The 60948-nt window shown below is 33.8% G+C and overlaps 5 protein-coding genes and 1 long non-coding RNA gene across 8 annotated transcripts in view; 1 reads left to right on the top strand and 5 right to left on the bottom strand.

Annotated features, from left to right (window-relative positions):
* Nucleotides 1–390: 390 nt before the first annotated feature.
* LOC103491002 (gamma-tubulin complex component 2) lies at nucleotides 391–11820 on the bottom strand. 3 transcript variants are annotated; one of them, XM_008450776.3, is made up of 21 exons: nucleotides 11227–11820; nucleotides 10858–10907; nucleotides 10689–10737; nucleotides 10279–10413; nucleotides 9239–9370; nucleotides 7058–7141; nucleotides 6883–6981; nucleotides 6178–6269; nucleotides 5216–5288; nucleotides 4989–5141; nucleotides 4764–4883; nucleotides 4576–4629; nucleotides 4044–4127; nucleotides 3862–3936; nucleotides 3647–3775; nucleotides 2569–2694; nucleotides 2380–2487; nucleotides 2037–2099; nucleotides 1826–1900; nucleotides 960–1159; nucleotides 391–876 (listed from the first exon to the last, which is right to left on the bottom strand). In XM_008450776.3, the coding sequence occupies exons 1-21, from the start codon at nucleotides 11314–11316 to the stop codon at nucleotides 744–746; spliced, it is 2124 nt and encodes a 707-aa protein (XP_008448998.1). In that variant the 5' UTR covers nucleotides 11317–11820; the 3' UTR covers nucleotides 391–743. The 3 variants fall into 3 exon arrangements, with proteins under 3 accessions (XP_008448998.1, XP_050942493.1, XP_016900657.1); XM_051086536.1 differs by lacking the exon at nucleotides 10689–10737 and having other exon boundaries at nucleotides 11227–11325; XM_017045168.2 differs by lacking the exon at nucleotides 391–876 and having other exon boundaries at nucleotides 1010–1159; nucleotides 1813–1900.
* A 1911-nt stretch (nucleotides 11821–13731) lies between these two features.
* Nucleotides 13732–20615, bottom strand: LOC127149745 (subtilisin-like protease SBT5.4). The gene is made up of 11 exons (XM_051085613.1): nucleotides 20532–20615; nucleotides 20054–20163; nucleotides 19635–19732; nucleotides 18921–19085; nucleotides 18700–18802; nucleotides 17120–17657; nucleotides 16041–16138; nucleotides 15380–15625; nucleotides 15030–15144; nucleotides 14608–14821; nucleotides 13732–14491 (listed from the first exon to the last, which is right to left on the bottom strand). Exons 1-11 carry the CDS (start codon nucleotides 20613–20615, stop codon nucleotides 13938–13940), a joined length of 2325 nt encoding a protein of 774 aa, XP_050941570.1. The 3' UTR covers nucleotides 13732–13937.
* Nucleotides 20616–22582: 1967 nt separating this feature from the next.
* LOC103491136 (subtilisin-like protease SBT5.3) lies at nucleotides 22583–26948 on the bottom strand (the record flags this gene model as incomplete). The annotated part of the gene is made up of 10 exons (XM_017045105.2): nucleotides 22583–23205; nucleotides 23608–23821; nucleotides 23921–24035; nucleotides 24190–24435; nucleotides 25038–25135; nucleotides 25222–25759; nucleotides 25837–25939; nucleotides 26374–26538; nucleotides 26635–26732; nucleotides 26821–26948. Coding segments are annotated over 10 exons (2244 nt in total), but the record flags the coding sequence as incomplete, so codon positions are not given.
* Nucleotides 26949–28872: 1924 nt separating this feature from the next.
* Nucleotides 28873–33784, bottom strand: LOC103491001 (subtilisin-like protease SBT5.3). Its single transcript, XM_051086531.1, has 10 exons — nucleotides 33701–33784; nucleotides 33397–33515; nucleotides 32873–32970; nucleotides 32496–32660; nucleotides 32027–32129; nucleotides 31188–31722; nucleotides 30909–31006; nucleotides 30467–30827; nucleotides 30177–30390; nucleotides 28873–29518 (listed from the first exon to the last, which is right to left on the bottom strand). Exons 1-10 carry the CDS (start codon nucleotides 33782–33784, stop codon nucleotides 28965–28967), a joined length of 2331 nt encoding a protein of 776 aa, XP_050942488.1. The 3' UTR covers nucleotides 28873–28964.
* An 11221-nt stretch (nucleotides 33785–45005) lies between these two features.
* LOC127149974 (uncharacterized) lies at nucleotides 45006–47016 on the top strand. Its single transcript, XR_007821891.1, has 4 exons — nucleotides 45006–45302; nucleotides 45415–45456; nucleotides 45725–45937; nucleotides 46072–47016. It is a non-coding gene; the product is annotated as an uncharacterized LOC127149974 (long non-coding RNA).
* A 13308-nt stretch (nucleotides 47017–60324) lies between these two features.
* LOC103491134 (subtilisin-like protease SBT5.3) overlaps nucleotides 60325–60948 on the bottom strand; it is a 15522-nt gene continuing 14898 nt past the window's right edge. The window contains exon 21 of the mRNA XM_008450962.2: nucleotides 60325–60948. This exon is cut by the window's right edge and continues 80 nt beyond it. Coding sequence (XP_008449184.1) covers nucleotides 60487–60948 — 462 coding nt within the window. The 3' untranslated portion in view covers nucleotides 60325–60486.

Here is a 60948-nt window from a genome sequence, read left to right as displayed (position 1 = left end):
CTAAATTTTCAAATTTATTGTCTTTTTTGTTATTAAATGTCTCCAGGACCTTCATATTGTAACTATTTATCATTGGTAGAAATCTTTGGAGTAAACATTTAATATATCAACTCTTGTCATTGTTACGCATTTCTTTATCGTACAATTTTTTTTTATCGGGTACATATTTATGTCAATTAAGTTATGCTTATGTTGGCTCTTGGCTTATTTCATCGACATTTAAATTTAAATTTTGCATAAAGAAAGCATTTTACAAAAACAGAGAAACATATCACAATCACAATCATGAATGATATGATCTTTTTGTTGAGAATTTTTCAGTAAACAAGACAACTAGGGGAAAAGAGATGGAAACTAAAAAAGAGCAATTAAACAACAAGAAAACAAAAGTGAACCATGAAGGCAAAGAAGAAAGCCAATATTGTGATCATCCTCAACTCCGTCACATACAAGAAACAAGTAAAGTTCCTTATATATTCAATAACTTGTTAACTTTCTAAATGCTCACAAGTAAAAATGAACCACATCGCTGTGTAAATAACCCGACTCCTAAAGAAGGTTAAGATGATATGAACAGACATACTGGGCAAACTGTAGCAATCAAAACATTTAGCCTTCTAAAGCTCTAGGAATTCTCACCACTCAAGTACAAACTTGTACAACCTACGGAACAAATCTCATTCAAGTAAGGTCGTTAGACCACTAGTAATTCTAATTCGGTAAAGTTACATGAGGTAAGAAACTCAGAACCTATTTGTCATTTCAATCCCAAGAATCCACTGAGCAAGGTGAGTTAAATATGGCTCAGCCTGAGAGCTTTTACTCAAAATTGGTCCCAAACTCTGAAGCTCAGAGTTGAATTCCTTCTCAAATTTACTGCAATGTATGCAAAGCGGGTGTAAGTGCAAGAACTTTCAAGTGTGAGGTATGATGGTAAACATCGCTCATTATGAACTTACAGGATAGACTCTGTAACTGCCGAGTTGGAGGTGGTTAGTTTTGTCCCCTTGGGTGTTCTTCCCTTCCATTCCTTGGATTTTTCGGAACAGATCAAGCTATCAGACAATTCCTCTGATTTACATACATCAATGGAGGATGAAATCAACCACTGGGTAGCTGCTGCATACTGCAGGCATAACAATTTCAACCTCTCCACTTTCTGCACATAGAGAATATGTTAGTAGAAGAAGACCCCAACAACAAACGAACAGCATTGAAAGTTTGCGATTTATAATTCAATGTAAAGGACAATTGGCTCTATTTATTTTTTAAAACTTAAAAGTCAGACAATGGGAGTTCTCGGCCCCATATTTGCTGCTAAACAGATAATAATCTCTTTCCATGATACTCTCTCCCTCTTGAAACAACCTCAACAACCATTCCGGGAGGGAGGTGTTTTCTCTTAAAGGGAAGTCAAGGTATAGCCGTCCAAACAAGACGGGAAGGAAGGAATACTTCCAATTCACAAGGTGGATAATTTTGACAATAATTGATCCTCTCCATTTAAAAATTCCTAACATATTCTCCAGGATATTAGTGCACTTAATGGGAGTCCTACCCGGGAGAAACGATAAAGGGGACTACTCTAGTACACTGAATGACCCAAAGCTCGTCCCGATGAAATTGAGATATTTTTCCATTTAGCCAATCTTGCCTTGATCCCATTACCCCTTTTATTTTTTTCTGAATGAACATCCCTTGCTTTTGCTGCATGTCTCACCTAGATCTACGGGTGCTGGGTGCACGTCTACGATTTTTAAAGATATTTATACCAATCTACTTATAAAGCAAGTTGAGGAGAAAAAAACATACATCATTAACTGACCTTGAGTAACTGTGGCAACAGAAGCAAACATTCTCGGAGACACTTGTCAAGGAAGAAATCATGATGCTGAATAACCTGATCAAAGGAGCTTATCAAATTTACTTACATAAAGGCACTTTAGCAATGCATGGTAAAACTCTTACAATAGACACTTTAGCAATGCATGATAAAACTCTAATCCTTCCAATATAAGTTACAGATGGGAATGTACCTCATCAATGCTTTTTGCAGTCTGAATCCGGTTGTGCATTACATGCCAATTGGGTTCAAGAACCTAAAACCAAAAAACTTGTCAAAAAAAACCAAATGCCAAATTTCATTGTTATCAAGAAAAAACGTAATGACAGGTGATGGGCACTGTGGGTTTGGGAATTAAAGTTGCCGTCAAGGAAAAACATAATGGAACCAAAACACACTCAATGGTCAACCACATGCTTAAGTAGGATGGAGAAAGAAATTAACTATAAACTTGAGAAAACCCAGCACTAAGGTACACAATGAAAGCATTATTTTCGAACAATGAAAAATTAATTTTCTGAAAGAGAGTACCCTACCTCAAAGGTCAAATAGTGCAGAAGGCTATTAATGAATTTAAGCATTGAACGACAGAGTAATGATGATCTTGAGATGGATGTACCACGGGTATTAAGGGAACGAACCCCCTGCCATAGATCATTATTTATGTGTGAAAAATGAATGCACTAAATGACCATCAAACCATGAAAAGAAAACTAAGACCATACCTGATGCACTTGCCATGCCCAACAAAGTTGGCGTTCCACATGCTTGCAGTGGAAAAGAAAGCGAAAGATCAGCTGGTACTTTGATAGAGATTTCCATGATATGACTATAGACAATGGCCATCTGACCTGAAATTGTGCTCCCATTGAATATATACAAAATAAATACAAACAAAAAATATAAATCAAATGGCACAATGGAAAATAATGATACCGGTTCAAGCCAAACATTAGTTTAAGAATGCCCTAGTGGTTCTGAGCCAAGAAACAAGTTAAGCACAATATTTCTAATCATACAACGTGTTGTATATACAGTACTTTTATTTATTTTTTCATTCCCTACATTAACTCACCCTTCCTTCTTTTACTCATCTTCTCATCCCTTTTTTTTCTGGAGATCAAAGAGTGTGCGCTTAACTGTGCAGAGAGGTCCTTACAAAAATGTCATGAGACGAAGTCCTCAAGCCAGACAAAAAGTTTCACTCTAGCTTCTTTTTTTCTCCAAAAGTTTGAAGATTAACTACGATGATTTACTCAAAGCTGGCGTGGAATTTTTCAAGAGAAACATCACAACAGAGGCTTATGAATTAGTTTGTAATTGTTTTTACTCTCTACTAAGGATTCTTTTATTTTTTACCTTTAAGGGTAGATAATGTGATTTAGTCCCTTCAACCTTTCTCAGTTAAGCTTCTTCACATCATTGACTATTCTTTAGAAATCAATAAGAGAACTTCTTTTTCATCCTGATAATGGTCCATGGACCACCAAAGAAAACTTTTCTATTTGAACAAATTGATTGTATACTAGTTAAACTAGTATACATCATCTAGTGATTAAGGGTTGATTTTTCTAATGCCCAACCTAAAAGTTTGATACAAATAACTGTCCAAAACTTCAATCCAGATATTATCCAAAGGGACTGACCCTTGAATAAATATGACTAGGATAAATAGTAGAGGGTTAGGTTGCCCAGGCGAATGTTTAAGCCATCTATGCCGTAGACTGATAGTATTACTTTGGAAATGAAATGAAATATTATAAATACAAAGTAACTTTTCAAAAGCCAATTTGATAAAATTACCTTGTAACTTAAAGAAAATGCCTCAAGGCCAGTAATGCCCATGGGTACTTCCTGATCATTGATGTCAAGAGTCTTACTGTCAACTAGATCCTTGAGCGCACGCAAGCTTTTAGGCAATGACATTCTTTCCTGAAAGTATGTTTAGAAATGAAAATAATGCAACAACTTTTTTGTATTTTCTGCATCATACAAAAAATAAACTGCAATTAGCTTACCACACAACACGTTAAGTCCTCATGGCAAGGATCTGCTGCAGCTGCTGTGGTGCGTAAGGCAACATCCAGAAGAGACTACATGGGCATGAAGGTATCATTTTAATAATGATGCACGAACATTACTCCTTAGGAAATAATCAGTAAAAGTTGCCCCTAATACTAGACAGAGGTTAGGATCAAACCTGTAACTTCTCTACAGAAATCTCATCAAGCTTTTTTGAAAGTTCATCTCGAGCAATGTCCATAAAATGAACCAAGAAATCACCCTGCAATCATGAATATGATTTTCCAAATGAATAAATAACAAAAAAACCACATGAGAAATCTTCAACAAAGCTCCATTAGGAGAATCCTAGTATTATAAATGGTATCTTTTGTTTTTTTTACTTTTTCAATACTGGGTGCACTACTATTGTCTATCGCAACAGGAAAGATATTGCATAGCTTGACTTGATTCTTGCTACATTATGGTAGTTCCTTAGAAAACAGACCAACAGAAAAAATTGATCTTACTGCTTCGATTTGATCGCTAACGAAATTAATTAATTAGAGAAGGGTATTTCTTATGGATTTATAGGTATGCAATACTTCAAAGCATTCCAAGTGGACCGAGCCTAATATCTCTAAGGAATAGCGTGAAAATAATGGAATACCAAAATTCGACTCCTAGGCTAATTGAGGACAGCATAAGTTTACCAATCAAAGATCAAATACCTGATCAAGCAGAAGGTAATGCTTAATTGACCTCAGCTTCCCCATCAGGTCATACTGCAGGGACAAGACCAAAATTTTCCACTATTGTAAAGAAATTTCCAGAAATGAAAGCCAGAAAAATTTGTAAAAGAAAAGACGGATGAAAATAAGGAACGGAACCAGCAAAGAAGGAATTCATTGAATGCTACCTTTTCTTTAATAAGTTTCAATAGTTCACTGCTGGAAAAATCATACGCAGCTTTTATACACTCTAAATATTGATGATTTGAGCCAAAACTCATTAACTTTGAATTTTCCGATGCTGGTAGCTGAAATAGCGACAAAATCAGATATCTTTTTTATTATTTTACAAATTAACCAAATAACATAGTAATGATGAGCATAAAAAAGTTCTTACAAATAAATAAACAAACCTGAACACTGTGCCCACACTCTCTCATGACATTTAAATATTTTCCCGTCGTCAATATCATCCCTGCTATATTTGCAAGAAATGTTGGAATTCCCTCCTTGAGACTATAGCGTTGCCTCCAATACTTTGTGTCATAATCTTGATTGAGGCTCTCCTAGAATAGCATAATTCATAACCTTGAGAACTACAATGCACAATATTCTAAATATATGGTAGAAAGCTCCATACCTTCTTCAGAGATTTGTTTTCCTCAATGAAAAATTCACCATAAGGATCATCAATTACTCCCTCATAAACCCATCTGAAATTAAAATTAATTTATATTTAGCAATCTGATCAATAAATAATAAAATGGAAAAACGTGGCCACAAAACAGGGCGGAGGGGAAGGGGCAGTTATTTTCCTGAAAAAGTGACTTCTCAAAGACCCATACATGTTGGCAAAGTTGAAATGTGGGTAATAAATAATTTGTGCGAACAAACAACCATGTTGGATTGGTTATTCAAATACTCTAAAGCAACAGAAAAGTTTGAACCAGCGGCATGGATTGCAAGACAAAGCAAGGACTACCGATCCATGATTCTAAAAAATACCACCACAGTTTTAAATGTGTACTCGTATTGTGTCTCCTTTCAGCAACAACATGAGAAGAGCAAAGCTCAAACCAAACCAAGAGGACCACGAAATTATTCACAAAGTAGTTGATTGTGTATTTTGCATTTTCATGTTCTAAATAATCAGAAACAAAGGATATCATTCAAACGACAACAAGCTCAAACAAAACAACCTAAGAAAGAGGATAAGAGATCCCATCTCCCCAAGGAATGGTTACGCAAAGACCTTCCAATCTAAAGTAATGGTGTCGGACAACATATGCTGAGATCTCCAAATAAAGGCTAAATGGTACAAAATCAAAAAAGAAGAGAGAGGAGACAACTCATCTAAGAAAACTCTCGAGTTGTTTAATTACTCTAATCCCATAAATCAGACAAAGCCATCAACAAGCAATGAAATTGTCACTAAAAAAATTAAGTCCAAGTTAATAAATAGACACTTGATAAATAACCAAATGGATTTTTTCTCTGCTCTTTTTAGGGCTTTAGGCATGTCTGTTTGTGTGTGTTGGTGAGTGGGGAAGAAAGTTCGCAAACTATTATTATAAAAACATTAGATCAATTCTTTGAAACAACCTTTCTAATATACCAAGGTAAGCATTGCTTGCACACTGTGTCATCTTCTCCAGCAAAGACCTCACTGCATTATCACCAGCCATAGCCTTGGCCTAAATTAGAAAAGTAAAGATTTAGCATCATTGAAGATGATCTATTCGTTGTGTTCTAAGACTCAATTTCATAAATTTTCTGACACACGTCTCAGGAAGACACTCGTTTGCATAATTTCTGAGAGATAAAGGCTTCCAAGATGAGCAAATTAGAGCCCTTCATTAGGTTGAGATCATATATAAGATTATTGGTTAAGTTTCACCAGATGGATTAAAAAAGTGGTTTCTTCTAAAGTTTTTGAATTAAAGTTAGCTCCAATTAATGTTAAACAAATTATAGATTCCACTGTGTTGATGGAAATGATGGTAGAGCTTCTAAAATTGCGGCTTGGGTTATCTAAATTGCTCATATGAACTACAAAATGGTCATGATCTCATGGATGAGCTATGATAAAAGAACAAAACTTGGTTAGATTGGATTTGCAAATGGTTAGGCCGGGTCCAGTGATGAGAAACAGAGCAAAACAATCTTGTGGCCGCATGATCAAGATAAAAAAATCATAGGTCAGAGTTTGACGGCAGGAGGCAGCTGTCCAAAGGATGTTCTATAAGCTAGGCAAACTTGCTGAAAAAATCTGATGATTACTAAGCATCTTGAGTATAAGTGCAGTACCTGGCTCTGCAAGAGATTAAGAACTGCAGAACCTGCAATGTCATTAGCTGAAACTTGCCGTGTCACTGCAAATAATGCTTGCATGGAACCCATCATAGGCTGCAAGTGTGTTGTAGCCAAAAACGTGAGAAGGCATACTTGAAATGTATCCATAGAAATTAAGAGAAGCTCAAACCTGACAGTAAAACCATAATCCCTGGATGGAAAGTCTACCAAGTCGAAACTGGTGCTCAAGCTGGGCTACCATTGCTTGGTAATCCTATGGGACAACAACAGAAGGAAATTAAAATATTTAGTGTCCAATTCAACATATTTTGAGACTACAATCAATAAACTCTAAACACAATCCTACGGGATATTGTTCAAGCTTCTGATTGGTATATTTTATCTTCCCCCTTAGAAAAATTACTCTGTTACTGATATAAGTTGTTACTGCTACACTTAAAGTGCTTCTTGCACTTTAAACACATTGCAACCTTTCAAATATATTTTATACGAGTTATTTTCATAATCATACTCATAATTTCTTTTCAAGAGTACACATTTGTTTGTGAAATCAGATTTGATCCTCAAGAACTCAATCACTATTGTGTTAAAAAGTAAATTATCATACAGGAAAATAGACACGAATGACCAAATGAGGATACAGAGGAGACACTTGTGTTACGCACAGTTCCTTGTTGATAATTCAAGAGTACACATTTGTTTGTGAAATCAGATTTGATCCTCAAGAACTCAATCACTATTGTGTTAAAAAGTAAATTATCATACAGGAAAATAGACACGAATGACCAAATGAGGATACAGAGGAGACACTTGTGTTACGCACAGTTCCTTGTTGATAATTCAATTAGCAAGTCAGAATAATTTTCATCATGAGTCATGACAATGCTTAACCAACAGTGGTTTAGAAGATACATATGCACCTTTTTTACGATTATCATTACAAGCATGTGTTAAAGAAAATTTTAAGTTTAAATAAAACAATTTACCCAGGATCTGATCTAAAGACTTGCTTAAGTTAGAGTTAGAACCTTAAACCCAGACATCATCTTCCTTTTGTAATCAAAACTGAACAAAGCAGTTAGGTGACTCACTAAGTCTTATGTTCTCAAGCTCAAAGCATCAACTGTACCTACATTAATGACTATGGTGAGCACACAGGATTGTTGTGGTTTAGGGTTGAATTCTACTTGTATTGCTGAGGTAATGCCTTGTGTATACAAAATCAATTTCTGTTAACTTGTCTTTGTGTGATGATTATGAAGGGTGGACTACCAGCAACTTAGGAATGTCGGGTTTTGAAATTTAAAGTCAGTACGAAGCACACATTGACTTTAATCGCTCAAAATCAATTTAATGTTTAATTTTACACTTCTAAACAAAATATTCATACTATTAAAATTGATTTTGAATAATTAAAATTACTTTTCAAGTGATTCTAAAAATGGAAAAAACTTATATTAATCATTTAAAAATCACTCCCGCACATGGTATTGTTGTTATGGGTTGTGCTTGGACTGATCGAATCAGTAGGGAGACTTCGATGCTGTCTAGAAGGACCTCTGAAAAGTCTAATGGAGACCCTTTCACCAGAAGCACCTTAATAAACACATAAATAACCTGTTGTCAATAGAAATCTCCTTATCCAGTGGGCTCATAAAGAAGTTAAGGGTTTTTGGGAAGGTTAAAAGCACCTCGGATCATCCTTCTCTAAAGGAGAGTGCCTTCCCTGGGATCACAACTGCATTTAAGTTCCATTATGAATCTTTGTAATACAAACTAGGATTGAAACAACTTACAAAGAAGGCCCATTCAAGTTGAATGTCTCCCTCCCAAGGTTCTAACAGAAGTTCTAGAATAGCAAAAAGCTCCTCATTGACAATGATTTGTTAAATGGAAAACCCCTCTTCTGTTCTTGTAGAAGTATCAGAATAGCAGCCTGCCACAACGGAAGCGGAACTTTTTCCTTTCCTAAATCCTGAAACTGCTTGATCTAGCCATAAGCAAGTAATCTGACTAATAGTGTCCAAAGGGGTTTTCACCATCTATTTCTAATGCTAGCAAGGACGGCCTAAACTATGGCTACTCTCTCTCTTATTCATTCTTGACGAATATTGTTCTTTTCATCATTAAAAGAAAAAAAATGTAATAGAAAAAGGAAGGCGTTGTGTGGTACTAATATGTTGTTTCCAAAAATTATCTCCCGCTACCTTGCACGGTTTTCTTTTCCAGTATAAGGATGTGCTCGTAAACTAGAAAGAATATGAAGGCTTTTTCCAGTTTTACTCAGAAGGATGAAAATTTTACATCAGAGATATTTTTTTCCAAAGAAATAATTAAATAAAGTACTTACTAGAAGGAGAGCTCTAAGTGCAGCAGCAAAGGCATGATTAACTAAGCCCTTTTTGAACTGAGATCTTGATTCAACAAACTGACTAATGAACAGAAAGCTCTCACACAGAGGAAATATTCTTTTTGCCAATTCCTGCAACATTAGCCTTAATTAGCATAAGAAGAGTTTAGTCCCAACATCAAAATCAGATAAAAATATTAATAATTCATAATGAGGGTGATTGTAATTGTCATAATTCAAGTTTTTGCATATCTAGGAAATTATTACAAATTCCATTGTTCATAAAATCCTTAAACTTCCATATAGAAATGTGATTAATGGTTGACACATATCCCAGGAAGAATAAAATGAATGATGCTTTACCGCATGCAACTCTCTAAGCTACTTGCAAAATCATCAGCATTATAGTAAATACAGTATCTACGGATCCCCTACATTTGATCAATGTAAAGTACAAATCACTGCAAAGAAATTATCATGAGATGTCAAAACTTGTATAAACTTACAAAATCTACTAGCGAATTCTGTTCCAAAAAAATAACAAACTCTGGTAATTATTTTCACTCCATAAAAAGATCTAAACTATGTTTTTTTAATAAGGATTGAAAAATATCATATTCAAAAACAGAGAGAGAGAGACAACATAAGGCCTACGAACGAGAAAAGAAGGAACCAAATGAAAGGACTCCAGTCTACAAAGAAAAGAAGAGAGGGGATGTTGCCCCAGGATTTGTGCTAGGCACTCCATTTTAAGGTCACATACAGTATGCTTGGAAAGAACTTAAACATCCACTGTACACAATTTATTGTTGTCTCATTCCACTTTTAATTTATTTATTTTTTTATAATCTGAACCAGCTAAAAATGAGTTAATTATCACTTGGAAGCATAATAGCAAGATAGTTAGAGGCTTGAAAACAAATTTTGATTCATAACATACAAATCACAAATCAGACCTACAAATGCAAAAAAGTTCTAAAATAATAACAAATAAATAAACACCAGCAATTGTAGTAACTTTACGCCTTCAAAATTGCTACCTGAAGAGTCAAATCCATAGATGCCTCAACCTGAAAAGAAACTTCATTCTCTTTGCCGTGAACTCTTTTAATTGAAATATAGCGTCCCTCGATTCCAAGCAGAGCAGAGAGGAGATCATCAATCACAATAAGTTCCTACACATATAGACGTGAAAGAAGACGATTACTAGTGTCAGACATCACGATGGAAATGTAAAGATAAAAATAATAATGAAAAACAATTTCATATCAGAACAAGGGATTCGTGAACAACAAAATATTGAACTATATTACAAAATTAAAATAATAAGTTCCTCGAGTTTAGAACTCAAGGACACAGTAGTACAACCTATAGAACAGATCCAAGTTGTAATAAGTTCCTCAAGTTTGACAGGAAGTAGTTAACACCTCATCATAAAGGAAAGTCATACCTGAATTGCAGCATCATAACAGCCTATGGCCTTTTCCAGGCCCCCATTGCTGAGAAATTCGAATTTTAAAGTGTACTATAAGTACTGTTTCAAGTAGTAATAACTCTGTGCACTAGAAAAGGAGTAACCAGATAAGATAAAAATACAATTTATTAGCAATGTCATTTACCTGAAGGAATCCAACTTTAATTCAGCGAAACGAGAAGTAGTTTTTGCTTCCTGGAGTATAATTTTCAAAACAAAAAGAGAAAATCACAAAGCCATACTCAATTTCTATACAACAGATCAACAGAAGAATCAAGACTACAATGATCATAACTCATAGCAGAACAAGGAATTCAGGAACAACTAAAATACATAACAGAAGGAGTAATTGATACTGTTCCAATTTCAGAAGCTCCAATTAAGCCTCTCCAGCTCGGAATTCACATAATGGCATAGCTTAGACCCTGTTCTTCTCTAAATACACATACATTTCTCTTCCATATGGAAGAAACTAAACGTGAATACATAAATAAAAAGGAGAAGAAATAGAAACCTGGTGAAAACGGCCAGTGAGAAAGGGCCTCTCGAGGTTCCAACGGGGTGTCGAAGGACATGAAATCGATGTAGAAGCTGGATTTTCCATAGTTTCTCAACTTCAATCCGGTTGTAACCAAATTTCCTTAGACCCCAACAAGAGGGAAAGAAACTGAGAGTTCCCAGGAACTGAAATGTGAGAAAATTTCCCACCCTCTTAGAATTCAGCGCAGTACAGGCTGATGGGGGCACCTAAGATTGGTTTAACAAAGCGTTTTCCAAAGACCCATTTCAAAAAACCCCCCTCCCCCCACCCAAAGAAGTTCAGTTTTCAAATTCTCAATGGTGCAGCTCGAACGTCAGATGATCGGTGTGAAACAAAGAGGGGAAGAAGGAATGAGCAATTTGGGTGTGCGTGTTTTGCAAATTAAACAGAGTGAAATCAAGAGTGAGAGAGCGAGGAAGAGTTCTTGAGGGAAAATGGCTGAAGGGTGAGAGCAATTGAAGATCGAGAAGGCGAAAAAATGGAAGACGAGTGACAGAGACAGAAGAAGAGTGAGAGCCTATTCCCTTTTTCTCTTCTTCCTCCGTTTCGTATCGAACTAAGTTCAATGAAAATATTTGAAATTCGATAAGTAATTTTAAAAAATGTCAAATTATTTAAAGAGATAAAAGAATTGACAAAATTTTTTAAAAAATCTATAAAATATAATAAAATTTCAGATTTTATGCATGATAAACGTTTATAGACTCGTATTGATGTAGATATATTGATAAACAGAAGTATGTTAATATGTATCATTAATTTAATTCAAAATTTTACTAAATTTTACTATACGTCGTAAGTATTTTAATTTATTTTACTATATTTAAAATATCACGAAAAGTTTGAATGAATCTTAATTATAGTTCATATTATTAGTTTATTATAATTTTTTATTTTTTATTAATATTTTCACTCTAATTTTTAAAATTATATTTGCACCTTGTTCTCTAGACGAACATTACTCCCATCGACACAAATTTTAAACAAAATAATGCATGTTATTATTAATTTAGAAAATTTACATTATTGGGTTTAGGGTTTATGGTTATTAAATTAAAATAATTGTTCTTTTCTTATTTAAGGTATATTAAGGATATGCTTATTCTTTGTTGGTATGGACCAATCCATTGGTTGTTCAATTTTCTTTAATTGATTTCTTTTTCATTTGATTTTGTTCTTTTTTTTTTTTTTCCTTTAAGTTTCCAATATGACTTTGGTGCAAATAAGAATGCAATTTTATATAATTTTAGATTGGAATTGAAGTTTATATGAATTAAAATTTTTAACATAAAAAACTTACTATAGGTACATTAATCATGGTATCAAATTAATACGAAAAAGAGACAAAAAGATTGTATAAGAAAACTAATAGTGAAAATATGTATATAGCTCTATCTATCTATCACTCTTTATCATCGACAAGAAGACTTTCACATCCCATCATTGGTGCAAAGACGATGAATAAGAAGGAAAAGCTGCATAAAGACAATGAAGAAATCGAGGATGAGAAACGAGGATAATTTGTGTGTTTTTGTAAAACATTTGAAGACCCTTACGCGTTTAAGTATTTTTTGCTATTTCTATAATTACTTTGCAATTTTTACAATCTATGTAAATTTCTCAAAAATTAAGGATGTCTCGAAATAAATTTTTTTGTTGTATGCATATATGATAATTGAAATTTTAGGGACAAAGTATGTATTTAGTTTTATAGAATGGAGGAAATACTTTCTAAGTATTCGAGGCCTGTTTAGAGAGTAGGAATCTAATCAAAGTGATATTGAAATGCATGTGAAATTGAGGATGAAACGAAAAGGGAATTATGAAATCTTGAAAACGGTTGAAAAAAATGGAAAGCTGCTAGAACAGAATGAGTTTAGTATTACAAATCTGGTCAAAATGCTTAATCATAACACAGGTTTTGGATTACATTACATTATTATAAGTGTTCAAACGCCCCCTTAGTGTTTTTAGTACCATGGAGATGTGAAATTGAAAGCTAGCATTAGTAGGTGTAGCAAAATGTAAAACAAAGATCCAACTTTTGGAATATATCCGTCGTTGATTGATTTTATTATATGTATGATTCTTTAAAAGTTGTGTCATACTTAAGTTTGCAATTACCGCAAAATAATAATAATAAAAAAGTTTCATTTTTTCATCAATAAATTATTAACTAATTTTAGAATTTGATTTTAAATTTCAATTTTCTTTTGTTCTTGATGTCTTGCAAGATGATGAAAGTTCTGTTGATTTTTTTTTAACAAACACAATTGGGTTGTAATAAAAAGTTCAATTCTCCCATCCTACATATTGTAAAGAGAAAAATACGACCATATGAAAAGGTAAAGAAATTTCGTTGGGATAAGGTATCTAGCGTGTCTCAACAAATCCGTTTACTTTCTTAAAAGTCTTCGTTTTTGCACATCCATTTTCATTGGCCTCAAGTGGCTCAATGCTGCAGTTTCCTACAAAGTGTTTTGAAAATTTCTCTTAATTCAACTTTCCATTACTTTGTTTTTATGGCATAGACAAAAAGCGAAAGCAAAGAGAAATTCATTATCATTGAACCTAAGTACATAATTAACAATACACTGTGAACAAGAGAAGAATTTTCCAAAAGAATGTGCTAAGCACAACCGAAACTTGTCCGATCATGACTTGATCCAACTCAACCCAAATGATCATTTACCTAATTTCACTACAATCGGACTTCTAACACGATGGTTATTCCCATCGGACCATTCTAGTTTCCCAAACACATACTCTGGATGAAAACCATTAGGCACGTTACTTTTCAACACAACTCGAAAACTCTTCTCTTCATCAATTCCAGTAAACTTCAAACTAGTTGGCTCAACCGAAACCGAAACCCCTAATGGCGCATTGACTTGAACAACATATGTGCCTGGACTTCCCACATTCTTCAGTCTCCTTTTGATCTTCAAAGCAACATCTGACTCCAAATTTGGAATTGAGATCGACGGGTAGTTGAGATCGGTTATTTTGAATGATTTTGAACAAACGAATGAAGTGTCATTGGAGAATTGTTTGATTTGTTTTATCTTGTAGCCTAGAGCACATAAGTAATTCAAATAGTCTTCAGTGGAAAGATCATAAACAAGGCCTGGATCTGCTGCTTTGTTTGGACGAACATGGCCTGCACCATATGCCCATTCGTTTGCTTTCTCTTGCTTTGTGCTTAGTATTGGATTCAAGTCATTGGCTTTTGTTCCAGCTGTCAAGATTTAAGTCAAATGTTTCTTAATGCAAAATTATGTAAGCATCCAACCTTTAAAATATCGATGTAAGCCAAAATGAACATATAGCTCAACTAAAAACAAAAGAGAGTACCTGTGGTCATGATAGCAGATCTAATAGCAGCAGGACTCCATTTAGGATAAAGTGTTTTGAGAAGACCAACAATTCCAGAAACATGAGGGCATGACATAGAAGTCCCAGATTCAACATTAAATGGCACTCTACGTTTATCGAAATATAGCCCTGATGGTGATCCATCTTCACTATAAGCTGCTAATATATTCTCACCTGGTGCTGTTATATCTGGCTGAAAATATTATGAACAAAATTTTTATGATTTCTTTGGATCTTGTTATTGAATTTTGTACATTTATCTAAAAGATCGATAAGTAAAAAATCATACAAGAAAACCAACCAAACACATAAGATTTAGTATATTAGATATAAGATAGAGCATAACGATGCTTTGATCATTTAGAGTGTTAGATAAGTGATTCAAAACATTTTGACCTAACCTTGAGTATTGATGGATCGATTGAGTTGGGACCCCTTGACGAGAATGAAGCCATAATCGGTGCTGGTTTGACTCCTGACTCTGTTCTTGGGTGCGTCAGGTAAGCCATTGGAATTCTTGTTCAAAGTATAAAATGTGTCGTATGAGTTCTACGAGTGCTTTAGTCGTATTCGATATTTTAAGTTTGTGTCTAATGTATCTTTGGAGATGAAAAAAAATGATGTTTAACGGACCTCTAAGGTTCTATTTTGTTTACATGTAATTAGATAGTAAATAGACACGAACTTAGACATATAATAATTAATTTAACCAAGATAGGAGTTGATAGAAGAAGAAGATAGTAAAGTTTACTTGGTAGAGTTGATGTATTGGTAGACTAATTGACCATCAGAATAGGTAATATGAGAAGCAGGAAGCAAATGTGCATCAGCCGAAATGTCATCCCCATTTTCCTCAGCATTAGCAAGAATCATTCCAACACCACCTGCTTTAGCAACCACATAACCTTTTTCCGTTCTTGCATTGTCTCCTCTAAGGCAAACTACAATCTTCCCTTTTACCTTTTCAGGATCAAGAGACTCTATTTCACATAGTTGCCTACAATAATTATAACAACACATTCAAATTTGCTCTTAAATCTCATTTTGGTTCTTTTTTTTTTTTTACCATGAAAAGACTTTGAACTTTATAACGTCTTTTTAGATCACTTTGAAAAGTTTCATCTTAATTGCGATGAAAAGTACCGGTTAAGGGTTTGTTTTTTTTTTTTCTGTGTTAATATGAAAATGATTGTAAAATTTGAAAGGCATGCATACTTAGCAGTAACAACGTTCAAATTAAAATTGCATTTGGAAGTGTAAAATTTAATATTAAGTTGATTTTGTACATGATTTAATAATTTCAAAATCACACCCAAACATTTACTAATAATTGTTTTCAACGTTTAAGAATACGATTGAAACCTACTTAAGGGATCGAACATTTTATATAATTTAAACGAAGATATACTCACGCGTATTTGTTTGAGAAATTTTGGACTTTTGCATCTACAGAGTTGATCAATGGATAGAACTTCTGAACTGGCAATCCTTTTTCAGAAAGACTTGCACCCTGGTGTCGATAGTTGAAGATCATTAAGGACAACAAAAACATGTGATAGAGCCATACTAATAATTGAACTAAGATGATTAGTTAAGAAGCACAGATATAGATACAAAATACAAACATGCAAGGATATATATCATTTTTATATTAGAAGTAAAAATTCAAGTTAGACGAGTTTATTTATATGTTCAGAAAAATGAGTTTGATATGTGTAGTTTTCAAAGTCTATAGATTTTGTCCTATATCATTATATATTAGGACTATTTAGTTTGTGCTAAATAAGTGTCCCAAATAGAAAGTTGGAACAATTAGTGTTCGAGAAGTTTGAAAGAAAGTGATGGAAGTCCAAACACTGTGAAAAAAAGTACGTAACTTTGGTTTCAAATTGTCTGAGTTAAGGTTGGTGTGTTAACTTTAACTAAACTTCCCTTTTTGTATGCTCTCGTTTGAGATTGAAAAAAGGGGATAAGTGATACAAAAGCTTTGAGAGAACGATAATTAGTGATCAAGGAGAGAATTCTATATGATTGTAATGATTTTTACATAGTGAATTTCTTTCTGTTTCTGGTGGGTCGTAGTTTGTCTCTAGGTTTAAAGTTTTTCATCTAAATTCTTGTGTTTCCTAATTTTGACAATTGTTAGAAAGTTTTACCCAACACTAACATATCCATATACGTGTCAACTCTAGTTAGTGAGACACAACTTTTCCATAGAGAGAAAGATACTAAATAATAATAGGGGTCGATAGGTAGACTTGAATATCTCAACTAGGTTGACACATTTTTAGTGCTCTCACCTAAACGATTCATTTTGTATAAGGAGAAGCTAGAGAAGAGCTCAAAAGAGCAAATAGACAACAGTCGGGCTAGAGGAATCCCACCAAAGGATAAGTCAGAAAGAAAAAGAAACAAAGTCGATAGTATTACATGAAAGCAACTAAGTTAGCTTGAGACATAACTAAAGTATTAGTGTTTCTTGTAATAGTACCTTGAAGTGCCTCTTGTCTCCGATTGCAACATAATTCGTATAAAGCCGGTCAGCAGTGCTAGCTCCCACAGTTATAATCCAGGGTGCAACATTAGAAACAGTTCCAGGAGCTGGGCCAGAGTTTCCAGCAGAACAAACAACAGTAATACCATTTTGAACTGCATGAAATGATCCTATAGCTATTGAATCTTGGCCAAAATCAGATGGATCTCCACCAAGTGAAACAGATAGAACATCAACTCCATCAGCAATGGCAGCTTCAAAGCCAGCAAGAATGTCTGCGTCAAAGCACTCACCAAACAACCACAGTTTTGGCCAACAAACTTTATAGGCAGCAACAAGGGCTTTAGGGGAACCTCCTTTTGCAGTGCCATTACCATACCCAAATAAATTGGCATTTGGAACAAAATTGCCTCCTGCTGTTGATAATGTGTGTGTTCCATGGCCTTCATGGTCCCTTGCAGATTCATAGCTTGAGTTTAGAGGTCCTGCAATTTCTGCATATCCTTTGTTGTAATACCTTGCTCCAATTAGCTTCCTGTGTTTTTGGAAGGAGGTTCAATACGAGATACTCATACAACACGAGAACTAGCTAGATCAATATATACACGATGGAGGCAAACTTTCATACAATTTAAGAACTAGCTAGATCGACATAGACAATATGGGGACAAATTTTCATATATACGATATGAGAACTGGCTAGATCGATGACATAGGAATGATAGTGACAAGTTTTTCATATAGGTAGCGAACTAGCTAGCTTAACACAAGCACGGTAATTAGAGATAAGTTTATTATCATCTTTTGTACAGGAATGAACTTCATAAGTCAACGGATTTATGCATTTGTTACTGTTTTCACAAGTTTAGTCCATGAACTTTTAGATTTGTATTTGTTTGATTATTCAAACTTTAGAAAGTGTTACATTTAATAAGCGCTTGAACTTTGAACTTTTTGTTAATTTGGCTTCTAAAACTTGAACAAATTTATCTAAAAGGTTCTTTACGGTTTCAATAATAGTATCTTGAAATTTTAATTGTCTAACAAAAGTGTGACTTATGCAAAATATATATATTTTTAATTTATGAACCTACTTGCCAATAAATTGAAAGTCTAGGAGTCCTATTAAACACATAAAAAGAATTAAGACATTGTCAGAGGCTAATTTTAAACATGTTCGAAACCTATTAGGCAAAAAATTGAATGTCGAATGATGGACCTAGTAGATATTTTATATGATAAATTGCAAATTTGGTATCTATGATTTTAAATAATCCCTACCATAGAAACTAAATTCTAAATATAAACCATAAAGATTAAATTCTAACTTTTTTCAAACTATAGGGAACAATTTTACGAAGTTGACCTATTTCTTACAAGTCAACATAATATCCTTAACGGTTCTTCAATATGCATCCAACAAAGTGTATTGATCAATCAATAGCAAGTCCGTACAACTCTAGTGCCAAAACTTGTGTATTAATGAACAAGTTAGTCAAACTAAAGTATGCGTGCTTCTTTCAACACCAAAGAATTAAAAAGAGAGGGTAGTAGAGCAAAGATTGATGTATAAGGACCTGTTGCACTGAAAGTTGGAGCCACCTTCACAACTTCCCTTCCACCTTGATGGGATAGGTCCATATTCTTTATCATCGAAGCTCTTTGCTTCTGGCCAAACACCTGTTTTCATTCCAATTATGCAATAACAACACACAAAAAAGAAAAAACCCATCATACCAATTGCAAAATCATATCTAAAAATTAAAAAAAAAAAAAAAAAAGTGAAACAGAACAAGACCTGTGTCAAGATTGCCAATGATTGTAGATTCACCAAAACTTGCAAGATTCCAAATGGAGTTTGAAGGAATTACACCATTACTCTCAACTCCAAGAAAGCTCCATGAATTTGTTGTGTGAAGTTTTCTTCCTTTGTTTTCAAGTACTGATACCACATCAGGGTGTTCTAACAGAGAAAAGAAAAAGGAGAAAAACACCATTGGGATTACATTGATGTGGCAGATGTATGTCTTGTTTGATAATCATTTTTTCTCCGTTATCTACTTTTTATATGTTTTCAAAATTGAAGTAGAATTTTCACAACTAAGAAAAGTAGATTTTGTTTGGTAATTATTTTGGTTTTGTTTTGCAGACAATTGGTATTTTATTTTCTGTTGTTGGAAATTAATGCTATGAATACCACTACTGTTTCTATGTATTGTTATTTATATTTTAGGAGTGTTTTCAAAATCGATTTTGAGAGTGGTTTTAAAAATTACTTTTGTTTTTGAATTTGACAAAGAATTCTAATATTTTTTTCTTGAAGAAAAGTGAAACCACGACAAAGAGATCGGAAGAACACACATAAATTTTAGAAAAACAGAAAACTAAAGATTAGCTAGTTTTTTTCTATGTGTTCGTGAGGAAAACAAGCACAATTTTCAAAAACAAAAAACAAAAAATGAAATCATTACCAAATAGGATGCTATTGATTAAAATTGGATGAATATTTTACTTGCTAAATCTTCAGCAACTTTCTGATCTACCACAGCTGCAAAGCCATTGATGTGTCGATTGTATGAGTAGAAAATTGCTTCCTTAGCTTCTTCATTGCTGTACTTAGAAACACAACAAACAGAGTGTAAATATCAAAGTGAGAGAGTTAAAAGAAACCGACATAGAAATTTACTTGGTTTATATACAGTGTGTTTGAAGTCTACTGGCAAAAGAAGATAACAATTATTATCAAAGAGAAAATATCAAATCTCAAATTACTGAGACCCCCAAGGTTAGAGAGTTTAGTCATGACGTACTCCTCTATACTTTAGAATCAAATTCGTAAATAGCATAAATACGAAGGAACAAATTACGTATTCAAGTCATTCTAACTATATAAATATGCACTAAATGATTTGAAAGTAAAAGAAGTTTCACCTTCCCAACAAGGATCCAAGCAAATTATAGTGAGATTCTGTTGCAATTTGAGCATCAATTGAAGAAGGATTCAACCCATGTGAATGTGATCCCAAATAAACAATATAAGACTGCACAACATAAAAGAAAAAGTATTTTAAGTGTCTCCATTTGAAACAAACAAAAGTTCCGATTGATAACCATTTCGTTTTTCATTTTTGGTTTTTGAAAATTAAGTTTATATTTTTTTTATAAGTTTGAGAGTTAAAATTTTAATCAAGTTCAAAAAAAAAAAAAAAAGAGTTCGTAAATACTATTTTGTTTACTTTTCAAATATTCACTTGGTTTTGAAAATATTAGTAAAAGTAGATAACAAAGCATGACTTTTAGAGGTGGGATGCGTGTTTGTAGGCTTCATTTTCAAAAAACAAAAAATGACAAAAACGAAATGGTTAAAAAAAAAAAGACCTAAAAACATCGGAATGATTTATCAACTAGCCTTCTTGGTTGCAATGGTGGATGTTTGAAACAAAGCAAAAAGAAGGAATGAAAGAAGCAATGGAGAGAGATTGAAAGCCCCCATTGCCCTTAATTCTCTTAAAATAATATGTCTATCTCTTCTCTATTTCTTACTACCTTTTATAGTTAATAATCCTCAACATAAATATGTTATAAATGTTGAATAAAACTTTGGGTATATTAATCATTTTTATCCCTATAGAAAGTGATGGGAGATTCTTCCCATTTGAAGAGAAATGAGAAAACCCAAAGATGCAAAAATGGTGAAAAACTATGGTTTTACTGAAGAAATTATAAGGATAAGGATGAGTATGGTAAGGAAATGAAAAGTATTTAATAACATACCTTGAAATAGAAATGGAATAATACAAGATTGAGATATGGTTATATGTTTTATGTCCCATTTCACAGAACCCAATTCATCCTTCTTATTTTTGTTCATGGCATATTCCAAAAATAGGTGTTTCTCTTGTAATTGCTTAGCTTTTTAAGCATAGGAATCTCTTCATCTTTGTACAAATGCCAACTCATTTTTACATGGATGTCAAATTATCAAACAAATAATGACATATAATAAATTACCGTAGAAAAAGGTCTTAACTTTACACGAATGTTGGTATAATTCAATTGGTTAAGAAGATACGTATATTATCGACTTAATTAGAGATCATGTCCGAATCTCTCGCTCGTTGACCTAAAAAAACCGTAACCTTGTATTTTCTTTTAGAGTTTGGAGTTAGATTTTTTTCCTAGATAGTGAGAAGGAGAAGGAGAAAAATGTATGCGTTACGTCAAGTTTTCATCAGTAATTAAATGAAAATTGGCTATAGAGAACAAAATGATACAAAGATTAAACTTTTTTGGTACTGTGAAATGTGAGTTTGAAAATTCCTTTTTGGATTTAGGTTTAATTTAATGTAATTAAAACTTTAAGCCAAAATTATATTGAATAGGGTAGTGTAGAGTAGAAATGAATTATTTTTTCTTATTCATTAGTTGAAAATTTTTAAGACATTACATGCATGCTATGTTACTTTAAGGTAAATCTAATTTTTCCAACTTTGTTTTAACACCCAACTTTTCAAATGGGTTGCCTCCCCCTTCTAAACTTTTTTGGGATGATAATTAAATATACCTCTCCTACGTTAAAATGGGTCACGTAGGAAGAATCTTTATATGTCCCTTTTATCCCTACACTTTTCATTAATTCACATATTACCTTTCGTCGATTAATCGTAATTTTTCAAGTGAAATCTTAGATGACTTAGCGCATTTGATATTGATGAGACACGACTTTTCGAGACGGAATGCATCTGTTCAAGGTGGAGATGTTACATTACTAGATTACTAGATTGATTATTTCAATGTCTACGTGAGATGGAATGTGTAAAAGAAAAACAAAATAAATACATGCATTAATATTCCTAAAAAATACTTTAACCAATGAAATCTAAAATTTAGTGAAAACAAAAGATTTAATCGAATGAAGTCGGTAATAACTAATATGATGAAATGATGAATTATTTCAAGTTTAGAAACATTAAAATAAAATTTATTGCACTACACACATTACAAAAGTTGAATATTAACATATTAATTTAATAATTTAATTACTACTTTTACTCTTTTTAAACTAGAAAGAAGTTATTATTTTTTTAATATAAAAATATAAAAATAAAAATTATTACATTATCTAACTTCTAATTTTATTTAGTCAATGTTAAAAAATTAAACTAAAATTATAAGATTTCACGTGCATTTGCACATGATTCTTGACTAGTATAATTGAAAATGTTATATGGTTTATCTTTCTGTTTCGTTCTGGTTCTAGTCTTGACTAGTCGAAGTAAAAAAAGAGAGACAAATGAGACATTTTTGCGAAGATAAACAAGGAGGGAAGACACAAAGGAGCAAGAGTCAACGGTAGCAATTCCTACTACAAACCATAATTGTTGCAATATCTCTTACAAACTAGTTTTCATTTGCATCACTCTATTTTAAACAATTTAAGGTGAGAAAAGGGCAAGAAAAAACCAGGAAAGAAGAATTCATTATAATAGTACTTGTAAACAGTAGAATTTAGATAAGAAAAAAACAAACTTCTTCAAAACCAAATCATCCCAAATTCACTACAATTGGGCTTCTCACATGATGCTTCCCATCTTCCCATATTAAAGATCCAAATACATACCCTCTATGCTTATTATTTGCAACACTCCCAATTACAACTTTGAAACTTTTCTCTTCATCAATCCCAGTAAACTTCAATGTTCTTGGCTCAACCGAAACTGATACTCCTTGGGGTACTTTCACTCTAGCAACATAAGTGCTTGGCTTTCCCACATTCTTAACTCTTCTGTTGATTGTCACAACCCCAGATTTCATGTCAGGTATGGAGATTGATGGGTAGTTGAAATCTGTTAGTTTGAACGACTTTGAACAAACGAACGACGTAGCTGAGAATTTACTGATTTGGGATTTGTTGTAGCCTTGAGCACACAAGAAATTCATGTAGTCGTTGGTGGTAAGGTCATAAACAAGGCCAGGGTTCATTGCTCTGTTGGGTTGGACATGTCCTGCACCATATGCAAATGGGTTGGCTTTAAGGTTGACTGTGTTTAGTATTGGATGCAAGTCATTGGCTCTGGTTTCAGCTGCAAAAAAGAAATTGGGAAGAGAGATTTTAGCCTAAGAAGCATGGATATACACCACAGACGTAGCTGACAACGACACGCGAATTTTTTAAAATCTAGGACACATACATGATAAAGACACATCAATGAGAATATATATTTTAGAAGTACGATGTATTTTGCTCTTCAAATTTATTATTTTATTATATATGTGTCTATTCAATATACGTGATAACTGTCTGCAGCATGTCTAACAATGTTGGACCAACTTTGACTTCGTAAAACTAATTAGAAATACATCTATTGAACTAACGAGTGTTCAATACGTATCTAATAAGTGTCGGAGTGTCTAAATATTAGACACGAATATAATAGCCAAACTGAAATATATGTGCTTGTTAAGATTTCATGTTTTGAATTTACCTGTGGTCATGATTGCTGATTTGATAGCTGCTGGGCTCCAAGTTGGATAAAGGGTCTTGAGAAGGCCAACAATACCAGAAATATGGGGGCATGACATGGAAGTTCCAGATACTATATTAAATGGAATTCGACGATTATCAAACAACGAACCACTTGGGGATGCATCTTCAGAGTAGGCTGCTAGGATATTGACACCAGGTGCTGTTATATCAGGCTGCAGAAACCAAAAAAAGAAATGAGATACAAAGCGAACTCAAAATATTCTTTTGTTAGACCATTGAATATATCATAGATCAGTTTTAGGAATGAAAACCTTGAGTATTGACTCCTCAATTGTATTAGGACCTCTTGATGAGAATGAAGCCATAACTGGTGCTGGTTTGATTCCTAACTCTGTTCTTACATGAGTCATGTAAGCCATTGGAGTTCTGGTTGAAGTAGAAAACATGAGTTTTGTAAATAACTATTATTGTAGAGTTAGACGGGTTGTCCAATAAGATTGATTGAGGTCCAAATATGCTGACTCGAACAATCACGAATATCAAACTAAATCAAGGGATGGGAGTAGATGGAGTGTCTTACTTGGTGAAATTGATGTATTGGTAGATTGATTGGCCATCGGTATAGCTTACATGAGAAACAGGAAGTAGGTGAGCATCAGCTATAAGTTCATCCCCATTTTGCTCAGCGTTAGCAAGAATCATTCCAACAGCACCTGCTTGAGCTGCCGCATAACCTTTGTCTACTCTTGCATTTTCCCCTCTAAGGCAAAGTATAATCTTCCCTTTTACCTTTTTGGGATCAAGAGAGCCCGCCTGACATAGTTGACTGCAAGGATTCATCAAAGTTTTCTCAATCGAATATGACTACTGTCACTGTTTAAAAGGCACAAATATAGATATGAAGCATGAACCCAACATGACCGGACAAGACGGCATGTAAATTTTTTAAAATCTAGAACACAAAGAAAATGGGTTGATACATTTATTTGTTAACAGATTAGTTTGATGTATTTCACAAACAAGTGTACTATGTATGTCTAACACATTTGTTGAAAAAGTGTACGATGTTTTCAAGTGCTTGACACATATTAGACACGGACACGTTAGCCAACTTGAAGTGTATGTGCTTAGGTCACTGTTCTTCCATAAATCTATCAGAACTTGATGATTGTGGTAAAAACTGAAAGATTGAAATATTGTTTTAGTCCCTATATATATATATATACTTTTAAAATGTAAGCTTTGATCTCAATGCACTTTGAAACGATGATCATTTTTATCGTGCAGAATAGTCACTTTTAAAAGTACATGATCTAAAATGGACGTTTTGAAAGGTAGAGACACTCAAATGAACAAAAGTTTGAAATCACATGAACTAAAATGAACTAAAGCGGAAAAGTAATCCAGTCAAATTGAAACTATACTCACGCAACATCGGATGAAACATTGTTGGCTTTCGCATCTGCAGCATTGATCAGTGGATAAAATTTCTGTTCTGGCAATATTTTATCAGAAAGACTTGCACCCTTGTATTAACAATTGAAGATCATTAAAAACAGCAAAAACATGATAAAACAGAGCCCATGAGTATGAATTTAATTAAGAAGAGTACCTTAATATGTTTCTTGTTTCCTAGCGCAACATAACTTGTAAAGTCTCTATTGATTGTGCTAGCACCCACAGTTAAGATCCAAGGTGCCCCATTTTCAATTGTCCCTGGAGCTGGTCCAGAGTTACCTGCAGAACAAACGACGATGATACCTTGTTGAACGGCATGGAAGGCCCCGATAGCCGTTACATCCTCGGAAAAATCTTTGGCACCTCCACCAAGTGAAAGTGAGAGAATATCAACTCCATCACTAATAGCAGCTTCAATGGCTGCTAGAATATCAGCATCAAAACAACCACCACCAGAATCCACTTGAGGCCAACATACTTTATATGCAGCAACAAGGGCTTTAGGGGACCCTCCTTTTGCAGTGCCATTGCCATTCCCAAATACATTAGCTCCTGAAATGAAATTGCCTCCAGCTGTGGATAAAGTGTGTGTTCCATGGCCTTCATTGTCTCTTGCTGTTTCATAGCTTGCATTGAGAGATCCTGCATAAGCTGCATAGCCTTTGTTGAAATATCTTGCTCCAATTAGCTTCCTGTATTTTTTTAAACGTATAAGTACAATATAGAAAGAAATAGAGAAAGATAATGAAGAAGGATTTGTGTAAGTGACCTGTTGCAATGAAATTTGGATCCACCCTCACAACTTCCCTTCCACCTTGTGGGAACAGGTCCATATCCTTCATCATTGAAACTCTTTGATTCTGGCCAAACGCCTGTACAGATACCAATTAGCTAGGAAGCATGGATATGACACGATACGGACATTATTACACACCATTTTTTTCAAAATTTAGGAAAGGATACAAAAAACACACTTATTAAAACATAAAAGGAAATTCCAAGTCGATGAGTTTACACATTTATGTGTTTAAAAAATTAGTTTGATGTATTTGCCAATCAGATTATTATATCATGATTGCCATATGTCTATTTAGTGATGCATACGTTTAACAAATGTTGGTTCTATTTTGACTTTATACAATTGGTGTCTAACAAGTATCTAGTACTTGTCCATGTGTCGGATATAGATATGGTAGACAAACTAAAGTATTACATGCTCCTTAGCCTATTAAAGAAAAGAAACTTCAGAAATTTCGTTACATAAATTTCAGAATGTTCAAAAATTTGTAATAGAAACAAGAGCAACCTGTGTCAAGGTTGCCAATGATTGTAGATTCACCAAAACTTGCACGATTCCAAATGGAGTTATGAGGAATTCCATCATCATGCTCTACTCCAAGAAATTTCCATGAACTTGTTGTGTGCAGTTTTCTTCCCTTGTTCTCATGGATAGATGCCACAGCAGGATTCCCTGTCATAATCATGTATGTCATGTATTTTTTATTATCAACAAATATACAAAAAACAAAAATGGAAAAAAGTTAAAAAAATATCAATTCATATTTACTTGCTAAATCTTCTACAACTTTCTGGTCAAGAATGGCTGCAAAGCCATTGATATGTCGGTTGTAGGAATAGAAAATTGCTTCCTTAGCTGCTTCATTGCTGAGAAGAAATGAGAATAAAACAAATTAGCATTAGAGAAATATTGTAAGTTATATGACATGAAGATATAAACTATAAGGCGCTCCACCTTCCTAACAGTGACCCAAGCAAACTATAGTGAGATTCTGTTGCGATTTCGAGATCGGCCGCCGAAGGATTCGAGCCGTGTGAATGTGATCCCAAGTAAACAATGTAGGACTGCAAAAGATTAGCAATAACAAATTTTCATTTGAGATTAACACTTCAAAAGTTTTGTAGATTCATCAATGATCATTGACTTGCCTTTTGGGTGGCACTGGCAGTGATGGATGCTTGCAACAAAGGGAAAAGAAATAACCATAGAAACAATGAAGATATATTGAAACTCTCCATGTATTTTTACTTGAAAATTCTTCTGAATGAAGAACACCATTCATTCTTTTCAGTTTTATAATAATAACAAATGTCTCAGATTTGGCTGTTGAATTTGCTTATAGAAAGTTTTGAAATGGTCATTTAATTGAAGAGAATGGGGAAGATCAAGAGGCAGAATTGGTGGGTAAAATCTTGGTATGATGAAGAAGTTTCATTTGGGTGATTTGGATAATTATGGAAGGGATTTAAAAGCATTTATTGCTATAAAAAGGTGGAATTTTTAGCAGTTATCATATCAGATATCATCAGGACAGAAGATATTTGGCCATTACAGTTTCCAAAAATAAGGAATTTTCTTGCAACTGCTTAGCTTTTCGTGAGCATAGGGATGGAATATTTTTGCATTCCGATCAGCTAAACATTCTAAGTTTCTGTTTTGAACTTTCACAAACACCAAATCATTTTTCCTTTTACAAATATATAATAATATGATTAGAGGACTGAATCTTCCATCTCTAAGGACGAAAGACTAATCATAAAATCATTGAGTCAGCTCACTTTGGCCATATGATTTCCTTTCTGCAAATATCTCATAATTTATCTTGTGTATTGCCTCTTTGTATTTCTTTTTCCTTCTACCCCAAAACGATTCTAACTTGTTTAGCATATAGAACCACATTAGCAATGGACAGATATATAAGTTTTCTAAAAACAAAAAGTTAGAAACTTGGTGTCTTCTCTTTTTTGAAAAGGCAGTTACTTTTTTATTCTTCTACCTAAAATCTGGTTTTATTTTACTCTCTCTACCTTTAAAATGTTCAAAATTATTTATTTTTCTTTTTTGAAACAAAAATGTCCACGTTGGTATATACTTTAAATAAATTAGCTTTTCTCTCTAAAAGGAAAATAAAAATGTCATTTTGTGGGAGCAAGACTATACTTACACGTGTAGGATAAAAGATTGAACTTCTGATCTCAAAAAAGATAACGTTAACAAAAATTGGAGGTGGTGTTTTGAAACATTGGACCTGTTAATTAGTCGGTTCTAAGAATGCACAGATGTCAGTTGACAAAAACTACTACTTACTGATTGATATATAAGTTACAAATATTAAATTGGTAGATTAATGTTTTGTCAAATAATCAACTCAAATAAACTCTAGACTAATAAAACTTGAAAAAAAAAAGTACTAATAAAGTGTAATTTGAGTAGAAAAAGTTGCATTTATTTCTACGATCTAATTCTAAAATTTATGTTTTTTATCTTGAAAAGTATTTAATGTTAAAAATTAAACATGTTTTAAATAAATGAGTTGTATGTGAATTGAATCTGCGAGAGTTGAAAAAATTAAAGGATATGAGTTAAAATATTAGAACTAATTTTAATAAGAGTTTCATTGTACAATTTAAATTGTAGTGTTTAATTATGATATGAGTTATGAATCATCCAAATGTGTGAAGTAGAATATACATAAGAAGAGTTAAAGTCTTCCAATAAGTTTATTTTATTTCTTTTCAAATATTTTATTTGATAATTATTATTTGAGATTTTCATCACACGAAACATCAAAGGTTTTGTAGTCATCTTCCACACTTACGTTCCAAAGTCTTTTTAGTACAACAAAACAAGCAAATAGAAATGTTAAAAAGAGGTCCGACGAAAGAGCAAAGTCCACCCAAAAGGAGGTTTCTCAAGCCACACCACATAAAAATGAAATCTTCGAACATGAAAAGCTAAATCATGTGTAATAGTGTTACCCCTACGGTTGACCCAAAAGGATGGTTTCAAAGTTTAATTCATTATTTAAATTAGTTGATGATTTAAATTAATAAAACCCAAAATTTATTGGTGTAATTAAGTTGAAATTAAGCCACAAATTAATTTCCAATGCCGGGTCCCAAATGCACAGCAATGGGACTTCTAACAAAGTGCTTCCCATCAGACCAAATCAATGTTCCAAACACATCTCCACTTTTCACTTTTCCTGTGTTTTGCAATACAACCTTAAACCCCTTCTCTTCACCCACACTTCTAAACACCAACGTGCTCGGCTCGATCGTAACCGCAACACCGGGTGACGCTTTGACCCGTGCGACATACGTCCCTGGACTTCCCACGTTCTTAACTCTTCTATTGATTGTCAAAGGAGCACCAATTTTCAGCTCCCCGACCGAGATCGACGGGTAGTTGAGATCCGTGACTTTGAACGATCTAACACAGTTAAATGGCTTAGCATAGAATTTTTTAATTTTCATTGCATCGTAGCCTCGAGCGCACAAGAAGTTTAAGTAGTCATTAATAGTGATATCATAAACAAGGCCGGGGTCCGCTGCATCGTTTGGATATACTTGTCCTGCACCATAAGCGTAAGGTGTGGCCTTGAGTTTCGTTGAGTCGAGGATTGTTTGGTTGTTGTTGCCTCTTGTTTTGGCTGCAAAAGAATAGGTCATTAATCTATAAAGATATATGTAAAATCGTCAATTGACTCAAGAACTTAAACTTTAATTATATCTAATACTTTATGCACTTCCACTCACTCGTGGACGGGTCTAATTTTCATTTCGTTTATATGTTTCAAAATATTATACATTTAGTCCAGTTTTTAGTGTAGTTTCTCAAAACGTTAATTAGAATTAGTACTAGGGAAATTTGAGTTTTATTTCAATTTGATTTTCGAGATTTAAACTTTTAATTAATTTTGATTTTTCATTTATTATCATTAATGTTAATATCTATTAATTAATTAAAAATAATTATAAAGGAAAATTTTAAATTCAATTTTAATAGTCATCATGAAAATTAGTAAAATTTGGTTAATGAGAATTTTTTTAAATCTTTTTAATTTAGTCAATATATATTAACCTTAAACACAAAAATTCAGAATTTAATTAATGAGAAATTAGGGTTTAAAATTACTGCAAACCAACCTAAACAAAACTCAAATATCAATAATAAAATTATAATATTTCGAAGTCTAGAGGCTGATCTAAATTTAATCGTATCAACACTTCAATCTTGGTATAATCAAGAAGAAATGTTGAAAATGATCAAACTTAGGAAAGCACAAGGAGGCAGCAAGAAGCATATACCAGTAGTCATAATAGCAGATTTGATAGCAGCAGGGCTCCAATTAGGATGAATGGACTTAACAAGACCGGCGATACCGGCAACGTGAGGACAAGACATGGAAGTACCAGAGATAACATTAAATGGGATACGCCGCCGGTCAGCAGCGGAGAACGTCGGAGCAATTCCAGTGGGATAAGAAGCCAGTATATTCACACCAGGGGCTGTGACATCAGGCTACAACAACAGAGAGTAATAAATAAAAGTTCCAAAACAAGAAGTGAAAAACAAGAATTGGGAAAGAAAAGCAAACCTTGAGAATGGTACTATCAATTGGGTTGGGGCCTCTAGATGAGAAGGTAGCAATGATTGGAGCTGGTTTGACACTCAACAATGTTTTGACACTGGTTAAATGAGCTATTGGTGTTTTGGTGGATTTGAGGTACTTTTGGACTATTTGTGCGTCGGTATTCGTAATATCCGAAGCGGGAATGAAGTGTAATTCGGGATAGATTTCGTCTCCTTTTTCGATATCGTTAGCTACAATTACTCCTGCGGCACCAGCTAGAGAAGCTTGGTAGCCCTTGTCTACTCCTTCGGTCTCCCCTACTTGACAAATCACTATCTTTCCCTTTACTTTCATTGGATCAAGCGTCCCCTTGCCGCAAAATTGACTGCAAATAGACACATTATAAACTCATATGTTTCATCCAAAGAAACATATAGGGAAGCTATGAAAAATCTCAAAAACTTACGCATGGAATTCGGTGACATTGCTGAATTTTGCATCCACTGAATTGATCAATGGATAGAACTTCTTTGGTAATGAAGCAACTGAAGAAAGGCTTACACCCTACAAATGGAAAAAAATGGTGAAATGTTATGGAGTAAAAACCGGTAAACATTTTTTCTAGAATACTTCGGTGTTTCTAGAGTTGAACCTATTGAATATTGATTATATAATTCGGGTGCACAAATAAAGTTGGTGCAAACCGAGATGCACCTAACCCTAAAAGATGAGTATATACGTATACCTTGACGTGTTTCTTGTTTCCAAGCCCCACATAACTGACGAAATCTCTGTCTATGGTGTTGGCCGCGACGGTGAATACCCAAGGGGAAACATTGGTGACGGTCATTGGGAAAGGACCGGAATTGCCACCAGAGAAGACAACGAGAATGCCTCGTTGAACGGCGAGGAAGGCGGCGATAGCAAGTGGATCGTTGAAATATTCGTCGGCTGCTCCACCAAGGGAAGTTGATAGCACGTCGACTCCATCGGCAATAGCGGCTTCGAAGGCGGCAAGAATATCGGCGTCGAAGCATTGTGAGTCAAAGAGCGGAGGCCAGCAGACCTTGTAGGCAACGGCGCGAGCCTTCGGAGCACCACCTTTGGCCGTGCCATTACCATGGCCAAAAACGTTGGCTCCGGTGACAAAGTTTCCGGCAGCGGTTGAGAGAGTGTGGGTTCCATGGCCGTCGTGGTCGCGTACGGTGAGTAAAGTGGCGTTGAGTTTGCCTCCGGCTGCTTCATATCCTTTGTGGAAATATCTTCCTCCAATAAGCTTCCTGGATATTTTCCATCAATATTTCAATTTTCAAATTTTCTTTGCCTAAATAATTTATAATTTTTAATGTTTTATAATTAAAGAAAAAAAACACATTAGTTTGAATAATTCTTTTTCTAATAAATTTTTTTAAATCAATGAGAATTTATTCAATCCTATTCATTTTCCATTTTAATATGGTTAAATTTTAGAAAAATTGTTATGAATAGCAAATAAATTTGACTATTCAGTCAAGAAATTAATCTCTAGATAGGTCATCAATTTAGAGAGAAAATAAAAATGAAAAAATTGAAGATAGATGAAACCTATTGCAATGGAAGTTGGAGTCAGTTTGACAAATGCCTCTCCATTTTGATGGCACAGGTCCATACCCTTCATCACTAAAGCTCTTTGATTCTGGCCAAACACCTTCACAATAAACAAATCCCAGATTTCCCAATCATCATATGATGAATAATACATAAAAAGATTCTCAAACTTCATTCGCGCATTGTCAATCATCACCCTTCGTTTGTATTTAATTCAACAAAATGTCTTAGCCAGTTAAGTTATGCATATGCTATTGTTAGACTGTGTAATTTTGGTTTTGGTTTTGAGCTCAACATACAAAATTAGATTAAATCAAATCTCGAGTTCATATATATATATATATATATACACACGTTAAGTTTTGTCATTTAAAGCAATTATTTTTCGTAGATAAGAGAAAAGGAAGAAAAGAAATTATTATTAATTTTGGAAAGAGTAAATAGTAAAGAGAAAAAATAAAATTACCTGTGTCAATGTTGGCTATGATTACATCTTCACCAAACTTTGCAGCATTCCAAATGGAATTTGAAGGAATTCCGATATCATTTTCCACTCCAAGAAAGTTCCAAGAACGTGTTGTGTGCAATTTTCTTGCCTTATTTTCAAACACTGATATCACCTTAGGGTTTCCTATATGCCAATGTTTTATTAAACATCAATCTCCTCATCAATCTCATCATTAAAATAAACATTATTATTAATATCTCAAATGAATCTTATAGTAATTAAATAATATAAAGAAACAATAAACAAAAACTAATCTATGTGAGCAAATATATATTCATATATAACTCATATATAAATATCAAGTAATTAAGAGATAATGTAAAAGTTATTTTTACTTGCTAGATTTTCAGCTTCTTTGTCATCAAGTATGGCAGCGAAACCATTGAAACTTCTTGTATATGAGTAGAAAATCGCTTCCTCAGCCATCGTTTTACTGTTTACACAATTGAAAGTTTAGTCATAAAACAGGAAAATAAAAATTGCGTTCATGCATGCTTATGAGAAACAATAATTGAAGTGATTTAATAAACTCTTCAAATGCATTGAGATATCTATTAGATATCTAAAAATATTTAGTGCAATATATAAGATGCATCATAGTTAGGAAATAGGGAGGATGTTTTGTTTTTCTGCAGGTATTTAATATATTTGGTTGATGAAGTAATGATGAACATTTATTAAAGGTTGACGATTGGATTTGTTATCTTTCCTATGTGATTGTGACAAAGTTGTAATGATAAAACAGTCACTCGCCAAACACAAATTATAGATAGAATTTTGAACTTTAACGATGGAATCAAATTAAGTTAATTAATCAACTCATGAGTACTGTCATTTCGAATGGTAAGTCAGCTCTTACCTTCCCAACGAAGATCCCAACAAATCATAATGTAATGCAGTAACTTGTTGGGAATGCTCTGATAAAGAGGAAGGATCCAAAGACGAGGAATGTTCCGAACCCAAGTAAACGATGTAAGACTGCGTCGCACCACAAAAAAAGAATTAAACAATCAACACAAGAACATAGAGATTTGAACAAATAACAAATATGGACAATAGTTAGATGCATTATCCCAAGCTGCATCCAATCATGTCAAAAACTGTAGTTGGACAATTGGATGAAGATGAATGCAGCTCTCAACATACGCATGAACTTATCGAACCTTTTTGGTGGCAATGGTGGAAGTTTGCAATAGAGAGAAGTAGAAAAAGAACAAAAGCAATGGAGAAAGATTGGAAGCCTCCATTGGTTTTGCTTGAGATTATTTCTTTTTTCGTTTCAAAGGGGTTTTATTTATACAATAGAGGAAAAGTATTTGCTTAATTAAGATTTAAAACCTGAACTTTGTTGTTCCGTTTGAACAACGATGAGTTTATCTTTAGAACATACAGAAAATCAAAAGGGAAAAAAATCACTGGATGAGAAATCTTTTGGTTCAATAAAATTAGAAAGTTTTTGTTGAGAATGATAAGGATATATATAATTATTGTCAAGGTTATAAAAATGGAAATTTGTATAGTTAGTTTCATCTTAGAAAGTTGGTTTTTTTAAGTCACAATTCTAGAAACCAGAGATTTGAATCATTGACTTACGAAATGAAAACTTGATATCTAGATATTTATTAATGTATTAATTTTTTAAAAATATCTTTACATTTTTCTAGGTTCAAAATCGATAAGATCAATAGAAAACATAAGGATAATAATAAAAAAAAAAGTCACTAATGTAAATAGAGTATATATAATAGACATATTTTAATTCACTAATAAAAAGTGTTAGTAAAATCCATTGGTCAATAAATTTTTATATATATGTTCTCGTCAACATTTTCATAAAATTGAGATATTGGTGCGTTTTGACAATAACATTTAGTTTTTAATTAGTTTTGTTGGTATCAATTAGTTCTTAAGATATAAAAGATAATACATAATTTTTAGAAACAACAAAACTTGAATGGTTTGATATATTCTCGGATGAAGGGACATACAAAGTAATAATCAATATGATGCATGCCAAATGGTAGAGTCAAGAATTTTGTTTGAGGGACACTATGTAATAAAAAATTTGTAACCTAAAAAAAAAAGATGTAAAAAGATTATTATCCATAACTTTATATTTTAATTACTAATTTAAGGTATATTACAACTTTCGTCGGTGAACTTTCATGTCCTGAAATCGATCCAAATTTCTTTAATAAAAAAAATATGATTAAGAGGCTAACAGCAACCTTGTAATAAAAATAACTCTACAAACTTGATTTTGAATATTATCATTCTATTTAGAAACTTTTGTTCTTAAACAAGGATTATTAGAGGTAATTCTCTTAAATTAATTTATATATAAGATCTATCAAAATTAGAGATATGTTTCTTTTTTTAGGATGATGTCCCCTATAGTCTCTATCACGTTACCATTTTAAAAATTATCTCCATATTGATATAAAGTTAACTCTAAAAAGGTCACTGCAAGAAATTTGATCTTTAATGTTAGTAAAAAATTGACATTACATATGTTTTAATGTCGGACGAGTGACCAACATTTATGTAGATGTTATTAATGATATATGATGTTAGTCATCTTTTATGTCGGTTTTTGACCGATATTATTGTTGATTTTATTTTCAGTTTTGGCTTGACATCAAACATCTTTACCATATCGGCATTCTTCAATGTTGGTCGCTTGACCAAAATGAAATGAACTGTCGGATTAAAGGTATCATGTGCTAATTTCATGTTTGTCATTAAATCTCCGTCATCATATACAATTAAAAATATACAAAAATTATTTATTGTAACTGTGTGCTTGCATGCCAATATTTCATGTTGAAAAAAAATTTGTGAGGGACGAGAAAGGAAAAAAATTATCTTGTAACTGTGAAATTAATTAAAATAAATCTATATACGAAGTAATACAAATCTGAAAATTACGTAAAGAAAAAGTGAACAATTTAGGTTGAAAAAGAATGAAAATTGTTGCTGATCTTTTCTGTATTCTATACTTCTGTTGGACTGACGGCTTGAAAATTTAAGTTAAGAGTAATTATAACAGGTAACAATCTTTAGAATAATTATTAAGTATGTAACAATATTTTTAAAAAATTACAAATATAACAAAGTCTATCCTGTGATAGAGTTCTATCGTGTTGATAGACTTTTATGGTTTATGAGTGATAGACCAACATTTGCTACATGGTCTAGTGATAGACTCCTATCATTGATAGATTTTGACAGATTTTGCTATATTTGTAATTTTTTTAAAATGCTGTTATATACTTAATTATTTTGAATATAATTTCCACATTTGCAACTATCTCTTAGGTTAAAGGGTTGTTTTCTTAAAAAAAAAACTTAAATTTTGTTTTTAAAAAATAAAAAAAAATATCTTTTATTGAAGTGTGGTGGGCACAACAATCACCATTTAGTTTTGAAGAATTAATTTTTATTCTTTCCATAACTAAACCCAATGTTTGGAGATCATATATTAAAAATGAAATGAAATGAAAATTTTCCTCACATTATCCCAATTTCATTGCAGTAGGATTTCTAACAAAATGCTACCCATCTGACCAAATTAATGTCCCAAACACATACCCTTCACGTTGCCCTTTTCTTATGTATCTAAATACAACCTTGAAACTCTTCTCTTCACCCGCATTATTAAATTGCAACGTATTCGGCTCAATCGTAACTGCAACTCCCTTCGGCATCTTCACGCTTGCCACATACGTTCTTGGGCTTCCCACATTTTTAACTCTTCTATTGATTGTCACCCAACATTGATCGTCAACTTCGGTAATTAATGAGATCTCGATGGGTAGTTGAGATTTGTGATATTATGAATGATTTGGCGCAAACAAATGGTTTGTTAGAGAATTTCTTGAGTTGGGTGTAGTTCGTAGCCCCAAGCACATAAGAAGTTCAAGTAGTCATCAATAGTTGTATCGTAAACTAGACCGGGGTCTATTGCATTGTTAGGATTGACATGTCCTGCACCATAATCAAATGGGCTTGCTAGATTTACTTTGGTAGAGTCCAGTATTGGATGCATGGTGTTATCTCTTGTTTTGGCTACAATGAGAGAATCAAACTTGAATGAATTAGAGTAAGGAAAGTACAAAATTGGAAATTAAATTGAAACCATGCAAGTTTAGGAGGTGCACCCGAACATATTTACTAGAAGGCAAGAATGCATGATCGATATTTCTAACAATATACTAAAGGAAGAAATATATAAATGGACGCACCCGAACACCTCAACTAAGTTAACATCACAGTAGTACCTTCATCGTGAAAGATAAGAAAGATTTTAGAAGCTATTTTTTTTAGTCTTTTAATGATCGACATTTTTTTTAAAAAAAACTAATTAGAAATTGAAAGTCTTTCTTTATCAGAGCCAAGTTTCGATCCTGGGACCTGTGGGTTATGGGCCCACCACGCTTCCGCTGCGCCACTCTGATCCGTTATGTTTAAACTAACATAACAGATGAAAGCCCTTTGCACAGTGAAATTCAGAGACTTTAACCTAATTTAATTGGAATCTAAAAATACCAATACATTGGTAAAATTTAAATTAATTATGGCTAAGCATGTTTTCAAGAAAAAAAAAATACAGAGAAGAACTTCGATCATTGACGTCTCTGAATCTACTAAAAACCAATTTGGAGCAGCACCACTTGGAAACCTTCCTATTCTCTGGATTGAGATGATTTGTGGGAACCAAATTGAAAGACGAGAGAAAAATTTCAAAGAGAATGGAAGAAATTTTTTCACAGAAGAAAATGTTCTCTATATGAAGAAGAGGGAAGTTTGAGAGAAAAATGGGGACGTGGGAAAACCACCCACGTTCCCTATTAATTTAATAAATTAATATTAATATTAAAATAATTAATTAATTTAATAATTAATTAAATCATATTTAATTAATATTTCATTTAAATCATATTTAAATGAATATCTCTCGTATAAGTTATAGTTTTAATTTAGTTAATTTAATTAAATCAAATTTAATTAAATCAAAATAAACTAAACTATAAATTAATTTCTAAATTTAATATCTTTTATTTAATTTAATACAAATTTGAATCATATTCAAATATGAATTTCTCTCATAACCTTTAGTTTTAATATGTATCATATACACATTAAATTTTAACCTATAGTTTTAGTATGAATCTAATTCACATTAAATTAATATTTGAACTTATTCAAATATTCTATTCTCTCATAAATTAATTTTGAATTATATCCAAAATTAAATTTATATATTAAAGCCTAATTAAAATATAAATTTTATATTATAATGTATCACCATACATTATATTAATTTTCAAAGTAAATTTGAACATTTCAAATTACAACCAAAATAAATAAATCTCATTACCCTTTACGAGCTAGGAAGGGGACTTAATGGATCTACAGATCAGAAGCTATAACAATATGAGATTAATTGGCTAAACTCATTAACCACATTAATCAATATTCGTTAACTGTGTGTACACTCCACTAAAAACTCACAGCTGAACTCTTCTCACTGTAAATATATTTATGTGTCCACGGATATAAACCAATACCAGTAAGTTAGTCTTTCACAAGTGTTCGTAACACCAGTTGGGGTCAAATTACTGTTTTACCTTTGGTTACTTCTAGTCCTTAAATACTAATGCTCCTCTAATGAACAACTTGTTTATGGTCCAACCACTAAACAGAAATCACTCTCGTGCCATAAAGAGGGTAGAGTCCTTTGTTCAAGTCCCGGAGATACCATTTAAGGAAACACTTATCTACTTACCCTAAAGGTGAGAATGAGTGAATTCCATCTTGTGTGATTATGTTCCCAGCTCCCCACTCGGTCTTGTCCCCGAAATGATAAGCATATTGAGTCGCCAATCTGGCCACTCTCACCCATACAAATCAAAGGACAATCCATCGCAAACAGGAGTTCATAATACACTCAGAATTAAGACTAAGTTACCTAGGTCATCTTAATGAAATAGAAACCCAACTAGTTAACGGAGTTACATCTAGTGATTACTATTTCGTGGTCCGGTCTTATGCAAACTCATTGCATAGGATACTCTCACTCGCATGTCGCATACATGAACGCATTGAATCAATGTGTTTGTATTAAATACAAAGTGAGCCGTATCCATAGTGTTACCAGGATAAGGTACCCAACCTTAACCCTATACTATAGACTCTTTAAGTTGATCTTGAACATTGATCCCCGTATGTCTCTACATACTGTTCAAGACTCATCAAATAGCTTAGGATGTTAGTTTATTGGATTTAGATTATTAAGACAAAACTAATAAAGTAATCAATAACACTTACTGAAATTATAATAATAAAACATTTTATTAATAACGGTCAACGGATTATATTTACTATCTACGAGTTTTAGGACATAAAACCCAAAAAACCTCACATTTGACTCCCTAATATATTAAGTATTCTAATACACTTCTAATATTCTAATAGTTAGTGGTAAATAAAGGGCATGGATTTAATTAATAAAAGAGATTTAAATAGAATGAGTTTAATCCATGGTAATCATCATCTAGAACTTAATATTTTACAAGTTTTAATTTCTTACAACTCAAATGTTGTAAGGTCAAGCAAGTTGCCTTATGAAATTAGATGGATGGCTTGTAAGTTCACTAAAAAACTCATGAATATAAAAAAATATATTGAGTTTTTTGTTAGTGATATATATATTTCAATTTGCCTTCAACAATTATCAGCTTAAGCTTTTGGGTGAATCAGAGATTTAGATGGTATCAGAGCAGGTGGTCCAGGAGGTCCTGTGTCCAAACTCTTGTATAGTCGTTTCCTCTCCAATTAAAATTTCGTTTCCTTCCCAATTAAAATTGATTTCTACTTATTAGGTCTTTAATTCAAATATTTCAAACCCACAAGTGAGGGAGAGTGTTAGTGAATCGGTAGTTTTAATAAGTTTAATTTTTTTTCTTAGGCTTTTGACATTTTCTCTCTTGTTTATCGCAAGATACCGGGTTTTTGTGTTGGGGAATCAAATATTTTTTATATTAGGTTATTTAGAAGAGATTTGTAGGATAAATTTAAAGCATTTTGTATTCTCCAACACAAATATATATAGTTATGTTTTTTTGAAAAAGGATACGATGGGTCAGTTGGGTGCACCCGAACATCTCCACTAGGTGGACACCCCCTTAGCACCCTCATCACTCCCGCTTCATTAATAAATATGAAAAATTCAGTACAAGAAGCAAGGAGAAGTGCTAGAGTTAAACCCTTTTAAACAAAAGCAGAAATATTTAAAGCTATGGAACTACAATTGTAATTAGAAAAAAGTTCAGATTTGCTGCTCCATAAGCCGGTTTGTGCAAGGATATCTTCCCATAGCTCTTGTATTTCTTTTCTCTGATGCTTGAAAACTCTACTGTTTCTTTCTATCCAAAATTTCCAAAGGATTACAGCAACAGTATTGAAAGTAATCAACCCTCTTTGAGTTTTTATATTTAGGGAGAAAATATCCTTACATAGAGAGGTCACGTCAGTAAGAGGGTTGTTCCAATTCAAAAGACTCTTTGCCCTGTTCCATAACAACTGTGCATAGGGGCAGTGAATAAAAAGATGGTTGATGTCCTTTTGGTTCTTGTTGCACATATAGCATCAGTTTGGATTGAGATACCAGTTTGGAAGGCGTTTTTGCAACTGTTCAGCGGTATTGATGCAACCATGGATAAGAGTTCATATAAAGAATTTGCATTTTTTTGGGAACTCCACCTTTCACAGAGTTTTGTAAAGACTAGGTTGGCAATTTGCTGAGCAAGGAATAGTTCTAGCTAAGTCTTTTTTAACTGATGTTGTGTCGAAGATATTATTTGAATTTAACTTCCAAATAGGCTTTGAGGGACCCCTATTTGACAGAGGAACTGTAAGAAAAGATTTGATATTGAGCCACAACTGAGTTTCATGTTCACGTAGAGGGCGGTTGATATGAATGTCCCAATCATTTATGATTGGATTCTAGAATTCTTTGACACTTCCATTCTAGAATTCTTTGGCAATAATCAATCTTTTCCTGAGGGGATCTTTTTCGGTTAAGAATTTCCAAAGCCATTTACAGAGGAGAGTAGAGTTTGTGCTATGGACGGAATGAATTCCCAAGCCTCCTTTTTCCTTTGGAGTTATTATTTTGGCCCATCTGATAAGGCTGATATTGTGTCCATTGGAAGTACCTTTCCATAAGAAATTCCTCCAAGATGCTTCAATTTTTCGAGCTATTCCTTTGAGGGCCTTGAACACCGAAAGTTGATACGTGGGGAGACTTTCTAAGGTTGAATTTATCAAAGTGATTCGGCCACCTTTGGAGAGCTGAGAGTATTTCCAACTGCTCAATTTTTTTTGGATCTTCTGGAGAATATTATCCCAAAAATTTAAGGATGATAGATTCCCGCCCAAAGGCATGCCAAGGTAGCTTGTCGGCAAGATATCTTTCCTTAAGCCCCAACTTTCTACTATTATGTTCGCGCGATTTACAGGAACATTTATGGGGAATATTGTAGACTTGTTCAGATTGATATTGAGTCCAGAAGCAGATTCGAAGAGGAGAAGGGCCATCTTGAGATTTGAAATATATTCCTCGTTGTCCTCCACAAAAATGAGAATGTCATCAGCAAATAAGATATGAGTAAGATTTAGTTTTGGGCCAAATTTTACACCACCGATTTTTCCTTTTCCTTCCAAATCAGTAATAAGATGGCTAAGGTAATCCATGGCCAAGACAAAAATGAAAGGGGAGATCACCTTGTCGAATGCCTCTGGATGGTTTGATTCTGCCCCTTGGTTTGCCATTGATAAGAACGAGTATTGGACGCTGGATATACAGTTGGCAATCATTTTCCTCCAAGCAGAGGAGTAGTTCTTCTTTATCGACATAAAATCTATGAAACGCCAAGTAATTTTGTCAAAACTTATTTTTTCTCTTATCTGCATAAGTCTCTTTGAAATGATGAACAAAGGTCTCGGCTATGTCACTGTCTTTCATACATATCTGTCCACAGTGGTTGGTCACGTTTGAAATTATGCTTCTTCGTTGCCTGGATGTACATATTTTATGGAAAAAAGAAGAGTTTTCGTCCCCTTCATGGTTCCATATTCTTTTACACTTTTGTGCCCACATCTGTGTTTCTATGAGGGTAGCTTGGGAGAGATCGGCTTTTAGAGCAAGTCTTTTGCTTTTGTGCAATTCGATTGATTTACCCTCTGCCTCTAATTTGTCTATGAGATCAATCTCTTTTATCCAGGCCCTTTTATTTTCATCAAACTGTCCTTTTTTAACTTTCCCCCACTGTTTGATCTTGATAGCTAATTGCTTTAGCCTACGCATGAAAGAGTAACCCGCAAAACCATTTTGTCTAGTATTGCTCCACCACATTTCCACATTTTTCTTGTAGTCTATATCTTGTAGATAATCATTTGTGAATCTAAAAGGGTGGGCCCCAATTTATAGAGGAAGCTTCAAAGGCTATGGGGAAATGGTCCGATGTAATTCTGGATAAAGTTTTTGTATAATGGCACAAGAAAGAACTTTTCCACTCAAGAGAGTAAAGGAATCTATTTAATCTGGATAAGGTGGCCTGTGCTCTAAGTATGGACCAGGTAAACTTTTCATTGGTAAGGGGTTGGTCAATTAAATTGCAGCTGTTGATGAAAGAGTTGAATTTCTTCATGCTGAGAGAAGCTGGATTTTTTGCAGAAGTCTCACCCTTCCATCTGACCACGTTAAAGTCTCCCCCAAGAATCCAGTTAGGAAGGCAATTTGTTTTAAGGTTGTCAAGTTCTTCCCAAAACAGAGACCTGTTTTTTCTTTTGGCTGGACCATATATGACAGAGAGCCACCAACACAAACCATTTTGGTAGCAAACTTTGGCCGAGATAGAGAAGTTCCCTTCAATAACATTTTGAATTGTATGCCTAAGATCATCCCACATTACAATAATGCCTCCTGATCGACCATTTGCTTTAAGGAAAATCCATTTGATACTAATTGAGCTCCATAGAGATTTTATAATTTTCCTTGTGACCGTGGAGAGTTTGGTTTCAATTAAAATAACAAAGTTAGGGCAATAGGCAAATATAGTTGCTTTTATTTGCGTCGAGCTAAGCCCTCTTACATTCTAGGAAATCATCTTCATGGGTAAACAGTCAACCCCATGGTGTCTTTTTCCTTTTCATCTATTACATCATCAGTCAAATTTTCAAAGTTTAAATTTGGTGGCTCATTTTGTATAGGATCCACAACATCAGCACAGGTAGAGTTAAATTGAGAATTAAATTCAGCAGACAACCTAAGGTTATTGTCTTTTAGCCATTTTGTTAATTTTCTCTTGAAGCCTGTTTCTTCATCATCAGCCTATTCTCCTTGTTTCTTCAGACTCTGCCTTCCCCTTTCTTCGTGGTCACTCATGACCATATTTCCCAAGCTGTCTTTCACAATACACTACAAGAAATCTGGCCTTTAATGTCGGGTGGAAAAAATGAAAAATGGGCTTTAATGTCGGTTTTCAAAATGCGGACGTTTAATGTCGGTTTTCAAAATGCTGACGTTAAATGTCGGTTTTAAACCGACATTAAAGAAGGATCTTTAATGTCGGTTTAAAACCGACATTAAAGCCCCTTTGTAATTTTTTTTATTTTTTTAATTTGGTAAAAAATCAAGTTTTCTCTCTCTTACTTTACCTTTTCTTTTTCCTTAAAAGTTTATATATAAATTCTCCTCCTCTCTTCTTCCTCCTTATAACTTTGAAATCTTCTAACCCTAAATTCTGCAGCCACCAATCAAATTTTCTTGTAGATTCTTTTTTCCATCGAGGATTTGAAGATTTACTATGGCCAGTAAAAGAGAAGGTCTAGCGATCGGAATCGATTTGGAACCACGTACTCTTACGTCGGTGTGTGGCAGCAGGATCGAGTTGAGATCATTGCCAACGATTAGGTTTGTAGATCTCGCTGCCGCTACTTATCTTTCAGATCTATAAGGTTTTTTTTTATCCTCTTTACCTTCCAACATAAAAATCAAGAACATTTTTATCATCACAAATTACGAAAAACAAGTTCATGAAGTAAAAGGAACAAAAGAAAATATAATTTATCGTTCTTATCCGAATCAATAAATAAAATAAAAGAAAAATTGTTTAGGAAGATGCAGATGAACAAAGCGAAAAAGAAAAGAAAAATGTCGATTATAGTTTTATTGGCTGTAAGAAATATGCGGATATTAATACAATGGACAAACGAAATAGTAAACTGTCGAGGAGTCCTCTTCAATGTTGAAGAATCTATAGATGCCTATGGGCTAGGGTATAATTTGTTTCTTCAGATCTCTGATTATTTGTTTTCTTTGTGCAAACTAGTTAAATATATAAATTTTCTGTTTCATAACTTTTTTGGGGTTAAATCTTGAATATGTATATTTTTGTCTTGTTTCATTCCTTCAAGGAAACTTTACCAGAGAAAATTCGACTTACAACTATTATTAAGATTCTTAGTGCTAGTTTGTAGATGGCTTCTTACTTCCACGCAAAACTAGATTATGTATCTTTATTGACTGTAAACGCATTTAATTTTTGTGAGTGATTTCATGGGCTTCCTTTTAAGAGTTGGTAGGCTTTGCTGCGTGTATTGATGGCCTTTAGTCCAATTGCTTTGATATACTCCCAATTTGGTCAGGAAAAATACAAAATTTAGTATCATCTTGTATTTGTACTGTTTGGGTAAGTGCAAAGGCCTATTATGCATATCAAGTGTGTCAATTCTTGATAGAGATTATATGTCTTGGATTTTTCTTATAAGAACCTTTTTTAGTTAAAAGTTCAATTGTTGATCTAGCAGAAGATAAAATTATAAACATCTGAATATAGTGTTAGCTCATGGTTAAAAATTATAAACATCTGAATAAAATTATAAGAACCTTTTTTAGTTAAAAGTTCAAATGTTAGCTCATGGTTCAACTGGTCTATGCTAGAATCAGCCATAATCTAGTGATTCAAATGAATATATTTGGATATGTTCCATTAACCTAACTACTTTTCTATCTCAACTTATTTCACTTCAGACAAAAAGTTGCGGCTTGTGCTAAGATCTTTGTAGGAGATAGTGGCACAACCAGGGATATATCGATGAAAATAACACTGTGATTGACTATAATGGATTGCTTAACATTCACATGCTTGCATATTATAATTCGATATATAAGGGTGTTGCAACAGTAATGGTATCTTACTCAAGCTGGAATGGAGTGAGAATGCACGCCGACTGTGATCTTGTAACTGGCTTCCTCAAGAACAAGCTCAAGTTCAAGGTATTCAAAGAATTTAGATAAACTCAAGTGAGATTCTTATGATCATATACTCAAATGGATCGTAGACAACCGTACAAGCCCCTAATGAATGTTCTTTTGTTGGTTGTCTGTAGGGGTTTGTTATTTCCGATTGGCAAGGGATTGACAGGTCTTTTGTTATAAGATTTTGCATCATTTTGGCCAATTTCACTTCTTCTACAGATAGAGTTGGCGTCTATGTTTGAGTACGATCTGAAGTAGTGGAGAAATAAGATCTAACAATTTCCATTTAAACTTGACACATCACTCAAGCGGATAAGATCTAGAAAGGTCTGCCTTAATCAATTCACTAATTTGCAGAACCAACTAATGCAAATGATTTTGGGGTTACTTTGTTGCAGAACCAACTAATGCAAGAATCTATTTCAATATTGCACAAAAAGGTGAATAACTTAGTTTTAGAGTAATTAATGTTTTGGCATCATTAATTATGCATACAGGACTATAATTTTTTATTTTCCATGGTGTAAAATTTGGTTCATAAAATGATTGTAGGAAAAGGCATTGCAAGAGAAGAACATGCAGCTAGCAAATAAGGTATAAAATTAATTATGTCCTATATAATTTAATATTGTTGAATTTTCAGTAAGCAATGCACGTTATAATACTACTGTAAATAAGATTATAAGAAATTCAAATGACTATTTATTTTATTGGTCCCTTCAAAAGTTCAGATTTAAACCTTTCTTGGATGGTTTGAACAATTATTGATTCAAAGCATCCAAAAAGCAAAGAGGGATTTGTCTGTTCTTTCTGCGTTATTTCTGTCAAATTTGAATTAACTCTGTCTTATGATGCATGGTAGGAAAGGGGAAGACCTTTAATAACACTAGAGTGAAGCATAGAGTGAAGGGGTCGATTAATAGAAGAAGATGGGGTTTAGTATGGAAGTTAATCTAGTAGGAAAGACTCCTACCGTTGTTCATAAAGTGAATAGTAGGAAAGACTCCTACCGTTGTTCATAAAGTGTTCGTGATCTCAATCGAAAGATAGTAAGAGTTTTGAGCTACGCACCAATGTAAGTTTAGCAAACTCTGTTTTTAGTTTTAGAACAAGTAAGCATAATTGTTTAAACTAATGTAATTAGAGTTTTTTTAGTTCCAAATTTCTTCCTCTAGTATGTTTGTAATTTTTTAAAGTTGATGGCCACAGTTAAACTCTTGTGCGTGCCTCAAGGGAGTTTGTGATTATGCTTGGTAATTGATTGGAGACCACCTTCTGAAAAGCGGCCATCTTTTGCAATTATAAAATTTAGTATGCATGTTGGGGTTTGGGAATTGTTTATAATATTAATTGAGGACAAAAAAAGAAGTTAAGTTTGGGGGCTGTAATTCCATGGCATAAAATGCATGAATGTGAGCTTGTGTTGTGTGATGATGTATGATGATATGATCTACCGCACTCCATAATTTCTAAAACTTGTTTTAGCTGAAACTAGTCAAGACCTTCGAAAGGATTTCATTTCCAAGTTCAATTTGTCTGCCAATGGAAACATTACATACAGTCTTAGTGACTTCCCAGAGGCAAGACCAAGTTATTACCAATATCATTTGCTTGACCTTCTAGTGTAAGAAGGCACATAATTTCGGTAATTATTTTTTCTGGGCTGCTTAATCTGATTATGTAATAAACAGAAACTTTGCAAAGAACACGAACGATATTGGGGAACTTGAAAGCTCAAATACATAAAGGAGTTCCCATAATAGGGGCTGGTGCAGGCACTAGGATATCTGCCAAGTTTGAAGAAGATGGTGGTGTTGATCTGATAGTAGTGTACAATTCGGGGCGGTTTCGCATGGCTGGAAGGGGTTCTTTAGCAGGTTTGCTGCCTTTTGCCGATGCTAATGCCATAGTGCTTGAAATGGCCAATGAAGTATTGCCTGTAAGTTCTATCTTCTATGTACCTGCTGATTCACAAAGTTAATTCTAGGAATTTTATCTACAAATTTTGGATCGACGCTTTGCAAGCATACAATTTTGAAGAATAAATTGTATAAATATAGTTCTGTATGTATGAACATTGGAAGTAATGTTGTGTTTCCTAGAAGTGAAATCTGTTTATCGATAAAGTAGGAATTTCTTGGACATCGAAAATGACTTAAAATGATTTTCTAGTCAAGCATTGTGATAGACCCAGTGGAAGTGGAGATCTTGAATGTAGAGAATTAGGTATATCAGTAGATTATTTGGGAAGTCTCCAGCTAACCTGAGTGAGAGATGTTAACCTCTTTGATTTGTCTAGTTTGTACATTTGAAGTGTACTCGTCTTAATTTCCTGAATATTTTAAACTCTTTTGGACCCAAGAACAGAGCGGTATTCTGAATGTTGTTTATATTTTTTTTACATTAGATGTCATATCATATTTTACTGTTTTCTTTGGTTTTGCATTCTTAATCCTGATGAATATAAAACTTATGTCATATAAATATATATGGATTGGGGTGTGGATATAAAATCTTAAGAACTTTTCATCCTTCTCTGCAATTTCAATACTTCAAACAGCTTTGTTATTCATATAAATGGTTTATTTGGATATTGTTTGTAGATAATTGAAGTGATATTGGATTGAAAGCTAAGTGATTGTGTAGAAATGGCCAAGCGACCGTTGAAAATTGAAGACTGAGAAGGCATTTAGGATTTTTAATTATTTAATTCTTGTATTAGAATTTTTTTTCATGTACTATTGTAGAATGTATATATAAACATAATATTAATATTTTATTTTGTGTATTCAAATGTAAAAGACAAATGTTATAGTTTCTAACATAATATGAATTTCATTTATCTACATTGACCAAATGTCGGTCTATAGGACAATAATGTAACAATTAAATAAAAATAAATTTGTAAAAATGAATAAAAAAACTAGGCTTTAATGTCGGTTGTAAACCGACATATCAGAGTTCAACCGACATTAAAGGGCTTCAATAACACTATCAAAGGTGTCGATTGAAAACTGACAAACCCACATTAAAGAGGGCTTTAATGTCGTTTTTAAACCGACATTAAAGCCCAACTGACATTAAAGGGCTTTAATAACACCATCAAAGATGTCGGTTGAAAACTGACATTAAAGGCTTTTAATGTCGTTTTTAAACCGACATTAAAGCCCAACCGACATTAAAGGCCTTTAATAACGCTCACAAAGATGTCGGTTGCCAAGTGACATTAAAGGCCAAAATTCTTCTAGTGATATCAGACTCGGTAGGAGTAGTTGGTGAAGGAGTGTATGAGGATCTTTTAGGGCTAGAGAAGTTCGTGTCAGATAGGGGAGATATATGGCCAAGATCCACAACCAGATTAATCTCATTGAGGTCGTTCCTTCCCTTTGCATTCTGTCTAACTGTCTGGGAAGTTTCTCCTTCGGTGTCTCGGCTCTTGACTCTATACTCTTTCTTCTTTTTGAGAAATTCAGTCCTTTTGACTTTAGTTTCCCGACATTTTCTTGCATAACTCATTGGACTTCCTATTTTTAGAACCTTTGTGGGAACAAATTGGACAAAGTAGTGAAAGGTTTCATTTTTTGGGGAGCTAAAGTAGACTTTTCTCTTTGTGTTGATAGGGGGAAGCTTTGGAGGAGAGTTGCCACAGCAAATTTGGTTTCCTTTTTTCTTATTGGTCATGTCAACCGCCTGCCCTGCCTTCACCTTTTCTGTCTTGTCTGATAAGTTATTGTTGTCACTGTCACCTTCATAATTCAAATTCAAAAAACTAACAGCTTTATTGAATTTTTTATTGATTTTTGTGGGCCCAATCTTCCGACAAGTGTTCATCTTTTTGGTTCTGCTTTTCGAAGTTTCCGGCGAGTCTTTTTGGCTAACCACGGCGAGATTTCTTTTGAAGGTGTATTGTTCAGCATATGGTTTGTATTCATTGAAATTTTCAGCAGCATTTTTAGTGAAAGAGCCATGGATGCTGGGATTTCTTTCTCTCAGCCACCTTCCTTCAGAGTGTGTAACTGTTTGAATAATGAAATCACTACCTTCTTCATCATGGATCTTAATAAAAGCTGGTAAAAAACCCGTGTAATTATCCTTTACCTTGATCAATGCTTCAGTTAGTTCAACTTTATTTACTGTTTCCGGGGCCGCATCTATAAACCTACCACAAGCTTCTCTAATATGAACAAAAGTAGACATATTCTAAGTGTGTAGCCGTATTCCTCTAAACCTCGTCCATCCTCCATAACTGGGGATAACTTTCGTGTCGACATGGACGGCTTTTGACCACATTTCAAATTTGGCATAGAAAGGTCCTACCGTGGTCCATCCAATATTCTTGCATAACAATTTAGCTAGATCATGGTCTTTGATGAAGAGAAGAGCTTTTTCAGCATGAAAGAGAACATAACGAAAGCTCGAATATTTTTGGTCTGTCTGTTCTCTGAGTCTGTCTATGATTTTGTCCCAATCGTCGTGGAAACACCGTCTAGACAATACAATCGTTTTGTTCCAATCAATGTCATTCTTGTTGCCTTCTTTCTTCACTTCAGATTTCACTGTCGGAAAGAACTTTTTGATTGAAGTTCCACTGTTTGCTTTGGAATATTCAGACTCAAAACTTGTTGAGCTTGAGACAACTTTAGCATATGATCTTCTGGGGGAATCTGAGTCAGAGGATGAGACATATTTCTTTTTATTTTTCTCTTTCTCTTGGCTAGAGTAGTGTCTCGTAGCTAAATCCCTTTTTTCTGAATTCTTTTTGCAAGTCAGCATATCAGTGAAGAGGGCCCATCCAGATTTGTCCATTCCTTCCGGGACCAGAATGCAACATCTTCGGCCTCTTTCATCAACTCTATAAATCTTCGCTATGTATCATTTTCTATTATGTATTTTCTGGACCCACAGATAGAAGTCGATGTACCTCTTTTCAACGAAGAGTCTTGTGGTTCGTGGAGTATTCAGCAAAGCTTTGAAAGTATTTTTCAGCCATTTGAGAGATTCCATAGTAATGGCTATGGAAAAGGACTTGTAGGGGCCCACCTCCGTTATCAACATATTGGAATCTCTTGATCTTTTGTCGAAAGAGAGCACGAATTCTTTTTTCTCCACAATACAGTGGCGGGGTAGTTGATTCATAATAGCCATAGATCAAGGGCAGTAGAGAAAACAGGGGAGAGAGGGTAGTAGGAAGCAGTAAGAAAAAAGGTGAAGGGATATGAAGAGTACCTTTAGGTCAGAGATTTAATGCAAGACTCCTGTTGGTGCTATTGGTTGTTGGAAATAAATGATTCTGAGAAGAAATGATCATGGTTCAGTTGAAAGGATGCGAGTTGTCCAGTGACTAGAAGCGGCGGCAATGAAGACGAAGGGCCGATTGGTGAAAGAACCTGAGAAAGGGCAACCGCTGTTTTCTCTAAGGTTTAGCTAATATATATAGTTTATGTTAGGGTACAAAGAATAAGTAATTTTACAAGATTTAGTCTCGAGTTTAAAGCAGACCAATATATTTTCTAGTCGTTTTTTAATCTTTTATATTTGTTATTTAGTGACCATTAAACTTTTTTTTTTTCAAATTCTAACCGCTGAAGTAGGATTATTTTAAGACATAATTTATTTGAATTGTTGAAATTGTGTAAAAAAATTATGTTAATTGAATTATACAAATTATATCTATCATCACGAAAACAAAGTGCTTTTTTTTTTTTGAAACTTTAGTAACTTAAATAAGCATTCACGTTAAATGTTAGGATTAAAAGTGCATTTTGTACTGAGACATTGATACTGGATCAATCTAAGTTCATCACCACCAGGTATTCCTTCAATTCTCCTTTTTGTTGTACTAGTTCTTTCCCTCTTAGTGCAGTTATGTCCCTTGCACGTGTTCTCCCCCGCTCTTGCTCAATCGAGAAAAAGGAATTCGTACTCTCCTTAGACAAAAGACCCAGAGACATGAGAATCCTGCTGATTGAAATTGGGTCCTACAAATCATTCACTATTGCAATCACTCAAGAATCTTTGGAATGGCTGGAAAGAACTTTCAAAACCCTATTGGAGACCCCACGCACACCCGGTTCTTCCTGGATAAAAGATATCCTGAGTTTTGCATTTGGGTCCAAAAAACTTACAACAGAAAGGGGTACACAGCTGAGATATTCAGAGTTGATGATAGAGGTAGAAAATGTTGCATTCTTGTCCCTGAAGGTACAGAAAAAAGTGGTTGGAAAGCTTTTCAGATTATGCTTAATATAGAGAAGGAGATGACAAATGTAAAGCGTAATCTACAGCCGCATGCAAACAAGTTAATAGGTAACTCTTCAACATGGTCGTCCTCAGACTCAGATAGCCTCAGAAGGACTTATGTAGATGTATTACAACAGAGAAGTCCAACAAAGTCTGATTCTTCCTGGACTACAAAGCAAGCTGGCAAAAAGAAGGTTCAGAACAAACAAACTGAAGAGAAGGAGAGTCCTATTGATTGGAATAACTCCATCGTTCTAACAAGAAGATGTTTACACGACGACTGGCATAAAATAGCACAAAAAATCAGCAAACAAATGGATGTTGACCTTACATACAAGCCCTTTCATGCAGAAAAGGCATTGCTCGTTCTCAAGGATGAAGATCAAGCATCCTTGCTCTGTCAAAACAAAGATTGGTGCACTGTCGAAAAATACTATGTCAAGTTCGAGAAATGGAATCAAAAAGCCCATGCAGCACCAAAGCTTCTGTCTAGCTATGAAGGTTGGATGAGATTTAGAGGTATCCCTCTACATGCCTGGAACTTTAATACCTTCAAACAAATCAGTGATGCTTGTGGAGGTTTCCTGGCAGTATCTAAAGAAACCAGAGAAAAGATAGATATCATTGAAACCAACATAAAGATTAGACTCAACTATACTGGTTTTGTCTCAGCCATAATCAACATCATTGATGAAGATGGAAATCGATTTTTAATACAAACAGTCGTCCATGCTGAAGCTAGATGGCTTATAGAACGGAACCCCTGCATACATGGTACTTTCTCCACACAAGCAGCTGATTCCTTTGATGAATTTGATCCGTCAGCTGAGCAATATGTCTTCATCAGAAACGTTGCAGTCTCCCCAAACAGAATTGACATTGAAAAGTGTCCCTTGGACTCAACCAGAAAAGGTCAGCGAAAAATCAACTCGCCGGAAAATTCAAATTGGGCTGAAAAATTAGGAAGAAAATATGATTATGATGGTGATGGTGACAGCAATAGCTATCAGCGGAAAAAGTCAAAGGAAAGGCAAAAGAAAATATTAGCATTGGAAAAAGAGAAAGGAAAAATGATTGCTACTGAAGAAAAGCGGCCACTTTTTTCAAATACAAAGAAAAAAGTCACATTTCCCTCCCCAAAAACCAAATTCGGTTTTTTGACCCAAGTAAACCAATCAGATCGATGCAAATTAACAGTCCTCCGAATGAACCAAAAGTACGGACTGGACCTATTTTACAAAGGAAAAAAAAGCCCAAAATGGTATATAGAGCAAAAGGAAAAATAGAGGTACAAAAGACTATTGAAAAGGTCAAGCCCAAAGGAGCCATAACAATAAGCCCGAAAGCTGTCAACGATGGGCTCACAATTGACTTGGGCCACATATCCCCCCTTTCTGAGACGAACTGCTCCAGCCCAGATTTAATTCTTTCTACCCCTTCACAACCATCTTCAGCCCAATCAGACATTTTGAAAGATGGAATCGGACCGATGCTTATCAGTGACCAAGATAACACGGAAGCTGAAGACGAGGAACAAAAAAAGAACGAAGAAAAAATTGAAGAAGACAAGAATAAAACTTTCAAAGTCAAGTTAATTCAATGGATTAGAGAAAACAACCTCAAGTTGGCACCAAAAATAGCAGGAGAAATAGAAACTAATGATAATGGTTTTATATTTGATCCCTTTGCCATTGCTAACAATGTTAGTCTGATTGATAGCTCTGCAAATGTAGAATAGGGGAACAATAGTTCTCCATGAAAATGTTGGCATGGAATGTAAGAGGGTTAAGCTCTCCCTCCAAAAGAGCTTTAATAAAAAGTATTATTTCTAGCTACTCCCTCGACTTCATTATTCTCACAGAAACTAAATTGCAACATGTAACAAAGGCCATAGTCAAATCCCTATGGAGTTCCATAAGCATAAACTGGAAATACATTAAGGCTAAGGGCAAAGCTGGAGGGATTCTCCTCATGTGGGAAGATCTACATTTCACTATAGAGAATACCATTGAAGGAGACTTTTCTCTGTCTGCCAACATCGTTTCACCGAACGGTTTCTCATGGTGGCTCTCTGCCATATATGGTCCAGCAAAAAGAAGTAACCGAAAAAACTTCTGGATTGAGCTTGATAACCTTAAAGCTATTTGTCTTCCGAATTGGATCTTAGGGGGAGATTTCAATGTTATTAGATGGACCAATGAAACCTCGGTAAGCAATCCAACTAGACATAGTCTGAACAAATTCAACTCTTTTATTGATCAATGCGGGCTCATAGACCCGCCCCTCACAAATGCAAAATACACTTGGTCAAATTTGAGAAGCCCACCAACTTTATCCCGTCTGGATAGATTTCTGTTCTCCAAAAAAATGGGAAGAAAATTTTACAATGCACTTTGTAGATACCATATTTTGGTCATTTATTTTTTATATTTACTTTACTTTATTTTATTTTATTACTTTATTTTATTTATTTATTTTTATTAAATTAAGTTGATTTGAATTTGAATTTATTTAGAGAAAAAAAAAAGAAAACAGTAATTAAATTCCATATCTTTTTCCTGTTTTCTCTCCACCACTTCCTCCACAAGTCCCATGATTTTTACCCCTCCCTCTCCACGATTCTCCCTCTTCAAGATTCTCCCTCTTCACGATTCTTTCCACTTTCCCACTATCATAAACACGGGATTGTTCTATAAAAATAGAGGAAACAGAGGAAAAAAAGAGGGAAGGGGGGACGATTTTTTTGGATAAGGTGAAAAGCAAAAAAACTATTCTGCCAAAAGGTAAGTTTTTTTTTTCATCTTTTCCCTTTACGTAGATTGTTCTTCCATTCTTCAAATTTGTTTTGTTTTTAATTCGTTAAATTGATTTTATTCCTTCATCAAATTTTACCTAGGTTGTGTTTAATTTTTTTAGGGTTAGGGTGTTTTAATTTTGTTAGGTTTAGACCAATTGAATCTATTTTTCATTAGCCTCTGTTTTGTATTCTAATTTTGTTGGGTTAAACCAATTGGATATTGTTGCATCAAATTTGTTACTATGTTTAATTTTGTTAAGAATACTATCACATCAAATCTGTTTGTGTGCTTTAATTTTGTTAGGTTTAGGTCATTTGAAAATTGTTACATCAAATTGCCTATGCTTTAAATTTGATTTAAATTTAGAGTTTAATTTGGTTGTTTTTACTGTTTATTAAATATGTTTGATATTGATTGATTAGATTGGTTGAATGACAGAATACTTATTTCACCACTGTATATTATTTACTTTCCAAACATTATTTCTCAAACTGTATATATTTCTAATGTAGTATATTATATCCAATATTTTATTTTTGAATATGTGGATATTGTATTATTTGGCAACATATATTGTTGGTTGTATTATTTGTCATATTTGCCAATGTTTTATAATGTATTATTTATGGGAAAGAGTAATGTTCATTTATGGATTTTATGGTTAAAATTCCATAAATACATGAAATTTCTCAATTTTTAAAAATTAATAAATTATTTTTAAACAAAGTATATCTAACAATCTTATATTTTAGAATGGGACTGAGTAGTGTTTTCTTTGGAATTCATTAATTCTCTAGATACATGAAATTTTCCATTAAAGGCCTATGATGGAGATCAAAATATAAAAGTTTGATATTTTAATATTCTTGAGGTAAAAAAAAATCTTTTTAAATAAAAATTAAATTCTATTTTTCTAATGGCTCTCATGCCTCCCATATAATCATCAATTCATGCTTAGTTTTTTTAGTTATGAATTGATAACCATGGGATATTTAAAAAATATCAAACAAAAAACTTTGTTTTGTGAATCTCGTTAATTTAGTTTAAAAGATAAATTTTGATTACCATTTTTATGGGTATTATAGGGTGCTAATACCTTCCCTACACACAACTGACTCCCAAACCTTAAATCTGAATTTACGTAGACCAATTTTTTTTGTGACCAATCACACCTTAATATGATTGGTGGCTACTCCAAACCTTTTAAATATTAAAGATTAAATGATTGGGGATGTCGGTCGCTCCACGTCGCGATCACATCGCGACACACTTCACCAAAGTTTTATCCATAATCACATCTAACCACTTCCTGGTGGCTTTAGAAATAACAAATCTCAGCTGGGGCCCTACCCCTTTCCGATTCACCAACTTGTTCCTTAAAGATAAGGAATTCAATAAAAACTGCAAGTCTTGGTGGAAGGATACAAAGCAATCGGGTTACCCTGGATACTCCTTTATGAGAAGACTAATTCAGCTCAAGCAGAACATTTGTAAATGGGCCAAAGACAAAAATTCCAAAGCTGCGACTGAAAAAATCCAGTTGATGAAAGAAGTTGACGAGATAGACAAATTGGAGATGGAGAATTGCTTGTAAGATATTTACAATATGAGACGGATTGCTCTAAAGACGGATCTTCATAAATCTATTCATACGGAAGCTCAGATTATGACACAAAAATGCAAGCGCAACTAGCTTTTCTCGAAGGAGATGAAAATTCAGCATTTTTTCATAAAATTTGTAATGCCAGAAAAAGAAGAAACTTTATTTTCAATATTCATAATTCAATCGGGGAAGATTGCAACACAAATGTATCTATAGAAGCTGTGTTTATAGATCATTTTCACAAAGATTTTTCAAAGACATCACAGATTAGTTGGCTGATTGATAATCTGAGTTGGTCTCCCATTTATGGGCCAGAAAAAGATCAATTATGCAGCCCCTTTCTTGAAAATGAAGTGTCATTAACTCTAAAGTCTTTCGGTAGCAACAAGGCTCCAGGTCCAGAGGGATACACGATGTAATTTCTCAACCATAACTGGAAAAACCTGAAAAAGGACATCATGGGTATCTTTACAGAATTTTCCAGAAATGGTATTATCAGTAAGGCTATGAACGAAACCTACATTGCATTGATAGCAAAGAAAGGAAATTGCAGATCACCAAGCGACTACAGGCCCATCAGTCTCACTACAGCTGTGTATAAGTTACTAGCCAAAACTTTAGCAGAAAGATTAAAAAGGGTTCTCCCGTAGACCATATCCGAATATCAAATGGCCTTTGTGAAAAACAGACAAATCTCGGATGCTATACTTATTGCAAATGCAGCCATCGATCTTTGGAGAGTGAAAAAGGTTAGAGACCTAATTATAAAGCTGGATGTAGAAAAAGCTTTCGACAAAGTTGACTGACAATTCATTGATTACATTCTAACCAAGAAAAATTTCCCACATCAATGGAGACAATGGATGTCATCTTGCTTCTCGAGTGTTCAATATTCTGTCATTGTTAATGGCAAGCCCAGAGGAAGAATTAAACCAACTAGGGGAATCAGATAAGGGAGATCCACTATCACCCTTTATCTTTGTGTTGGCTATGGATTATTTCAGCAGGCTGCTATTACACCTATAATCAAAGGGCAAACAGAAGGGAGTTCAATTCAACAATGATACAATTCTCACCCACCTCTTATTTGCTGACGATATTCTCCTATTTATCGAAGACAATGAGGAATCCATTAAATCTCTAAAATATGCCATTTATCTGTTTGAAAAGGCTTCTGGGCTCAATATCAATCTTACCAAATCATCCATCTCCCCCACCAATGTGGACTCCAATAGAGTTGATCAGATTGCAGAAAATTGGGGCATACAAAAACAATTTTTACCTATACAATATCTGGGTGTCCCTTTTGGTGGAAAACCATTGTCTTTGCCATTTTGGGATAACATGTTGGAAAAAACGCAGAAGAAACTCTCAAGCTGGAAATACTCCCTCATTTCCAAAGGCGGCAAATTAACTCTCATCCATTCCACACTCAATAGTATTCCTATTTATCAACTCTCAGTCTTCAAAGCTCCTTTAGCTGTCTGCAAATCAATGGAAAAACTATGGAGAGATTTCCTATGGAAAAATCGCATTGAAGACAAGATTACTCATCTACTAAGATGGGAGAAAGTTACGAAATAAAAAAAAAAAGGAGGGGGGGGGGGCTTAGGCATCCACAGGTTGGCTGACATTAATTTCTCCCTAATGTGCAAATGGTTATGGAGATTCCAAAATGAGAATGAAGCTCTATGGAAGAAAATTATTATGGTGCAAAATACTCCGCAAACTACATAGGGGACATCCCGTCGGATTCCAAAAACAGCTCTATGAAATCCCCTTGGAGAAATATTATCAAAACTAAAGAATGGTTCTACGGGCAGAGCATTTGAAGAATCAATAGTGGGGAGAATATATCCTTTTGGAAAGGTAAATGGAGCAACCTTGGCCCTTTGGCAAAAGTTGCTCCCAGAATTTTCGCTCTTTCTTGCTGACAGGAGGGATCAGTCAAAGATGTTTGGGATCAAAATAGAAATGAATGGAATATGTTCAGCCTAGGAGACTTCTTCGTGATCATGAAAGGCAACTTTGGCATTCTATAACTGATTCTCTCCTTACCCTAGCATAATCGAAGGGAAAGATAACCATGTATGGAGATTGAATTCAAAAAAGAAATTGCCCAAAATGTTGATAACCCGACAGGTATGGATGAGGCCTTCAAAAGATTGTGGAAAGCCAAGATTCCCAGTAAATGCAGATTTTTTATTTGGTCCCTTCTTCACAGGTGCATAAACTCAACAGATGTAATCCAGAAAAAAATTCATATCTTAAACACCTGTCCAAATTGGTGTACTGCAGAAACTCATCAGAAGATATTGATCACCTATTTATCGGCTGTAGTGTGGCCAAAACCATTTGGAGAAAAATTGAAGTCCTGACCAATTGGAAAATGCAACACTCCAACATCTCCACATTATGCACAAAACTCTGTAACATAAAGCAAAATAGCCAAAGAGAGATTATTAAATTCAACGTCACTGCTGCTTCACTTTGGAGCATTTGGCTTGAAAGGAATAACCACACCTTCAAAGATAAAAATTCTTCTATCATCAATCTTTGGGAAAATATATGTGCTTTAACAGGATTTTGGTCTACTAAACATCCTGCTTTCTCCAATTACAATGCCTGTACTATTTCCATTAATCTTCATGCTTTCTAGATTTTATGGGGCTTACCTCTAGCCCTTTTTAGAGTTCTTTTGTATTTTCCCTCATTTTTCGTTGTACTTTTTTCTATATATCAATGAAGCGGGGATGATGAGGGTGCTAAGGGGGTGTCCACCTAATGGAGATGTCCGGGTGCACCTGCTTACCCAAAGTATCTTTTTCTTAAAAAAAAGTGCATTTTGTATATGTTTTTCTTTTTTCTTTTGAAACACTTTAAATGTAACATTTTCTTTTAATATATGCCAACATTTTTTAAAAAAATTAATTACAAATTGGAAGCCTTTCTTTATCAGAGCCAGGTTTCGATCCTGGGACCTGTGGGTTATGGGCCCACCACGCTTCCGCTGCGCCACTCTGATCCAATATATTTAAGTCGATATTAAACTAAAAGTAATTAAAGAATGTAATAGTAATCTAAAAGTGTGTTTCATTTAACTTTTCAAAATGTTTAATTTCTTTTTTAAAAAGTAAGCATTTAACAACCACTCAAAATAACTCTATTTCAATTTGTTTCTTTAAAAAAAATTAAACAAAAATTACTTTTTTTAAAAAAAAATCTTTTGTCAACCAAACAGATTTAAATAAGGGAAATTGTTTGGGTGGCACAATAAAAATCTAATTTAGCAATATTAGCACTAACATTTTCAATTTTGCAAATATAGCAACTTTTTAATTTTGGTTGATATTTCTTATTTTATTTTTTTCATTATTCCAAAATTGCCCGTCTCTGCTGTTTTCTCTTCCTCTTTCGTTTTTCTTTATTGTTCTCCTTCATTTTTCGTTTTCTTCTTTTCTTCTTTGTCGTTCTTCTTCACCATTTCTCATATTCACCTACTTCTCTTCTCCTCGTCTTCTTCTGCCTCTTTTCCATCGTTCTTCTCCACCGTCCTTCTCTTCTCTCTTCAGTTTCGTTCTTTTAGATTTCTCCCTCTTCGTCGGTTTCTTTTCTTTCTTTCTTTTTTTATCATCTTCTCCTTATCTTCTTCTCTTATTCTCCTCATTTTTTCTTCAGGGAAAACAAGAATTATGTATGTATTTCTTCCCTTTTTTGAAGCCCTAATATTATTTTTGTGAATTGCTCATATATTATTTATTAAAATTCGGGCTACGATTTGTTCTTCCTCATCTCTTTTATTTATTCTTTTATTTGTTCCTAATATCTTTTATCGAAAGGAACTATGTAGATCAGTTTGGTTTTATTTAGTTACGTTCGGTTCTGTTTTTTTATTTGTATCAGTTTTTTATATCAGCAATATGATATACTTATATTATATGTATTAGTTGACTGATATACTTACTGCGTGTTTTTTATTTTTCTAAAATTATTGTAATTCATTGTAGTTATGGTTAAATTGGCAGTAATTGTTTTTCAAAGTGGTCAATGGGATGAGCAATATTACTACATGGATTACAAAACAAATTGTGTTTTGGTTGATGGAGTGATATCATCATTTGATTCTTTTGTGAACTTGATTCATACTGAAATTCAGGTTGAGTCATGTATTGAACTTTCAGTTTTAATTTGTTGACTATGGGCGATAATGATGTTCAACATGTGTTAATAAGATTGTAAATATACCATAACAACTGTATCGACAATACATAAAGTGTATCATGCTTAGTGCATCAGGTGTATTTAATTAATTTAGTGTATCAACAGTTTCGCATGTATCAACAACATATCAAGTGTATCAAACTAATAATATGTATCAATGAAGTTTAGCAAGTGATTAAGTGTATTAAATCTATCAAGTGTATCAGGAAACAATAACAAGTGTATTAACGTTATATAAAGTGTATCATTTTTAGTGCTTCAAGTATATTTAATTGATTGAGTGTATCAACAACATATCAAGTACTTTAAACTAATAATATGTATCAGTGAAGTATTCGAGAGTAAAAAAAAAGTATACGAGGAGTACATCAGCAAAACAAATAAGGTGTATCAACGGTATATATTGGTTTATCAACGGTATAAATTGGTGTATCAACTGTATATTTTGGTGTATCAATCGTATATATTGGTATCAGTAATGACAGAAGGGTAGATTCGTAATTTTGTATTTTTAAAATGCGGGCTGGGCTTCAATTTTACTATTTTTGCAAATGTAAAAATGATGTGTTATGGACCTAATTTATGGTACTATAATTGTCATATTTGCAAGAGTCCCTTTAAATAAACCCAAACAATTCAACATAAGAGAATGTTTCGAGAATTAAAATGATCTTTTAGTTTCATAATTAATTCAAAGTTATTGGTCGATCACCATAGAACGAAATTAACTCAAAATACAATATAATATAAATGAGATCATCATCATCCCAATTTCACTGCCATAGGACTTCTAACAAAATGATTTCCATCTGACCATATCAATGTCCCAAACACATGGCCTTTACCTTGTCCTTTTCCTTTGTATTCAAATACAACCTTGAAAGCCTTCTCTTCACCCACACTATTAAATTGCAACGTACTCGGCTTGACTGTAACCGAGACCTTTGAGGACACCTTCACTCGTGCGACGTACGTTCCTGGGGTTCCCACATTCTTAAGTCTTCTATTGATCGTCACGGGCACACCGATCGTCAACTTCGGAACTGAGATTGAGGGGTAGTTGAGATCTGTGAGTGGGAACGATTTTGGGCAAAGGTATGGCTTGTTATAGAATCTCTTGAGTGTGGTCGAGTTGTAGCCTTGAGCACATATGAAGTTCATGTAATCTTCAATGGTGGTGTCATAAACAAGGCCAGGGTCAATTGCATTGTTTGGATGGACATG

This window comes from Cucumis melo, chromosome 6 (assembly GCF_025177605.1).
Source record: "Cucumis melo cultivar AY chromosome 6, USDA_Cmelo_AY_1.0, whole genome shotgun sequence".
Classification (NCBI taxonomy): domain Eukaryota; kingdom Viridiplantae; phylum Streptophyta; class Magnoliopsida; order Cucurbitales; family Cucurbitaceae; genus Cucumis; species Cucumis melo.
Note: the sequence above shows the minus strand (reverse complement) of the source record. Positions and strands in the feature narration are given on the sequence as shown.

Bases quoted from the DNA above. Each gene is read 5' to 3' on its own strand.
- LOC103491002 (XM_008450776.3), bottom strand. From the start codon at position 11,316: ATGGAAAATCCAGCTTCTACATCGATTTCATGTCCTTCGACACCCCGT. The intron at 7,142-9,238 runs GTAAGTACTTTA...GTTGTCCCATAG, and splicing joins CACTTAGAGCTCTCCTTCTA to GATTACCAAGCAATGGTAGC. The intron at 1,160-1,825 runs GTCAGTTAATGA...CTCTATGTGCAG, and splicing joins TGTTGCCACAGTTACTCAAG to AAAGTGGAGAGGTTGAAATT.
- LOC127149745 (XM_051085613.1), bottom strand. From the start codon at position 20,615: ATGGGGGCTTTCAATCTCTCTCCATTGCTTCTTTCATTCCTTCTTTTT. The intron at 20,164-20,531 runs GCTAGTTGATAA...TATGTTGTGCAG, and splicing joins CCACCATTGCAACCAAGAAG to TCTTATATTGTTTATTTGGG. The intron at 19,086-19,634 runs GTAAAATATTCA...TTTCTCTGTTAG, and splicing joins AGTTGCTGAAGATTTAGCAA to AACACCCTGATGTGGTATCA.
- LOC103491001 (XM_051086531.1), bottom strand. From the start codon at position 33,784: ATGGAGGCTTCCAATCTTTCTCCATTGCTTTTGTTCTTTTTCTACTTC. The intron at 32,130-32,495 runs GTAATTTTATTT...TTTATTGTGAAG, and splicing joins CATAGCCAACATTGACACAG to GTGTTTGGCCAGAATCAAAG. The intron at 31,723-32,026 runs GTTTCATCTATC...GAAAATATCCAG, and splicing joins TCCAACTTCCATTGCAATAG to GAAGCTTATTGGAGGAAGAT.